General features: G+C 38.4%; 2 protein-coding genes and 1 pseudogene across 2 annotated transcripts; 1 reads left to right on the forward strand and 2 right to left on the reverse strand.

Annotated features, from left to right (window-relative positions):
• Nucleotides 1-756: 756 nt before the first annotated feature.
• On the reverse strand, nucleotides 757-6,293 carry LOC127431971 (tubulin beta-5 chain). The gene is made up of 4 exons (XM_051682669.1): nucleotides 6,169-6,293; nucleotides 5,606-5,714; nucleotides 5,157-5,267; nucleotides 757-1,984 (listed from the first exon to the last, which is right to left on the reverse strand). The coding sequence occupies exons 1-4, from the start codon at nucleotides 6,223-6,225 to the stop codon at nucleotides 921-923; spliced, it is 1,341 nt and encodes a 446-aa protein (XP_051538629.1). The 5' UTR covers nucleotides 6,226-6,293; the 3' UTR covers nucleotides 757-920.
• Nucleotides 6,294-7,740: 1,447 nt separating this feature from the next.
• On the reverse strand, nucleotides 7,741-16,828 carry LOC127431718 (cell death activator CIDE-A-like; annotated as a pseudogene).
• Nucleotides 16,829-20,345: 3,517 nt separating this feature from the next.
• Nucleotides 20,346-29,347, forward strand: LOC127431976 (enoyl-CoA delta isomerase 2-like). Its single transcript, XM_051682680.1, has 10 exons — nucleotides 20,346-20,481; nucleotides 20,812-20,974; nucleotides 22,758-22,856; nucleotides 23,552-23,734; nucleotides 26,173-26,242; nucleotides 26,357-26,459; nucleotides 26,792-26,912; nucleotides 27,334-27,423; nucleotides 28,312-28,455; nucleotides 28,677-29,347. Exons 1-10 carry the CDS (start codon nucleotides 20,429-20,431, stop codon nucleotides 28,830-28,832), a joined length of 1,182 nt encoding a protein of 393 aa, XP_051538640.1. The 5' UTR covers nucleotides 20,346-20,428; the 3' UTR covers nucleotides 28,833-29,347.
• The last annotated feature ends 42,742 nt before the right edge of the window (nucleotides 29,348-72,089 follow it).

Below are 72,089 nucleotides of genomic sequence, written 5' to 3' on the forward strand. Positions count from 1 at the left end.
TAAATCAAATTTACCTTGTTTTAAGGATTTTAGATATTTTTACAGGAAAACAATACAAAAATTATTATCAAGAATACGATTTTTGCCCTAGTATCAAAGGTCTTACTAGAAAAAAAGAAATTATGATCCAACGTGAATTTTCTTCATAAACAAATATGATGCGCCTGGTAACGTGCATGTAAAATGGCTAGAAATAGCATTTTAGCTTAGCGTAAAGCTGACAATATACACAAAGTTTATTACTACTTGTTCTGCTACAAACTTACTTCAAACTTAGTTCTCTGTCTGCTCGTATGAATGTAACACGTCATAAGAAAGTGTTTCACTGTTCAAATGCACTTTGGATCGCATCATTTATATGTATAAATGTTTTCCATCTGTAAGGACTAAATAATAAATGAAACAAATGACAATAAAATGCAAAGTAATCTCTTCAGTAATCAAAATACTTTTTGAATGTAACTGTATTCTAATTACCAATGATTTAAATTGTAACTGTAGTGCAATACAGTTACTTATATTTTGTGTTTTAAATACGTAATCCCATTAAATGTATTCTGTTACTCACCAACCCTGGTTACGGTGTGGCATGAGTTACAAACATAACTTTAACACTTTGGGGTTAGCTTGAGAGTTTGTTAAAATATCGCTAACCACATATATGAGTAATATTACATAATGTTCCTAAGCAATATAAAATTATTCCTATCCAAATGTAGTACATCATAAAAAACCAAGACAAGCTTCCAGATTCACTGAGAGAATACAAATATAAGGTCCTCAAAATGTATTTATTGCAGTCACTTTTCCTTTACTAGGATTTCAATGATCCACATACAAAACCAAAAATATCACAGCTTAAAAATCAATCACTGCACAAAAAAAAAAAAAAAAAAAAAAAAAAAAATGTATCAATTTGTTCACTCGTTCACCTCTTCTTCATCATCTTCAAATGCCTCTTCACCATCATTGGCCGTGGCCTCCTGGTACTGCTGATACTCTGACACCAGGTCATTCATGTTGCTCTCGGCTTCAGTAAACTCCATCTCATCCATACCTTCTCCCGTGAACCAATGCAGGAAGGCCTTGCGTTTGAACATGGCAGAGAACTGCTCAGAAATGCGCTTGAAGAGCTCCTGGATGGCAGTGCTGTTGCCGATAAATGTGGAAGCCATCTTAAGTCCCCTAGGTGGAATGTCGCAAACTGCAACTTTAACATTGTTGGGGATCCATTCTACAAAATAGCTGCTGTTCTTGTTCTGAATAGCTAGCATCTGCTCGTCAACCTCCTTCATGGACATTGGGCCACGGAAAACGGTCGCCACCGTGAGGTAACGTCCATGGCGTGGGTCACAGGCAGCCATCATGTTCTTTGCATCAAACATTTGCTGGGTGAGTTCGGGAACTGTGAGGGCCCGATACTGTTGACTTCCTCTTGCCGTTAGTGGAGCAAAACCAGGCATGAAGAAGTGGAGGCGAGGGAAAGGAACCATGTTGACAGCCAGCTTCCGCAGGTCTGCATTAAGCTGGCCAGGGAATCTCAATGACGTGGTGACCCCACTCATAGTTGCTGATACTAGGTGATTGAGATCCCCGTATGTGGGTGTGGTGAGCTTGAGTGTGCGGAAGCAGATATCGTAAAGTGCCTCGTTGTCGATACAGTATGTTTCATCCGTGTTTTCTACCAATTGATGTACCGAGAGTGTGGCATTGTAGGGTTCCACTACAGTGTCGGACACTTTAGGTGAAGGCATGACACTGAAGGTGTTCATGATGCGGTCAGGGTACTCCTCACGGATCTTACTAATCAGAAGCGTTCCCATTCCGGATCCAGTGCCACCACCGAGGGAATGTGTGAGCTGAAAGCCTTGTAGGCAGTCACAATGCTCACACTCTTTCCTGACCACATCCAAGATGGAGTCCACAAGCTCTGCACCCTCCGTGTAGTGGCCCTTTGCCCAGTTGTTGCCTGCACCTGTCTGTCCTGCAAAAGCAGCACAAACAATGTGAGAAGATTTGTTTGCAATGAAAACGAAATATAATCCCCAAGCCACTGGACACGGCTAACCATGTGCATCATCCATCATAGGCTGAGAGAAGGAGCCCCATGTGAAGTTGAAAGAGATGCATTCCACTTAGAGAATTCCACCAATGTCTGAGGAATGTCATGAACTGCAGTGCATGCAACAGTGAATGTACTTTATTTCTTGATTAAAAAAAAAAAAAAAAAAGGGAAGCAATGTAAATAAATCAGGATGTCTTGATACTGGCGATATTTTGAGTGAACAGTTAATCTCCGGTGTCTGGGTCATATTTCACCCCAAAAAAATATATACAGTACTGTGCAAAAGTCTTAGGCACATAAAACATTTCACAAAAACATTGTCTTAAGATGGTTATTTATATCTTCAGCATTAGTGTGTCAGTAGGAAATATATTTAGACTTCCAAACATTCCTTTTGCAAATAGTATAGAACAGTGGTTCTCAACCTTTTTGACTCCATGCCCACCCCCCCCCATTGTCGGAGAAAATATTCGAAGGCCCCCTATGTAGGATATTAGATATTTATATTATAAGATAAATCTATTATAAGATATTTCCTTAAAACTTGTGATTCCAGAAATGTCTAGAACTGTATATTTTTAATAAAAAGCAAGCTGTTGAAGGGAATTATTACATTTTTAGCATTTTCAGTAAGTCGAATTATAATAATTATATAAAATTATAATAATCTATCATATTTTAAATATTTTAGGAGATCTTGAGAAGTATGCTGAGGCCCCCTAGTGGGTCCCGACCTCCTGGTTGAGAACCACTGGTATAGAATAAAATAGAAGAACAGGGAGCCCTGCAACCTTAGGCATAATTTTAGGTAGGGATGATAGGGACATGTCCCTATTAACTCAGAAAATCAGAAATGTCCTGGCCAAAAAATCTGCACAATTTTACCACACAGAAAATACTTTATACTATGTTTTTATTTTCTATTAAATGTCCTTAGTATAATTATTAATGTGTAAATTATTGTCCTACCTCTTCTAAAGTGGCGCATAAATGGTGTTCTCACATGGCACCTGTTACTTTTCTCAGCGCTGCTCAGGATGCACCAATCATAATCGCTTGTAAGATTTTTTGTATTATTATTTTCTGAAAATAACACGGGTTTCCATTGGTGTTTTATGTACAATCCTTGAAATTTGTACCTTACAAATTTAACAATTGTGTCAGAGGTGCAGTATTTTAAGATTCTGGTATAACTCCCAATAAATATTTTATTTTGCACACTGGAGAAGAGCATCGGGATTAGAAAATAATGTTTTGTCAATAAAATAAGGCATTTGTTATAAAAAATAAATAAATAAATAATTGTAGGCTAAGCCTAAAGCCTACTTTGTTCAGGGGGCTTACTTTTTCAGATAAAAATGTAAGTACATATAAATGAACAATATGAGAAAAGATTATGTGGGAGTGAGGGGAGTTTAAAAGCAGAAAGTGGGGGGAAATGTCAATGTTCCAATGTTTCATTCTCCCCATAATTTGTTCATATTGTGATGTCATTTTGCACATGTAAATTGTTCAATTACTTTACCCTTTGTTTAGATGTAGATTTTTTCTTTTTTTATGCTGGATAATACAGTTGTACATTTTACAGAATGTCACTTCATGTCCTTGGATAATATTTTCTCGAGGTAAATCTTCTTGAAAAAGATAACATTTGATTTTGACCCACTGACCTTAGGTTTATTGCATCACATTTTGCTGCATATTATCCAAGTTTAAAATAAAAGGATAATATTTAATATGGTGGGGCAGAGGAATACTGTAAGAAATTATACTTGTTATATGATGATATTATTTTGCCTGTATTACCAGATTGACTTTCTTGCATTTAACAACAATTTGAATATTATCCTTGCTATATGTCCCTACCAACTTTTAAACTAAATATACACCCTTGCCTGCAACAGATGTCATGGCCCCCACAGAGCCCCCCACTGAACATTGAGTCAGTCTGGGATTACATGAAGAGACAGAAGCAATTGAGACAGCCAAAATAGATAGAAGAACTGTGGCAAGTTCTCCAAGAAGCTTGGAACATCCTGTCTGCCAACAACCAAGAAAAACTGTGTCCAGATGTACCTAGGAGAATTGGTGCTGTTTTGAAGACAAAGGTGGTCACACCGAATATTGATTTAGCTTTTTTTTATGTTTACTGGACTTTGTATGATGTTAATTGATAAATGAAAAGTATTTATGCAATATTTTTGAAGAAATCCTAACTATACAACATTTTTCACAAGTGCCTAAAACTTTTTCACAGTACTGTGTATATATATATATATATATATATATATATTATACATATTCATTACTGTAATGAGAATGAGATGTATTCACATTACAGTAGGTTACACACTTGTCATAAATATAATCTCACACTGCAAATTTTTTTATTAATGGTCATGAAATAGGCTTATTTATTTAATGGAAAAAAATATAATTTATTTGTATTTTATTTTTTCAAATATTTTTGGGGTTAAATATGCAGACATTTCTTGCAGTTTTCATGAGATTCACCTTTTAGAATCTGGTACACTTTTCACTATTTTCATGAATTGCCATTATAGAAGTTAAGGCTATAGGTTATGGCCTGTATTCCAGTACCTTACAGCATCATCATGGAGATGTATCACCAGACATGACGAGACAACTTATTACCTTTGAGGCCAAACAGATGTGTTTAACATTACCCATACTGCAATTATTATCCTGTTTGTGTGAAATCATTCTTTAACAGCATTTGACTTAAAAATATATAAATAAATAAATATGCTAAATTTAAAAAATAAAAAATAAATTAAAAAAAGGTGTTGAAACAAGAAAAATAATATTCTAGAAATGTTTTTAAGTAGTCATATTTGATTCACTTCAAGTTAGTAACAGTATGAGCTATGTGAGACATTTATATTGAATGGAAGAATCATGTATTATCAAGAATTGGATGGAAATAATATTACAATTCTAAATTATTTTACTGTGATATGCCATTAAAATCTTTGGCCTGTGGTTCTATTTTTTTATTTTTTTTAACTGTTAGGAAAATTAAATAAAATTACAGTGCATCTTAGATAGTTTGACATGTTCAGGCAGTTACCAAAGATAAAGTTGTCTGGTCGAAAAAGCTGCCCGAATGCCCCCGATCGAACACTGTCCATAGTGCCGGGCTCCAAATCAACCAGCACTGCTCTGGGAACATACTTGTGGGCTAAAGACAAAAAATTAAAACATTATTTAATTTAACATTATTATATTATGTTTAAATTATATTTTTAAATGATTTATTTTGAATTATTAATTAATTAAAAATAATAAATATATATATAATTTAATAACCATTACATTTAATACACCATTTATGAATAAAAAGTTGAATTTTTTTTTTTTTTTTTTTTATTAAATAATGTATTTAAAAATTCCCAGTGAATTCTACAGTGAAGTCAAAGCAGCCCACTAAATTCCACTGAGCTGACTTGTTTAAAGTTTTAGGTCATTCTGAGTTTGTGAGGAGCAGCTCAACCAGCACACTGACACACACATACTTACAGGATGCCTCGTTGTAGTACACATTAATTCTGTCAAGCTGCAGGGCTGAGTCACCTACATAGCTGCCGGCTGGGTCAATGCCATGCTCGTCGCTGATCACTTCCCAGAACTACATGTGTCAGCACAAAACACACATAGGCATCGTATTAACACAGTTGTTATGTGTTACTTTAGAAGCAGTTTCAGATTGTTTTCCCAAATACTGTCAGATAAAACTCGTGTTTGAGAATCTTTGAAATACGGCACAAAAAGGCACATCTCACCACACCCTATGTAGACGCAAATGATGCGCCCTTTCAATGTAACGTTTTATTGTTGCAGAAATCTTCTTTGACACGCGACTCAACCATTGATCACATGCATTAAAAAACACCCTACTTGTTTGTCTACAATAAAACTACACTATGACAGCTGCCGCTTTTAAAAGAGTTGAATAACTCCGATTCCGTTTGAGTTAACTGCATTAATCAGTAACTAGTTTTTGAGAATGCAAAAAATATAATATAATATAAATATATTAAGCAAAAAAATAAATACATAAAAAATAAAAACATTTTACTTACCTTAGTTCCAATCTGATTGCCGCATTGACCGGCCTGAATGTGAACTATCTCCCTCATTATTGTGCGTGTGTGAAGATACTTTGAATGTGTTCTGATTTCTGCTGCTGTATGATTGTGAGCTGAGGGAGAACTTATGTTGACAGGCGCGAGATCTTTCAACGTTCATTCTGTCTGAATTTCGATTGGTCTGAATTTGAATGACGTTTCAGCTGTGCAATCGCACGAGTGTGCTGTCATTTCTTTACACCCACACCTTAAGTTACATGAGACGTCAGTTTTTCAACTTTGCAAAATAACATCATGTTTGATAACTTTGTGAAATTTGATGTCTGGACGTATTCTATACAGCAGACCCAATAATATATATATTAAAAAAAAAAAAATTGTAATAAAAAATGCTTGAAAGTCACTATGTAGCCTATTGAATGACAAAATATATTACATTGGAAATTTCCACTGTTATTAACGAGGATTTTTTTTTTTTTTCTTTTTTTATTGTACACACATTTTTCTTTTTGGGCATGTTTTAAAGCAATTATAAAATACATAACAGTTCGTTAAACAGTAAACATGTAAAAGGTGACAAACAAAATCATCACACCATTGTTTTGGCCAACAAATATTGTAATAAAGAATTTGTATAAACACATTTGCCCCTACCTGGCATTTATTAAAAATACCCACACAGTGAAAACAGAGTTCAACCATTTAGTTAAAATCATTTTTCATCATATAGTTGACCTCTGCCTGAATGTATGTGGTTTCGTTGTGTTCACTTGTTTACCCAACAGGTCCCCCTCGTGCCGCCAAAACAGCATCAACCCGCATCTCAGAATTGCATTCTGAGATTATATTCTTCTCACCACAATTGTACAGAGTGGTTATCTGAGTTTCTGTACACTTTGTCAGTTCGAACCAGTCTGGCCATTCTCTGTTGACCTCTCTCACCAACAAGGCATTTCCGTCCACAGAACTGCCGCTCACTTGATGTTTTTTGTTTTTGGCACCATTTGGAGTAAATTCTAGAGACTGCTGTGTGTGAAAATCCCAGGAGATCAGCAGTTACAGAAATACTCAAACCAGCCTGTCTGGCACCAACAATCATCCATGTGATTATCTAATCAGCCAATCGTGTGGCAGCAGTGCAGTGCATAAAATCAGCAGATACTGGTCAGGGGCTTCAGTTAATGTTCACATCAACCATCAGAATGGGGAAAAATTTGATCTTAATGATTTGGACAGTGGCATGATTGTTGGAGCCAGACAGGCTGTTTTGAGTATTTCTGTAACTGCTATCAGAATCTTTCCATTTAAGAGGCTGATAAAAGATGATGATATGTAGAATATTCAGTTCATATGTAATGCACTTCTTTTTTTTATTTTTTTATTTTTATTTAAAGTACTCATTCACACAACATTTAAAGTTACTACCTTAGAAATAAGCACTTCTGCCATATAAAACATAAAAACCAGAGACATAAACATATTCAGGATGCTAAGCCTTCATCTGTCACGGCAAAAAAGTAATCATAAGTGCAGCATTGAACTACAGTATTTGTAATCTGGTGATGTTTAACTGCAGCATTCCTCTTCTCCAATATAGCGCAGCACATATGTGGAGCCACACAGAAGAACCTGACCTGCCACTCTGGCCATGTACATGAAACATTGCAGCAAAGACCTGAACAAAGAAAGACAAGGTGAAATTTCTGAATGGAACTAAAATTGGTACCTTTCTTCTAAATCACATTCAGACAGACCCCTTATTAGACAATATTTACAAATAAGTGCCAAAAAGTGCTGAAGGCCACAAACACACAAAAAGGTTTGAGAGCAACAAACATGAAGCAATGTTTCTCTTTGAAATATGATTAGAAACGGTGTTGATTAGAGTGCAAAAAAAGTGCCGGAACAATGATCACCCATTTGAATCTTCAGGGACTGCATAGTTCAGACATTTCAGTGTTTAGTTTCACTCCTACACAGACTATTAGGATTATTATGCAAACATGAAAAGGAGCAGAAGAGCTGTTTCCTGACTCTCTCTCTCTCTCTCTCTCTCTCTGGATTCAGAACGGATGGTAAAGAGAAATCCCTTGTGCACTATCATAAGACAAGATTTGTCACACCCCAGAGAAAGAAATACAGTCAGTGGAAGAATGTGAAGCAGAACTAGTGAATCATGTGCATTCAAAGTCAATTTAAGAGCTGAGACTAAATGAGAAAATTCATAAATAGTATAGTGGCTAATGTGGTATAATCATCTGACATAAACACAGAAATAGGGTTTATATGTGATGAAGAAGCTTATTGTTGAAGACGCTCTTCCAAGAAGGTTCCAAACAAATTAAAAAGGTTCCTTAAACATTAAAATTACATGACTGTTGCGACCGTTGCGAGTTTGGGCATGAAATGTCCACTGTGTGGTGCTAAAAGCAGGCTACATTTTCTCCCAAACAGATAATTTTTTAAAGGTTAATGCTCTATCGAGTTTTAAATCAACAAAACCGACCTCCCTACCATAAACCTTAAACCTAAACCTAACCGACAGTGTCATAAAAAGCAAATGTGACATGAAAATTTTAATTGCTGATGCAACCATGTCATTTTTGGTGCTTCTATGACACAATCGATTAACGTGTCGAATCACATGCTCTTCAGGACTCCCAGGCCTTTTGCATCGCATGTGCAACGCTCTATCAGTTGAGCTACTGCGCAATTTGATTGCCCTTAAACAAGTTTGTAAATGTGTTTGATTTTGTAATGCAAACATAAAAATGTATCGCCTAAAAAGTCATGCACTATAGTAAAAGTGTTTAAATGTCATAAGATAGCATTGTGTGAAAAACAAGGCAAAAAGTAAGTGTTTATGGGCTGACAATCTGCCATTTTACTGGTGATTTGTGTAACAGTGAATAAAAGTCATTGTTTTTGTAGCGCCTCTAGTTTTCATTTCACCAGGAAACTCAAGCAGGTATAGCTGCAGACCGGAGATCTCCAAATGGGGGCGGAATCTCCAAAATAGGGCAGGGTTACTCCAAAATGGGATGGGTTACTCCAAAAGTGGGTTGTGCCAACTCCAAAAGGGGGCATCACTTCCACTCATGGTTAAGGTTAGGGAAAGGGTAAGGTTAAGGGTAAGCACAAGCCCCTTTTTGGAGCTATGCCTGCAGCTGCAATGCATACAATGAGTGTCATAAAAATAATTTTATAGTATAAGTAAAAAATATAAGTATAGTAACATGTTGGACAATGCTGGGTTTTTGCTAAGGAAAGAATCACTATTACTATTGTTCATTCATATTAAACTAAATTTAAGCATATCATTTAAGCATATAATGCTAAATTAAGTATTAATCTTAAACACTGAACACTGAACACCAAATCATGCAGGTTGGCCTGATGTAACTTAGCAACCACAAAGCAACGCCCTTGCCACCAGCCAAAAAAACTTTAGTATCGTGGCTGCGAGTTGGTGTTTACGGCCAAACGTCACTTGCATTTTCTTCCGAAAATTAAAAAATATATATTTAGAAATGCAAATGCTATTTGTAAATATGTGCTAATATGATTGTTGAGTAATAATTAAATTAATTAACATTTCAGCTTTAATCCGCATTAGAGGAAACTCCAAATGGAAGTCTGTTTTCCAATAAATGTCCTTAAAACAAAATGTATAACATTTGAAACTAAGTCAGAACATACAGTACTGTATATCTGTGCTTTAATTTATGTTCTTTGCTCTTAGTTCAAAAAGGACTTGGCTCTAGTGCACTTGATGTCGTATGACAGTGTGTATATCTCATAGAGTGTGGCTTTAACAGTCAGGCAGCCCAGAAAATCCTGTGGGTTGAGTCTGTACGGGTCGAAGCTCAGCTTGGCGATCCCATTTCTCCTTGGCCGTCTGAAACTTGGCAGAACCTGTGAGGATGGATTGATGACAAAACAAATATCTGTGAGACAAATCACTAATCTACATGCTAAAACAATTATGTCATCAAAGCTCTTGGAAAATACAAGCATGCGCCCTAGTGGACCAAAAGCACATGGATTGTGATTTCAAAAGTGCCTGTGCAGTGCCCTAGAAAACTATAACTAAAAGGCTTACATTTCATATTAAATGTTATTTGATAAAATAAAATAAAAGAAGAAAAAAAGAAGTGTGCAATCATGTTTTAAGTTTGAAACTGACAAATGAACAGCCACAAATTATGCAACATTAAAGAGATTCTTGTAATCCTGCTCAAGGCAACACAATCCTGATAAGACCTAGTTTAAAAATCTGTTTCCATTGTTTGCTTTATTAACCCAGCTCATGAAACAAAAACAACACAGCCTTTCAAACCTTAACTATCAAGGTATAAAAACAAATGCATTAACTGTCTTAAAATAGAAAAGAGAGAAAGATGTCCTGCATCTGATTCAGTAAATGTACAGTATATTGTAAAAAAAAAAAAAAAAAAAAAAGGTATGGTTGCTAGAAATTCACTCTAAAAAAAAAAAATTACAATGTTAGGGTAAGGCATTTTGGTCACTGTATATTTTACAGTTTATAACCGTTTATATCTTTAACAGATATGATATCAATATCTAATATACCAACCTACTTACTTTAAAATATACTGAGAAGCGTCATAATAATACAGGTAGAGATTACATGAGAACTATGCAGTAAAACATACAATATAAAATGTAACATCCCCCCCAATATACATAAACAATAATAAAAATAATAAACATAAGTATTTAAATAAAAGACAAAATACAAATTGTCTGTATATAGTGCTAAAACAAGTGGGCTACCTGCTAAAATAATGGTTTTTTTTATTATTATTATTATTATTTAATTTAGTGTCTCTTACTTAAATCTTTTACTTTGCATGTACATTATCAGGGGCACCAGCAGAATTTTATCACGGTGTACACACAGAAATCTGACCAAGTAAAATGTACCATTTATTGTCTAGGTGGGTCCGGGGGCATGCACCCCTGAAATTTGAATCACCACCCCCCAGTAGCCGAAGCTGGAAGTGTTGTTGAACATATGGGCACGTGAGAGATCCAGTTTCTAGGTGAAATGTCCACAGAGTGGCGCCAAAAGCGAGTTGTAAAGGGACTTTTTTTATTTTTTTTATTTTAGTAAATGATTTAATACGTCAACAGGTATGCATATTTTATTAACCGTACCCCATAACTCAAACCCCATCCCTAAACCTTACTATCATTGGAGTAAAAATGTGTATCTTATATGGAAATGCAATCTCCAAATTGTGCTCATCATTGTTTGTGTAAAGGCAATAAATTACTGGTTTCCATGGAGCCAGAACCTGAGTTTCTGAGGCTGCTCACACAATCAGTAGCTCCACAGGAAAAGGTAAACACATTTGTATTGATGTAAAAATGTGTGATGGGACACAGCGCCTGTCAGCAATTTGGAGGTTGATTTTACGGTACCAGAATATTTGGTAGCAATATGTTGATTTCCTGCGTGACATGTTGAACATTTTTACAGCTTTCATACCTGTTTATTGGAGGTCCAAACTTCCCCTTTCTCTAGGACCTTGAACAGAGTGTTAGTTGGCAGAGACTGAAAGAACACCTCAGAGTCCGCCACTGTCCCATCATCCTCTATGACACGTCATCAAGAAAGAACAGGCCACCTGTAGAGAGTGATTGTTATGATTCCAGATTATCCCTTTTATATTTTTGATTACTTATTTTTACAACTCATTTTGTTGATTTAGAATTTGATATAGAATTTCCATTCAAATGTCAGGTACCAATCCTAAGAATGAATGAGTGCAAAATGCAAATTATTATATTTATCAGTGTATACATTTTTCCAATAACACCCACACACACACACCCACACACACACACACACACACACACAATAAATAAATAAATAAACAGTGGCGACATTTTTGCAAAATTATATTGTCTTTTTATGTGATCACATGCTGCAGCAGTTTCGATGTGAAATGTTCACTGTGTGATGCTAAAAGCAAGTACAATTTTCTCCCAAACAGATTTTTAAGGTTAATGCTCTATCGAGTTTGAAATGAACAAAACCTACCTACCCTAAACCTTAAACCTAAACCTAAAATGATATGTTCGTTGAAATTGCTTACACACATGTCAATGGCAATTTTGTGCATACAACGTATATACATAAGGGGCCTGATGTATAAACGTTGCGTACGCACAAAATGGGCATTGAAATGTGCATACGCAATTTTACACGCACATATCGGGATTTATAAAAAATAAACTTGGCGTAAATATGTGCGCACCGTCCAGACACTCTTGACTGTGCGTACGCACTCTTTTACTGGTGTGTGAATTGGCGACTCCAGCTGGACAAATAATGAACTGAACCGACTGATTATAAACTCTGATTTTCACTTAATTTACATTTAGAATAAAAAAGTATGTAGTTAAGCACTTGAAACAGAAGTAATCGTTATCAAGCCAATAGTAGGCTATATTATTTTTATGTAACTAATTGAAAAAGCATTCAAATAAGCTGTAACAGGGAAATATTGGTTTGTGATGCGCTGCGTTTGGAGAACTTTTCCGTGACACCAAATGGCCAAGCAATAAACTGAACAGAATGATTGAAAACTCCACTTTTCATTTAGGCTATTACACCACTTGTAATTAAATTGCCTCAATCAGACATGTAGTTAATCAATCAAAATATATTTCTTATTCATCCAGGTGAAAATACTTTGTATTAATTTATTTACTTAAATGAATCGGCTATAAAAAGGTGTGTGTGTATGTGTGTGTGCAGTGTTTTAGGACATTGTGACAATGGATGCGCTAGCGCTATTAGAGGATCTTGCCAATGACACTGTGCGAAGGGAGCGTGTTATCAGGGACCGTGAGGATTTCTTGGCTCATGATAATGACTGGCTCATGAGCCCATTTCGATTCCCGAGAGCCATCCTCTTGGAATTGTGTTCTAAATTACGGCCAGTATTGGAGAGACCCTCATGGAGAAATCATGCTCTGTTCCATTGCAAGTACTGATGACATTAGGCCACTTGGCCACTGGTACTTTTCAACAGGAGTTGGCAGACCGATCGGGGATGTCACAGTCATCCTTGAGCCACGTCATGCCACATGTTTGGGATGCCATAGTAGGTATGGCACCCCGATACATCCGTTTTCCTTACAAGCTGAACAGGCCAACATCAAAACGCAATTTGCAGCGATCGCCGGTTTTCCCAATGTAATCAGTGTAATCACTCGTGTTGCAATAAAGGCACCTTCTGAGAATGAATTTGCTTTCAGTGAACGTGCATGATTTCTATATTTTATCCAACAGCAGTGTAGGGAACAGACTATAAACATGAGCTGTGCTTACTTGGTAAGACGGTAGGGTACATGTCATTGTGTGTAATCATGTAACTTTTTTAAACCTACTTTTAAATGTTGTACCTCTCAGGAGACAGTGGTTACTCCCTTAGAACCTGGCTGCTCACTCCACTAACCAGACCCCAGACTGAGCAAGAAAGGCGCTACAATGAGAAACATTGTCGGACGCGTTCATTGGTCAAACACACTATTGGTCTGTTAAAAGGACGGTGGAGGTGCTTGGATAGGTCTGGTGGCACAATACTGTACAGCCCTACAAAGGTTTGCCATATTGTGGTGGCTTGCGCATTGCTGCACAGCATCGCGCAAAGACATGGGCTACCTGTCCAACTGAACCCCGACACTGATTCCAAGGATCCTGATCCTCCAAATGCAACACACAATGCTAGGGTAGTACAGCTGCGTTTAAATGTAATAGGTGGAATGTAACAGGAAATGGCAGGTGAATTCATTCAGTATTTTATTTTTTCACAAGTTCGTTAAGTGAACCACTTATTTCTGATAATATGTTTTTTAATTCTTGCAGTTCGGAACGGACAGCATTGACGGCATGGACCATGTGCCGCTGGGTCTGCATTACTTCCTCCGTCAGTACGTGCCTTGATGGACCAGTGCTTGGTGGTGGCACGGAGTATGGGGATGTATTGGATGGCAGCGCTGACACACAGGATGCCGTTGGTGGTGCATTGGATGGCGGGGCGGTGGTGGGGCAAAGGATTAACATCCCTAATCTTCCCAGCTTGGACCACAGACTGGACTCCTAGGCATCCCAGGATTAGCCACTCCTTTTATTAAAAACTTTAAATTAATAATTGTATTGTGTATTTTATGTTAAACATTTAAATAATTTATTGTGATTAATTTGCACTTAGGATTGGATGACATTTGTTGAAATGATATACATAGGAAAAAGCAGGAAAAACGTCAAGTTCAATTTTATTTAGTAAATGTCTGGATTAAGGAGGTATCTAACTATCTGTATATTTACCGCTTCATTGTTTTAAGTACATTTTAGTTTCCCCGAAATGAAATTTGAATTGGTTTACTTTTTAAAATTATCAATAAATGAAATTTTTTTTTTAAATCCCAAGTTGATACTACAATACTAAAGAAAGCACCAACAATTACATGCTTTATTCTGAAAGCCTGCTTCAAGTAAAGCTAAATTTGAAAGACAAATATTGTTCTGGTTTAAAAAAATCAAGTACTTACCATCTTTAATGCAAATCTTGTCGGTATCACCCTCGAACTCTGGAACAACGCCACTTAATCCTGTCTTCCCTATAAATGCACCCACCCTCCCATCCGGTGGTTCCTTGACCACCACCAGTCATACCAACACTGTGCCTATGCGCAGAGATTCTTTTTTAACGACAACTTTTAAAACAGACCACTTTTTTTTTGTTTGTTTCTTGGACCGTGCAGGGCACCGAGGTGGCAGCATTGACTGCTGCCGTTACCTGTTCCCACTCCACAGTTTTCCGTTTATTGGAAATACCTGCAGAGAGCCCACCAAATATAATTTTTTTCGTGCCTCCACCTCAGACAGCAGTACCTCCATCTCACAGTCAGAGAAGTTCCTCTTTTTCACTTTGCGTTTTTGTTCCTCCATTATTTAAACTAACAGCAGTATTGAAAATTACTGGTCATATAAATATGCAGTGAGATCATAAATATTCAAAAAAGGCATTCTTAAGCTCCATATGTGGTTATTTCAGGGAGGAGACGGGGGTAAACTGAAAGCACGTACACCTGCACACAATATTTAGATAATTATGATTTATAAAGTGAACGGCTGTGTCTTGTTTGGAAGGCTTGTCCTCCGGAGGTCACATTTGTTGGCCGCATATGTCATCGAGGCTGTCTCGTTTCAGAAAAAAGTGAGTAGAACACTTTGAATACAGCCTTTGAATGCGACCTTCTTTCACGGGAATTCGGAGGATGCATGAGGTGTATCCTTCGTGGGCACTCACAACCCACAATTCTTTGCTTCAACGGAAATGTCTAAAAAAAAATTTGTTCAAACACAAGTATTGTTAATTCCCAAGTTGAAGTACCTCAGTAGATGGGTGCAGAGTATATGATATGTAGTATTACATAAGTATTAGACTAAAACTACACCTACACTAAAATCTATTTTCTTTTCTCTTTACATCATTATAACTCTCCTAAATTTTACCTCATACATTCCCTTCCAAAGGGAATTCGTTCCCTTCTCACTCAAAGCGCTTGCTCTTGTTAAAGAGTGGCGTGCTGTCATAGCAACCATGTTATGTTCCGTTTCCATTTGTCCTACAAAGGCTGTCTCGTTTAAACGAGACTTGTTTAAAGGAGGACGCTCGGTATACTGCAGCCTTCAAAGGACGTGTCCTACCTAGCATGCAGCCTTCCAAACGAGACACGGCCTGACAGCCAACCTTGTGCAGGTTCTGGCGTACATATGGTTTTACAAATCTGAAAACTTTTGTGCGTATGCAAAATCGGCCTTTTGTCCGTACGCACACTTTAAGGATGAAATCTATGCAAAGTTTTATACATGAGGCCCCATGTGTTAAGTGGGGCCTGTGACACTTTCCGCTCACATGTTGACTCACATGCTCAGCTGGATTCATACCCCGCAATTTAATGACTTATGTTTTCATGCTCGTTCTACTCTACACAAGCACTCACAGAGCAATAACTAGAAAATAAAATATTTTATAGCAGAGCACAACTAGAAAAATGTATATTCACTACAGAATGTTTCATTAGGCTACATTATATTTTATTAATTTCCATGATTATGCCTATTCTGGAAATCACAATTTTTAAATTCCTCATATTTCCAAACTTTTTGTGGAAACCCTGATATTCAGATGATCAAAGACAAGAAAAAAGGAAAAAGAGGAAGCATCCAAAATCTCAGCATCAGCAAGCACACCTTTCGTTTTGAAATCTAAAAAATCAATGAATAGGTTTAAAAACACCTAAATACCCCTGCTATACAAATATGACCTAATAAGGGTGTACACATCTGACCTTGTCCATAAGATCTCCTAGAGAGGTGGCTGTGAAGCCTTTCCTCCTGCGGCAGCTCTGTGTGCAGACCCTATGTGGACGGGGCTCTGGAGGGGGCATCATTCACTGAGCAAGAGAGGTCTGTATACCGATGACACAGACCTACAACATTAGTCAATAACTTAATAGTTAATCAGCTAGATCATGCACTTTTAATATTAGATAGTGATTGTGGTGTAGACTGATGTTTTTCACTTCAGTTCCAGACCTGTGACCACATAGTTCTCTGGAATAAGAGTGCACAGTTTGTCTTAATTCCAGAAATAACAGGTTTCTAAAGTGATCTAACAGATAGCTGTGACCTAGGCAAGTTTCCATCGACCAAACAATTTTGATTATTAAGAGGGAATTAGATTAATATGGTTATATAAACTGGAAGAGAGCTGTTTACTGCTGTGGCTTTTGTGCCAATAATGCAAAATCCTTCATTTCTAGATTGAATACATTTACATAATAATTAGTAATTTAACATAGAAATAATATACATTACAACAATGATCACTTGTTGTATTTCACATACAAACGTAAATGAGAAAAGCAATTAAACCTGTAAATGCAGTTCTTTATACAATGTTGTCACAAATGTAAAGTTTATAGTTAGTTAATTATTATTATTATTATTATTATTATTATTTTTTTTTGTGTGTATTTTTAGCACAGGCATTTTTAAGCAAGCTATTGTTACAGTGACAGATCACATAATTAAATTAAATAAAATAGAAAACATTTCCATAGAACTGCTAATTTGTAGTTATATGGTAAATGACCAAAAGACTCTCAAAAATCTCTGTTGTTAACATTCTTATAACACATTTAAGCAATCGCTTAAATGATGACTTGATCAGGTTTCAATGAAGCCTAAGAAAATATGTAAAAAGTAGTGTCTTACCTCATTAAAGATGTAGGAACTTCTCGGTTACTGTCGTAACCTCCGTTCCCTGATGGAGGGAACAAGACGTTGTGTCGATGTAGTGACACTAGGGGTCGCCCTTGGGAGCCCCAAACACCTCAAATCTTTGAGAAAAGGCCAATGAGAATTGGCGAGTGGAATTTGCATGCCACTCCCCCGGACATACGGGTATAAAAGGAGCTGGCTCGCAACCACTCATTCAGGTTTTGTGCTGAGTAGCCGAGACAGGGTCCAGGGGGGACACAACGTCTCGTTCCCTCCATTAGGGAACGGAGGTTACGACACTAACCGAGACGTTCCCCTTCTGTCACTCACTCGACATTGTGTCGATGTAGTGACACTATTGGTCCCTATGTGAAATGCCACAACTAGCTGAACCGTGTTACGTGGACTGCTGGTACAGGTGCAAGCTGCTGCGTGCGTAGTAGCAGGTGCACCGGTCTGCATGTAGCCTCCCCCAACGCCCCCCAAAACGTCGTATAGTTCCCCACATCCCTGGGGGGGAGAGGCGTATCTAGTATGGGAGCAGGCCGCGCCAGTCGCGGCCTTTTCTCTCTATGTTTTCTTTCCACAGAATATTCAGTTATTCGGCTGGGCCCATTTTAACGCTCAATATATGCACCGGGGAAGGTGTTCTTTTCCTATCCTATTCTTTCAGGGGGAAAGACCTCACGGAGACCACATCCTGCCCGGATGGGAGGTAACATGTGGCAAGCACGTCATGTGGGCTCAGAGCCGCACATGGAAGAGGCGCGGTGGTAGGTCCTGCCTGAAAGGGGAGGAGCTCTACAAACACGGCGACCGAGACAGAGAGGGCTCTGTCGAAGGGAGATGCAGATTTGCCAACAGGGACACCGTACTGCAGAAAATACATCACAGGGGGTTACCGGAGTAACCGGCACCTGTGGAGCACCTACCTCAGTAAGGGCATATTAGCACACGTACTGGTTCCTCCACTGAATTCGCGAGCCACAGGGCTAGGGAGGAAGGACATCCAGGGTTCACGGGTTCGTGAACTCGCATGGGAAAAAAATCTTCGCCTCTTTGGAGGGGAAAGACGCTATATGCAAGCGATACACCCAGAAGAAGGAAAGCCGGAACCGCAATGTTGCCATGGTCATATTCTCGCAATGAGAACATGAACCATCCACAAGCGCTGCCTCAGTGTGATTACAACCCAGACACGTGAGGCAGAGCCCGTGGCCGTTGGAAGCGGAGAGATAGCGACCGCATCCAGGAATCACACAAAGACGGAAAGGCATCTTGAAAAAGACACATCTTTAAAAAGACGTTCTCGTCAATGTGTTTGCTCTAATAGAGAAAATATACTCTTTGCAGGAACATAAACATTCTTAGTGCTGTCGAATTGCCCAGGAGCATAATCTACACAGATCTGTGCAGAAGGAGAGAAAAGCCGCTGGAATGCGCCGTATATCCAACAGCGTACGCTTCTTGGGATGTGAATGGACCGGTAGTGGAAGACAGCTTGCTGACACACAATCTGTCAGACCGTCAGAGCTCGGCTCCGAAGAAAAAATCTGAATGAGTGGTTGTGAGCCAGCTCCTTTTATACCCGTATGTCTGGGGGAGTGGCATGCAAATTCCACTCACCAATTCTCATTGGCCTTTTCTCAAAGATCTGAGGTTTCTGGGGCTCCCAAGGGCGACCCCTAGTGTCACTACATCGACACAACATCGAGTGAGTGACAGAAGGGGAACTAAAGTTTTAGCATACTCCATACTTGACAGAACCATTGGAGACTTTAGAGACACATTCACAAAGCTGGAACTGGAAAAGACTTTAATACTCTCAGCAGCAAATGTGACCCAGAGGAGGAATTTGTACTGGATGTTGATGTAAAGGTTGTGCGCAGTGTGTGACCACTGTGAGAACGTCTTACATTAATATGTCTCACTCATAATTGGTTGTTACCCAGTAACAGAGAGGGAGAATAAATTATTTTGTGGTACTTGCTAAGGCACCATTAGTGTATTTTTTGCCTGGTGGATGCTAAAACAGGCATCCAACCAACTTTGTTCATTATTATTATTATTATTATTATTATTTTCAACAGGGCATGGCCAAATTAATATTGCACTTAACTTAAATTGCTCCCAGTTTTAAGAGCTCCCAAAATCACACATCAGACTTGCTGCCATACGGAGGTGAATTGTGGATAAGATATATTTAAATTTGGCCATATTTGTGCTGAACTCAGACCTGTATTCACCTTTTCTGGGACTTTGCATGGATCAAAAGCATTTTTGGATGTTTTTCTTGATATCCTTTTATGGGTGTTTTTCCATTCACCGCCATTGTTTCCTCCTGCTGATGGTCACAAATATGGCAGCTGCGCGGAAAAAGTGACATCACTGAAACAGGTCAATTGCTGGTCAATTGCTGTGTCCCAAATTACGCTCTCTCTCTCTCTCTCTCTCTCTCTCTCTCTCTCTCTCTCTCTCTCTCTCTCTCTCTCTCTCTATAAAATTCAAAATAATACAATTCGTCAAGCGTCCCCTAGTGGAATTATTATTTTTGTATTATTTTATTTTTTTACTCAAACAGATCAAAACAGGCCTTACAAATATAGTGTGTCATGACAAAGAAATATATATATATATATATATATATATATATATATATATATATATATATATATATATATATATATATATATATATATATACGTTTTGAAGACTCAAATTCCATTCTTTCAACCAGCAGACGGCAGTAATCCTGTTTGAACACATGTAGTCCCCCACTGAACTGAAAGAGAATGAGAAAGAGGTCGTGCCTGATTGGCTGATATGTAGTGTGGTGGGCGGGCCCAGACGGTCTGACAGATGATTGACAGCAGCGCATCGTCTTACTATTGTGTACATAAACTTTGATCAGTGTGTGTCAGTGTAATGACTGCTGTGATCAAACTCCTCTCCCCCTGGAGATTTGACCGACTAGCTCGGTAAGAGCTTCATTACAAATTTAATGCATTAATCTGATAGGATATTTTGATCAGTTTTAGACTTAAGATGTATAATAGCTCATGCTGTATGTGTTATTGTTATTGGGTTAAACACATAATTGCATGCAGAATGTTGTGGCTTGTCATAGAAATACTCCTGTACTGTTGCATTATAGATATGATAAAACTAGTGTTTTGAGTGAATCGACCTTTACCCTACATCATGATGTCAGATCTCACTGACACACACACACACACACACACACACTCACACTAATGAATGTTATTGTGATATTCAGACATGTTAATATATGCATGATTTATCTTTAGAGCGTCAAAGTCTGCATTGATCCCGTGTGTTCAGCTGCACAGCACCGGTGCATTAATGGGAGCATCAGTAGAAGATTTCAACAGAGCCAAGGATCAGCTTGGCACCTTGAAGAAGGACCCTGGAAATCAGGTCAAACTCAAGATCTATGCACTCTTCAAACAGGTGAGAGACTAATCAATAACTGATATATCATATATATATATATATATATATATATATATATATATATATATATATATATATATCTCTTTGTCCTTGTCAATATATTTTGATAGGCACATGCTCATTACTTAATATACATTTTCATCATAAACACTTACTGTAAAGTATATTGACTGCAGGCACAGTCTTGTTCAAGGACACAATTACATTAATGCATTCAGTGACTTACAGTGCATTCAAGGTATACATTTGATCAGTGTGTGTGTTTTCTGGGAACCTGACCCTTGACCTTGGTGTTGCTGGTGCCATGTTGTAATACAGTTTTCTTGGTAACTCTCAGGTTCCTGCTTCACCTCTACATTAGATTGAATGCTACAGGTCATGATGCAAAGTTGGGAAGCAGATGAAAACTTGCAGATATTAAGAAGAGTAAAAAGTTAAATTATATAACCTTATTTATACAGGGCTAAATTGAAATATTCTCATAGTGTCAGGAATTTAACTGATTAAGTACAGTTATCTCTTGGAATTTCTGTAGGCAAACCAAGCCAGTTACTTTTTCATACAATCAAAGATTATTTTAGACCGAAGGAATCTGATAGCTTGATCCATAAAAGTTATGAAAATGTACCATAATTCTTTCAAAATACCCATAGTTTAACAGTGGTATTTAACAGTGGCATTTGTAATAAGGCCATGTAACCACACATTTAACCATGCACGCATTCTCCTCACTACATAATTACTCCTGTAAAACAAACTATGGCCTTTTTTTTATTAAAATAAATACAATTAGAAAATATACATACAAAACATAAAAATACTGAAACAGCCATACAATAGTGGAAACTGCCAAAAACTAATTATATTATATCACTCCCCTAATTGTTATAGCATATGTAATAATCATATATTAATAATTATTATGAATGAACCACATTTCTGCCAAAAATAAATAAATGTCAGTGTGGTTTATAATGACGGGCAGTAAAATGGTTTTATGTTTTTAAACTACTTTAATCACTGGGATATTTGGGTTTTTTGTAAGGGTATTGTGACATAATTCTGCGCCAAATTCAAACATATTCTGCAACCAGTGCTCCTCGCAGCGCTGTTTATAATGATCTCCGCTTCGCAGTTGAGAATGCTCTGTGAGTTATCGCAACTGCTCTGTGTTCGCCTCGTACCTCTCTATCCATTGAGCCGTGCTGATTATTGGACCTGGTAGCGCTGTTTTATTGCGCTTTTGCACCATTTATCATTTTATTTTTCTCATATGCAACATAAAACGGCAGTGCATAAACAAAAAGAGTGTGCCAACTTTGTAGTCGCACCAGTACGACCTCTCACAAAATTTAGTCGCACCGGCATGAAAAATTGTCGAAAAATTTGACCATTTAGTCGCAGCCTGGAGCCCTGCCTTTTCCTTTTTTTATTTTTTACACTTTTTCTCTCTGAAACCCCTGTCATAAACCATTCGATTTTTATCCATCGTCCATGTTGTCACATTTGAATAAACCCATAACGTTTAGAAGAGGTGCACTATTACCTTTCATAAGCAATCTGATTAATATTTCTGGCCTACTGTTGAACAAAAATCCCATAGTCTTACATTGTAAGGGAGCACAATATCATAGAGACTTGAGGGTGGGTTCTTTTGACTTGGGCGAGTAAACAACAACCCTGTTCACCCTTGCAGTATGGCAACAAGATTTGCATGGGCAAGCACCATTTACATTTGCTTCTGAAAATGTAAAAGTCAAGTTTTTCTGTCTATTATCAGGCCACTCAGGGTCCCTGCAACACCCCTAAACCGGGCATGCTTGACTTTGTGAACAAAGCGAAATGGGATGCCTGGAAGAGTCTGGGGTCTGCGTCACAGGTGAGAGGAAACAACAAACAGAAATTTTCTCATGTAATTTGTGCTCAAAGTCATCCTATTCTTATAGTATTTTGTTTGTCAGCACAGAGTAAATATAAAGAAAATACACACTCTCCATCTATAAGTCAGAATTTAGCAAGCTGCTGGCGAGCTATTTGAGGTTCAGTCTTTTTTTTTTTTTTTTTCTAATTTGGAATGCCCAATTCCCAATGTGCTGTTAAGTCCTCGTGGTCACGTAGTGATTCGCCTCAATCCGAGTGGCGGAGGACGAATCCCAGTTGCCTCCGCGTCTGAGACTGCCAACCCGCACATCTTATCACGTGGCTTGTTGAGTGCGTTGCCACGGAGACATAGCGCATGTGGAGGCTTCACGCCATCTACCGCGGCATCCACGCTCAACTCACCACGCGCCCCACCGAGAACGAACCACATTATAGCGACCACGAGGAGGTTACCCCGTGTGACTCTACCCTCTCTAGCAACCGGGCCAATTTGGTTGCTTAGGAAGCCTGGCTGGAGTTACTCAGCACACCCTGGGATTCTAACTAGCGAACTAGCAAACTCTAGGGGTAGTAGCCAGCATATTTTACCACTGAGCTACCCAGGCCCCCCGAGGTTCTGTCTTAAAATTAGCCAGTATCAGTCAGGTTGAGTCAGGTTGGCATGTGTTTTGTGTCTCATTGTAACTCTGTTAGGAAGGGGCCAGACAGCAGTATGTGGAGCTCATCTCATCTCTGGTGGGAGCTGAAGCCCCTACAGTGGCACCACAGACTTCTGGAGTCACAAAGAGCTTCCAGACCCTGCTGGTCAGCACAGAGGACAACATCACCACCATCCGCCTCAACAGACCTGAGAAAAAAAATGCCATCACTGTGGAGGTGAAGTGTCAATTCATTCAATGTAGATGGACATTTATCAATTAAATCTCACTGCTTTATTAAAGTTCTTATACTGTCATCTTAACATTGGGTAAAGATCATCTTTTTTCATTTGTTATACTTCATTCAGCTCAATCAAATATATAAAAAATAACATGTAAAAATAAATAAATAACACAATTACTCATGTCCCTGGACTGTAATAAGGAATATTACTTATATCTGAGCAATTCAAGCTTGAAGTACCACCTGTTTTCAGCAGGGGGCAGTAAGCAAAACTCCAGCTGTAAAGGCAACAGACACACGTTGTGGAATACACGCTCAAACACATTAAATTAAGCCATATGTAAGTGCATATTTCTGATTATTTGCTACTGTTGCGATCGTAGCGTTCAGTCCGATTTGTGAACTAGTTAGATCTGTTCATTGCAAAGAAGAGTTTGGAAAAGCAGACATCACCAGTACTAGGATCATATTACTCCCAGTTATCGGCTCATTTTGAGTCGGAGTGTCTGGCACGTCCGAGAGACAGGTTAAGATAGAATAACATGTACATCAGTGTTGAGTTTGCGTAACTGTTTCAAATTATTCAGTCCGAATTGTTGAACTGGTTCAACTTGTTCACTGAAAAGAACCGGTTCAAATGAATGATTCTTTCGAAGAACTGGACATCACTACTAAGGCTTGCTTGACACTAGCGACAATGCAAGATGAGAACACGTTCTTGCACTCAAACAGCTGGACGGAATGCTATTCCGAATGCAGGGATCTTGAGACGTGTTTTTCAAAGTTTCAAACTACGTTTAACTTGACACATCGACCTAAAAACACTGTGTTAATGCCGCGACACGACCAAAGTGAGACACTCCAGAAGTGTCCGTCTGGTGCATGTGTACATTGACGTGTCCTTAGAAAAGCCCTTATAATAAATCTATCTCAGACATATTAAAGAGTTCAATTAATAGGCTTATGTTCAATAATATGGAAATAAACAATATATCGCCTTCTAAAGACACTATTTGTATTGTCTTAACAATGCTTTACTCGTCTGCCACAATAATGTAATGCATTTTCATTATATGGTTTATTATTAGGGTTCAAGCCCCAAAGGGTCGAAAGACCCCAATGTTTTCATTAGTTTTCTTATTCGGGGCTTGACTCCTATTGTGTTGCGTTAGTTTTGTTATTATTATTCTTCTTCCGCTCTTGAGTCTATGGCAGCCCTTAGAACAGCTTGTGGGAAAATTATGAAATTTGGCAGATAGAGGACAGTCTGATCTGTTACCACAGCAAATTTGGCGTCTCTACCTCAAACCCTCTAGAGCCACCAACTGCCCAAATTTGCACTCACGTTTATGTTAATAACTTTTGAATCGTGAGTCCTAGAAACAAAACTGTTTTCCTCTGATTCCTCAGCTCAAGTCGATTCTATTGCACCCGATGACGTCATTTTCCTTCATGAAAATTTTTCGCCATTTTTTCGAACTCCTCCTAGACTGTTTGACCGATTTGCACGAAAATTGGCCTGCATCATCTAGAGGCACTCACGACAAAAAGTTATTCACAAAATTTTGATAAACTATACCGTTTCCGAATGGCGCTTCAACGAATTCGACAAAGAATGCACAAAATTGAACTTGAGGCTGTATCTCCACAGTGCTTTGAGGGATTGGGTCGAAACTTGGTACGTGTTATCACCATTAGGCCCTGAGGTTACCTGCAGCGTTTTGGCGCACTGCCCCCTACTGGTCAGGAGATAGAAAAATGGCTATTTTGGCATATAACTCTTGAACCGTTTCCTGCATGATAACCATCATGCCCAGATACTACCTGAGCAGTTTCAGAGCAGTGCCACATACTGGAAAAAAATTCTAAGAACTAGCTATTTTTTGTTAATTTTAAAACAAATCAGTTTTTTATTTAATGATTGAAAGTTTACTTTTTCTAACTCCTCATACACTGTTCATCGGACCCTAACCAAAAACATGTCACAAAGCTTCTTTTGCTGCTCATGGTGCCAATAATTGTCTTGACCCTGGTATCGCTGCTTGCAGCTATATTTTCAATTAGTGTTATTTGAGTGCCTTTCTCAGCAAGTTTGTCGCTTTGGATAAATGCATCTGCCAAATGAATAAATGTAAATGCAAATATTTATATATGTGATTACCGGTATTTCGATTTCAAGTACCATGGTACAGCAACAGTTCTTCTTTGTAAGGGCTCTTAGAACAACTTTTTCATTAAATAAAAATTAAATATTAAATCAGTATCGTTTTATTTTTTATTCATATAATATTTAATTTTTTATTATTATAGTAAATCATGATATCTTAATGTAGAAAATGTTGACACAGACATCTATTTTGTCTCTTGAGGGTGTCCTAATTTTCTAATATTTGTTATATTATAAGAAATTATGTTGTTTTTGCATCCTGTAGATGTACAATGAGTTGATTGAAGCTTTGGATCTATCTGGAAAAGATGATTCTGTCATTACAGTGATGACAGGTGATATAGTCTGATTTACCATTTAAAATACCACCGCATTATGACATTTAGTCTTTCTTCCTCTATAAATCAAAGTCTTTAATCTGTGCTTGCCTTGTTTTAATGTCTTTAAAGGCAATGGAGATTACTACTGCAGTGGCAATGACCTGAACAACTTCACTAAGATCCCTGAGGGTGGTGTAGAGAAAATGGCTAAAGAATCTGGGGAGTTACTCAAGTAAAGTGTTTTTTACTCGATTTTAAACCACTTTATACTCTGAGATGATGAGCTGTCTGTATATAATGTCCCCTTTAATTGTTGTTCTTCCTGAGCAAAACATAATTCCATTGAGCAGAACTTTCAGCACATGAGCAGAAACAATTGATTACAAATTATGTATTATTTATATGCACATTTTTATATAAAAATGAAAAACATGTTATTAAATGTTTAACTAATATTCAAAACATGTAATTAATTAATAAAAAAAAAATAATGTGATGCAGCACATGTGTGGGACTATTGTCTATATGATGTGTTATGAAAAATGTGTGCCTGCATTTTGTTAGGAGGTACGTGAAGGCGTACATTGACTTCCCCAAACCTCTGATTGCTGTTATAAACGGGCCGGCAGTGGGTGTGTCAGTTACCCTGTTAGGACTTTTTGATGTTGTTTATGCCACTGAGAGGGTGAGCTGCTTTTTTACTTCATATTTTGCATTTGGGGATCAATGAAGTCTGTCTGTATTGGGACTTTCTTAAAGGGATAGTTCACCCAAAAATTCTCTCATCATTTACTTGCCCTCATGCCATCCAAGATGTGTATGACTTTCCTTCTTCTGCTGAACACAAACAAAGATTTTTAGAAGAATGTCTCAGCTCTGTAAGTCCATACAATGAAAGTGAATAGTGACCAGAACTTTGAAGCTACAAAAAACACAGCATAAAAGCAATCCATATGACTCCAGTGGTTTAATCCATATCTTGTGAAGCAATGTAATCAGTTTTGGACCCCATTCACAGAGCTGAGATATTCTTCTAAAAATATTTGTTTGTGTTCTGCAGAAGAAAGCAAGTCACACACATCTGGAATCAATTTGTTTGTCTTTAGGCGACGTTTCACACACCTTTCAGTCAGTTGGGTCAGAGTCCAGAGGGCTGCTCCTCATATGTTTTCCCTAAAATCATGGGTGCAGCAAAGGTATGCACATACACACAACCAAACTTTTGAGATTAAAAGTGCACTCAGTAATTTTTTCCTCAATAAAAAGGTTTTACTCTTAAATAAATTTATTGTTTTTTAGACATATGCATAAAATCATGAGCACTCACATGAGATGAAGACTCCAGTCATATCAGTAACCTTATAAAAGCTGTTTTATTCTACACGGAGAGGGTCCCTTCATGGGGGCTGCCATGTTAGAATCACATGACCAGCCGAATGCTACTCGCTTAATTTCGTCCTGCTATTGGATTCTTTCACTCATGGATTAAATTAATCACGGCTGACAGTGAACAGTGAATTTCTACAATGACATCAGTAACTGAAAACTATTGTGTTTGAATGATGCAGCATCCATGCCCCTAGGTGTCAGTGTAAGTCCAAGACGGCATACATAAAAAATGTACTGAGTGCAACTTTAATCAGGTTAAATACAAAACAAATCATAAGATAAATCACAATTAATTATTTTAATCTACTGAAAGTTCTTATTTTTTTTAGATATGAATTAAGACATATTTAATCACTTCATGTACATACAATAACAAAATGAAACTTAATTTAATACAGTGTGTGTTGTTTACACCCGTGTTGTTCTGAAAAACTCTCGCGAGATTTGCATTTGTTGCTACCGCGGTTGGTGTATTAGAAGGGTTAGAATCAACGGTGTAATTACATGCACAATTACATGGTACTTACATCTGGTACAAAATGTAAGTACAGTCAGTGTAACAACACATATGCACATAATAGGTACATTGTATCAAATACTTATTGTTTTGAAAAAATAAGTATAGTAGTTAAAGACACCTACTATAAAGGGGGACCCATGTTGGTGTGTTATTTGCCTCTCTCTTTTGTGTCCAGGCCAGTGAGATGTTGTTGTTTAATAAGAAGCTGACAGCCACACAGGCCTGTGAACTGGGGCTGGTGACTGAGGTCTTTCCTGAAAACACATTTCAGTCTGAGGTGTGGACCAGACTGAAGGCATACGCCAAACTGCCCAGAAACGTAAGTGCTCTGACCGTTTGAATCGTACATTATGTTTGAAAAAGGAAGCTACATTATGGTCATTCTCAAGCAGTAAAATGTTTAAGAGTGTTGACTTAAAGTAAAATAATCTTGTAAATGAGTAAATGATGACAGAGTTTTCATTTTTGGGTGAACTATCCCTTTAACTGTGGTAATTGCATTGTTTTTGTGGTCATGGTCTTCCTCTCGTACCCCTTCAGTCTCTGGCCCTGTCGAAGCAGCTGATCCGCGGGGTGGAGAAAGAGAAACTTCACGCTGTTAACGAGGCAGAGGTGGAGAGACTGGTGGAGCGCTGGCTCTCAGAGGAGTGTATGCAGGCCATCATGAGCTTCTTCCAGGACAAGTCCAAACTGTGAGGAGAAGACAGGAAGTTCTCCTCTTTAGTGTCTTCAGAAAATCAGAGCAACATTCTGCCTTCTTTGAACACAGTGTCTTTTTTATTAACATGGAACCACTCTAGTTTGCAATAGTTTTTCATACTACACATACTGTATCAGTTTTTAAGATAGAGTCCCCATATCATTAAGGTAATCTATACAGTCCATGATTGTATAGAAGTTTTGGATTATGCATGTAATGTACACATCATAAAAGGACATTTAATTTAGCTATCATGTTATATGTTTGTTTTATGAAAGACCATATAACATATTTTAAAAGAAAGATAAACGGTCTGTTCCATGTACAAGATGTGCTCTCAGTAGGTTGTAAAACTCAGTGCCTTATTAATATAACATACTTGGCAGTAATTACGCTACTGTATTTTTCACGAGGGCCAAAATATCAGATGTATCAATACATTAGTTACTTTGTATAGTTCTGTGACATAGTTTTTTCCCTGAATACAGTTTTAGTAGCTACTTAAAACTTACCTGGATGTGTTTCTGTTTCATATCATTTGACATAAATTTAAAATTTAACAGGTAGCCAATGTAATGATGATAAAATGGGGCTAATATGATCATATTTCTTGGTTCTAGCAAGCACTCTGGCAGCTGTATTTTGAACTAGTTGAAGTTTATTTATTGAACTTGCTGGACATCCTCCCAGTAATGCATTACAGTAATGTAGTCTTGAGGTCATTAAGGCATGAATTAGTTTTTCGGCATCAGCAACAGAAAGCATGTGTCGTAACAGCAATATTTATGAGGTGGAAGAATGCTGTTCTACAAACAATGTAAATTTGATTTTCAAAGGACAGATTGTTATCAAATATAACACCCAAGTTCTTCGCTGTAGAAGACGACATAACAGTACATCCATCGATAGTCAAATAATATTTTAGTGGCTTATTTTTAGAGGTTTTTGGTCCAATAATTAGTACCTCTGTTTTGTCGGAATTGAGTAGTAGGAAATTTCTGGCCATCCAATCTTTGATTTCATTGATACAATTTGGAGAATTGTGAATTTTCATTAGGTTTAGAAGAAATATAAAGTTGGGTATTGTTGGCATAAGTGTGGAAACTTATTCCATGATTCCTGATAATATCTCTCAGGGGAAGCATGTATAAGGAGGCCCTAAAACTGATCCCTGTGGCACTCCATACTTAACTTTTGTTTGATTTGACAATTCCATGTTTACACATACAAAGTGGTAGTGGTCTGATAAATAGGACCTAAACCATGCTAATGCAAGTCCACTAATGCCAACATAATTCTTCAGCCTATTCAAGAGAATGTTGTGATCTATCATGTCGAAGGCAGAACTAAGATCTAAAAGCACTAGAAGAGAAATGCAGCCACGATCAGATGATAAAAGCAAGTCATTTGTAATTCTGATAAGTGCAGTCTCTGTACTGTGATGGGGCCTAAATCCTGACTGAAATTGTTCATATATACCATTTCCTTGTAGAAATGAACATAGTTGGGAGGACACTACCTTTTCTAGTATTTTTGACATAAATGGTAGATTTGAAATCAGTCTGTAATTAGCCAATTCTCCAGTATCAAGCTGTGGCTTCTTAAAAAGCGGTTTGATAACTGCCATTTTAAAGTTTCTTGGGACATGTCCTAAGGATAATGAGGAGTTAATAATTTTAAGAAGAGGTTCTGAGATTACAAGGAATACCTCTTTTAAGAGCTTAGTTGGTATTGGATCTCACTTACATGTTGTGGCTTTTGAATTTTTTATAAGTTTTGTTAGCTCTTTATGACAGCGAAGGATTGAAGTCGTTCGTGAGGAAAATTATGAGACACTGTTTTCTGATGTGCTGTGACTGTTGATTGCATAATTCCAATTTTATTCTGATTATTTCAATTTTATCAGTAAAGAAATTCCTGTCATTACTATTGTGCTGCGACGGAATATCTGGTTCAGTCGATGCTTTATTCCTATCCAATTTAGCCAAAGTACTGAATAAACAGCTAGGATTGTTGTGGTTATTTTCTATGAGTTTGCTAAAATATGCTGACCTGGCAGCTTTTAGTGCCTGTCTGTAGCTATAGACACTATCCTTCTATGCACCACGAAATACCTCTAATTTTGTATTGTTCCACTTGTGCTCCATTTTCCTAGCTGGTCTCTTGAGAGCATGAGTGTGATCACTGTACCATGGTGCGGGGCTTTTTTCTTGAATTTTCTTTATCGAAGGGGGGCGACACTATCAAGAGTGCTAGAGAGGACTGTATTTATATTTTCTTTTATTACATCCAGTTCTTCTAGACTTTTTGGCGTACTGAGTATGTGAGACAATTCTGGAAGATTATTAGTGAAGCTATCTTTAGTGGTTGAAAGAATAGTTCTATCTGAATGATAGCGTGGTGTAGATTGAGTGACATTAGTTTATGTGACCTGTGTGATGTCTCAAGGCAGCTAGCAGACATTCGGATTAGCCAGTTTGTCTGCTTCCTGACCTAGGCCTCAGTTAGTCAAATACTATCACTATTAAGACTATGAGCCACATTACTAGAGAGGACAGTGGCACCTTCACTGGAGGGATGGAGTCCGTCTCTCTTTAGCAGGGCAGTTTTACCCCAAAAACACTAATCTACTATTAACCTCATCACCACGACGAGCAGGGAGGGGGCCAGAGCATATTACAGTGTCTGACATAATTTTTGCAAGTTCACACACCTCTTTAACATTATCTTTAGTGATCTCCGACTGGCGAAGCCGGTCTTCTTTGAATTACCTTGGAGTAATAAGTACAATGGTAATCATTAGTCATCAATCATCAAATGGTAATCGTAAAATCATACCATGATATACAGTGCATTCAGAAATTATTCAGACCCCTTCATTTTTTTCATGTATTGTTAAGTTGCAGCCTTATGCTAAAATGTTTGAAATTATTATTATTTTTTTCATATCAATCTACACTCCATACCCCATAATGACAAAGCAAAAACTGGATTTTTGATAACGCAAATTTATTAAAAAGAAAAACTGAAATATCACATTAACAAAGGTATTCAGACACTTTGCTATGACACTTGAAATTTAGCTCAGGTGCATCCCATTTTTCTGGATCATCTTTGAGAAGTTTCTAAACTTTAATTGGAATCCACCGGTGGCAAATTAAATTGATTGGACATGATTTGTAAAGGCATACACCTGTCTGTATAAGGTCTCACAGCTGAAAATGCATATCAGAGCAAAAACCAAGCAATAATGTCATAATGGAACTGCCTGCAGAGCTCAGAGACAGGATTGTGTCGAGGCACAGATGGAAGGCTACAAATATTTTTTGGCTGCATTGAAGGTTCCCAAGAGGACAGTGGCCTCTTTTAATTCTTAAATGGAAGAAGTCTGGAACAACAAGGACTCTTCCTAGAGCTGGCCGCCCGGACAATCTGAGCAATCGGGGAGAAGGCCTTGGTAAGACAGACGACCGAGAACCCGATGGTCACTCTGGTTGAGCTCCATGCTGATCATGTGTGGAGATGGGAGAAACTTGCAGAATGACAACATCACTGCAACACTACTGATCTGGACTTTATAGCAGAGTTGCTGACGGAAGCCCATCATCAGTGCAAGACACCTAAAAAAGCACCTAAAGGACTCTAAGACTGTGAGAAACAAGATGTTCTGGTCTAGTGAAAGGAAGACTGAACTGTTTGGCCTCAATTCCAAGCATCATATCTGGAGGAAATCAGGCACCGCTGCAATACCATCACAACGGTGAAGCATGGTGGTGATAGCATCATGCTCTGGGGGTGTTTTTCAGTGGCATGGATTGGGGGACTGGTCAGGGTTAAAGGAAATCTGAACGCAGCAAAATACAGAGATAACCTTAATGAAAACCTGGTCCAGAGCACTCAGGACCCCAGACTGGGCTGAAGGTTCACCTTCCAACAGGACAATGACCCTAAGCACACAGCCAAGACAATGCAAGAATGGCTTAGGGACAACTCTGTGAATGTCCTTGAGTGGCCCAGCCAGAGCCTGGAATTGAACCCAATCGAACATCTCTGGAGAGACCTGAAAATGGCTGTCCACCGATTTTCCCCATCCAACCTGACAGAGCTTGAGAGGATATGCAGTGAAGAATGGCAGAAAATCCCCAAATCCAGGTGTGCAAAGCTTGTCGCATCATACCCAAAAAGACTTGAGCTGTAATCGCTGTCAAAGGTGCTTCAACTAAGTACTGAGTTGAAAAAATCTGGTTTTTGCTTTGTCATTATGGGGTATGGAGTGTAGATTGATGTGGAAAAAATAATTTAAAGCATTTTCACATAAGGCTGCAACAACAAAATGTGAAAAAAATGAAGGGGTGTGAATACTTTCTGAATGCACTTTATATCAAAGTTCCATGGTATTATTCAATTTTTATGAAAACTTTTCAGTAATATTAATAAGTATTTAAGCAATGAAAATATTACAATATATGTGCTTTTATTTAAGATACAGAGGGTACATATCTTTTAACCAATCTAATGGGGGTGACTGTAATATTATCTTGTATTAAATTCAATATTATGATCTTTTGAATGTAAATATTTGAATGGTACTATTACTGTTAGCGCATATATGTGTCTTATACCAATAGAAAACAGGCAGATTTGTTGTAGTTTGTGAGTTATTAAAGAAATAAAAAAAAGTTAGAATTGCCCTCAAGCTCCCCTAATTTATGTATTTTTAAAAAAATGTTACTTAATGTAGACAAAGTTTACAGCTTAATGTTTTCTCTTCAGAATATGCTCAGTTAATAACAGTTCATGCCTGTTTGACTCTGTCTGCGTCCCAAGAATAGGTATCTGCGGAATAATATTGGGTGTTTTCCAATCTGTGGGCGTTTTCAAACAGGGATGTGCATTTCTAAACTATCCAACGAAAGTAGGGAGTCACAATGTAGTATTCAGTGGGCGTTTCAAAACCAGGATAGGCGTTTCTAAACTATCCAATGAAAGCAGGGAATCTCAATGGTTTGAAAATGATTTGGAAAAGCCCATTTTTGTTCTGACAATGAACACCCACTACACAACGCCCACTCCAAGTAATGCCTCCTTTGGATAATAAAGCCATTCTATTGACTGAAAGAATTTTTAAAATCCAGTGCAATAGAGCACAACAGTCAGGTTCCGGAAGAACAAATCTAATTCATTTTTTCCATTAACAAATTGATTTATAAACCTTTAACGCCAGACCTACCGTGAGCTCCAAGGTTGTTTATCCATGGTATATGATTCTGTTAAAGCCATCAGTCAGCGTTAATACAACTTAATTGTTTAAAAATCACATTTAAAAGCGGAATTCCTGGTGAACAACTACACTACCCGTGGTACAGCAGGGAAAGATCCACCAATCAGAGAAATGTGGCTAAGCAAGCCCATGAAAAGCGTCTGGAAGAGACCTCCCACTTCCATGATGCACTCTGATTGACGCATTAGAGTCGGTCTTCCTTCAACCTCAAACTGCTTATTTATTTGTATATATCGGAATAGTTGTCAGTAAACTTAAAATATATTGTTTCTATACTTATAATCAGCAACCTAAAATCAATAGTTTTATATACACTTCTGGTCAAAAGTTTAGGGTCACTTACTTATTCTTTATTTTTTATTTTTTTCATATTTTATAATAATAGTAAAGTCATCTAAACTATGTAATAACAGAAATGGATCTGGGAATTATGTTGTGGCTATAGAAATCCAAAATAAATCAAAACTATGCTATATTTTAGCATTATATTCTCCATAGCCACCCTTTGCCTAGAATTTGCAGACATGTACTCTTGGCATTTTCTCAACCTCAGCTTATTGAAGTATCACCCTGGGATGCTTTTTAAACAGTATTGAAGGTGTTCCCATCTACGCCTGGCACCTATTGGCTGCTTTTTGGTATAAGTCATCTTTTTAAATACAATTTTAGTTTTGTAATGAAATCAATTAATATGGTGGCACAATTATTTTTTTGTCTACAAAACTCATTTGAAAAATTTAAGAATATGCCTTCAGATCAAAAGATTTTTAAGATCATGAGAAACATTTCAGTCAAGTGACCCAAACTTTTGAACAGCAGTGTATTTCCATCGGGTTTTAACCGATTACATCATTCACAATGATTCATGGGATTGTTGTTCAAAATTCACGTTTAAGATATGAAAGTCTGTAATTTATGTTGTAGAACAAAGCATCCACGTATCGAAACCTTATTTTTCTCATATGTTTTTCTCATATGTGAAAACCCCATTATAAAAACCCATAGGAAAATCCAGAGGGAAAACATAACGAATTAACCTGGGTTCACCTAAAAATTTACGTCATGGTCTGATCAGCTCAATTGCTGTATGATTCCAATGTAGTAATCAGTGGGCATTTCTAAATTATCCAATGAAAGTAGGGAATCTCAGTAGGCAAATCATGTAAAGCTGTTGAAAATCATCCATCCCAGTTTGAAAACGCCCACTGATTGGGAAAAGCCCATTTTTGTTCTGCAGAGACATAAGTCTCCTTGTAGGACACAGACAGACCAAGAGTACTGTACAATCGTGAACTAAATTTCCATCAAATCACTATCTCTGTTCAGAGGTCAAAGCACACGGTGCAACGTTGTAGGTAGTACGATTTCTAAACATTTGTTGTTGGATAAAATTGATGTGATTAATGAGAAGTAATCAGATGATTAGATCTCTTTTTGTTAATATTTACCCTCCATTGAAAAATGTGTGGGTATATACGTATGTTTCCCTCATTTGTGTGGGAAAATAGTTGGAGAGTTTTTAATCGTTACTGTGTAAAAAATAAAACTAAGGTATCCTTTAAAATTGCTCACAGAATGCATCCTGTGAAATGAACATTAGAGCACTTTCATCTGGATACAGAATACAATGTTCTTTTTGTAATCGTAAAAAATAAACTATTGTCCATTTATTTTTTGAATGCCCTTGTTTAACTTCCTTTTGGCATGAGATGTCAAAATTTCTGAGTTTGAAAATGAAAAAATAAATAAGTCCTGAATGTCTCAACACTTTTACTTCATTCATATGAATATGACATTTCAAAAAGCCAAAAAATAAATACAAATAAAAATTGATTTGTATTTGTTATAAGGAAAATATTATATTCATCAGACTAAGAACTATGTACTAACATTAAATTACATACAATACAATAGATTTACTGTGTAACATGTTTCTTCAAAATTCTCACAAGATTCAAATTTGCTGCTACTGACGTTGAGGTACAGGTACTGTAGATTTAGGAGTAGGGTTGGGGTTAGTAGTTAGGATTAGGGTTGGGTTAGGGGTAAGGTTAACAGTGTAACTACAGATCTAATTAAATGTAGGTACTTTAAATGTAAGTACAACGCAACAACACGTGTACATAAGAAGTACATTTTTATCAAACACTTAAGTACATAGTAGTTAAAGACAGCTAATATAAAGTGGGACCAGTTTTTTGAAGCCATACGATACATAGCATTTGTGGCATAATGTTGATTACACAAAAATTCATTTCAATTAAGGAAAATATTATATTCATCAGAGTAAGTGATGTGAATTAAAACCCAGTTTTTCTCATTTCCAAACAGCCCTTATTATTTACTTTGAGTCTAAAAAAAACCAAAACAAGAAAGCTAGGAAAACTGTCATTGTAAAATGAATTTGATATGTGTTTGTGATGCCCTTTTATTTCTTTGTTTTAGTTTTATTTGTACTGTTGGTGTTGAAAGTCGGTGTGAAACTCTGAATTGTCTCCAGCAGATGGCAGACCACACCACCGAAAAGTTATAAACTGCTTTTTATTTCTTTGGTGATTTCTATCAGTTAATTTTCGAAAACAGTTTCAGAATAATGTTTTCAGTCCAAGTTTTTGTATGTTTTACAAAGAAATTATTTAATGCCAGTTTAATACCCCCAAAACTACATTCATTTGAATCTACCCGTTTGTTACCAAATGTGCCAGAAAACCATGTAGGTTATGTAATACATGACACTTAAAACAATGAAAACAGGGGTCAAGAAAATATTCACATTTCTATATCTGTGCAAACTCATGCACTTCTTCCTCGATGTAAATCAGACAAATCCAGCACTACACTTATTACTTGTGCATCTCCAACTTAGTTTGCCTAACCTACGAATGACCGATAGCAAAAACTCTTTTCTTGTTTTGTTAGGGAAAGAAGTTCAAGTGATAGCTAGTCGGAAAGGTTAGGAGCCCCTTATCAACAGTGGGCAAAGCTACCCTTGTCTGGAGTTTTTGGGTATTGATTTGTCTGTGCTAGGGTTCACTGACTCACACAACAGCAATATGTCACCGGAGATTACGAATGGCGAGAACACGTAACTCCATGGCTTTTCCCACAGTGTCTGTGCGTTTGAAGAGAATGACAGGGGACTGGAGCAAACAAGTGGATTATTCAATCGATAGTACTGCAGTGTGCCTTGACATTCAGTCAATCGTTCTGTCTAGTTCACACCATGGAACGTGTGATGTAAACTTTTCCTATGTATCTAAAGAGTCATTAGAAGCAGACCAAGTGTGAGTATTTTGATCACATTCAAACATGTGGTCATGAAATGCTGTGGAAAGCAACATGTTAATGCTATGGAAAAATGTATCTGCATTCTGTCTGTGCACAGTCCAGTGAATGGTTTAGCATAAGCGCTGGGCTTCAAAGTGGTGAAAGCTAAATTACATTTTATTTTGAAAGTTTCCCTTCGTCAAGTCTAAACCCTGATCAGGACCCAAATGCAAAGTAGAAGGGTCTTATATAATTGTAAAAGGGTTGGGGTGGGTGGGGAATTTTGTCTTTTTTCCCATAAAAAAATATCTTAACATGACATTTTAAGTCTTGTTTTCCAAGAAATCAAAGTTTAGTGAGGTGTATGCTTAAAACTAAAGAAAACTGTTTGCCAATGGGGTAAGAAAAAAAAATGTGCTCGTGCTGAGCTCTGGTGTTCTTAGGGGGATGCAGGCAAGTTCAAATCTGGCCTGCATCATTTCCCGATCCCATTCCTGTCACTCTATTCTATCCCTTAAAAAGGCCATAAATGCCCATAAATAAGTAAAGAAAGAGGAATCTAACAGTGGTTAGACCCTCAAAGAGTGTGTTTCCAGTTGAAACTGTGGCCCTCTGCTTGTATAACGTGAATGCCTGGCTGTTCCAGACTCTGTGTGAGTATCACCTCTTCCTATTGCTATCCGACATAGTGCACTTAAAAAATCTCGACACATTGCGGATGAATGAGCATCTCTTATGCCGAGTTTACGCTACACGATTTTTGGCCCGATTTTCACTCGCCGACAGTTTTGTGGAGATCGGCGACAAAAGCCCGAAATCATAGGCAAATCAGAGCTCGCTCCCGTGAGCGACGAACGCAATGTATGAACTATCAAAGACGCAATCTGAGAGAAGTGTCGACGCGTCGCCGATGTCAGCGAGATATCTAGCATGTTAAATATCTGGACCTGTCTGCAACTCCAAACCGCGCAATGTGAAATATGTTTTGACTGAATACAACTGCAGTGTTGACTTACAGCCAATGAGAGAGCAAGAAACGGGGCACAGGAAGATTCAGTGGGAGGAGTCCTGATGTACCTGCAACAGAACATCAACTAGCTTGGCTGCGGTATAAAGAAAGTCTCATTGGACCGAAGAAATGGAGGAAAAATTAGTGGAACATTGGCAGGAGCACCAGTTCCTATCTGATGTTTCCTCTGAACTATACCGCAACCAGGTGGAGAAAGAGAAGAGTGGAGAGAAATTGCCAATTCTCTTGGACAGTCAAATCAAAATAAAATCAAATCACTTTATTGTCACACAGCCATATACACAAGTGCAATGGTGTGTGAAATTCTTGGGTGCAGTTCCGATCAACATAGCAGTCGTGACAGTGATGAGACATATACCAATTTACAATAACATCAAATTAACACAACACAATTTAAACATCTGTTATACATAATTACACTCAACTTAAAACATCAAATTAACACAACACAATTTAAACATCTGTTATACACATAATTACACTCAACAATATACAAATAATAACATACACTGTACAGTATACAATATGCTGTTTTTGTTTTTGTTTTTTGTTTTTTGTTTTTTTTTTACTATATAGATACACATTATTCAATAAAAATTAAAAATTAAAATATATATAAAAAGTATATATATATATATATATATATAATGTACAGTATTGTACTGTATTGACATTCAGGCTGTCGGTTGATAGTCAGTTGTTAAGAGAGACATAATATAATAATAGTAATATAATTTATGACAGTCCGGTGTGAGATAAAAGAGTAATAAAGTGCAGGGCTGATGTATTTTGATCGTGGGAGATCAAGAGTTCAGAAGTCTGATTGCTTGGGGGAAGAAGCTATCATGGAGTCGGCTGGTGCGGGTCCTCATGCTGCGATACCGCCTACCTGATGGTAGCAGTTAGAACAGCCCATGGCTCGGGTGGCTGGAGTCTCTGATGATCCTCCGAGCTTTTTTCACACACCGCCTTGTATATATTTCCTGGAGGGAGGGAAGCTCACCTCCGATGATGTGTTTGGCAGTTCGCACCACCCTTTGCAGTGCTTTGCAGTTGTGGGCGGTGCTATTGCCGTACCAGGCAGAGATACAGCCAGTCAGGATGCTCTCCACAGTGCAGGTGTAGAACCGTGTGAGGATGTGGCGGTTCATTCCAAACTTCCTCAGCCGTCTCAGGAAGAAGAGGCGCTGATGAGCCTTCTTCACAACGACTTCAGTGTGGATGGACCATGTGAGTTCCTCAGTGATGTGGACACCCAGGAACTTGAAGCTGCTGACTCTCTCCACTGGTGCTCCATTGATGGTGATGGGACTGTGTTCTCTGTCTTTTCTTCTGAAGTCCACCACAAGCTCCTTTGTCTTACTGACGTTGAGGGAGAGGTTGTGCTCCTGACACCAGTGTGTCAGCGTGTGCACCTCCTCTCTGTAGGCTGTTTCATCATTGTCCGTGATCAGACCTACCACCGTCGTGTCATCAGCAAACTTAATGATGGCATTGGAGCAATGTGTTGCCACACAGTCATGTGTGTACAGGGAATACAGTAGTGGGCTGAGAACACAGCCCTGCGGGGCTCCAGTGTTGAGGGTTAGTGATGAGGAGATGTTGCTGCCTATTCTAACCACCTGGCGTCTGCTTGACAGGAAGTCCAGGATCCAGCTGCACAGCGAGCTGTTTAAGCCCAGAGCCCGGAGTTTCTCATCTAGCTTGGAGGGCACTATGGTGTTGAATGCTGAGCTGTAGTCTACAAACAACATTCTCACATAAGTGTTCTTTTTTTCCAGGTGGGAGAGAGCAGTGTGTATTGTAGATGCAATGGCATCATCAGTGGAGCGGTTGTTGCGGTAAGCAAACTGCAGCGGGTCAAGATTGAGTGGCAAGACAGAGCAGATGTAATCACTGATTAGTCTCTCAAAGCATTTGCTGATGATGGGGGTCAGAGCAACAGGACGCCAGTCATTTAAACAAGTTATTTTTGATTGCTTTGGTACAGGCACAATGGTGGATGTTTTAAAGCATGTGGGGACTACAGACAAAGAGAGGGAAAGGTTGAAAATGTCCGTAAAAACACCAGCCAGCTGGTTCGCGCACGCTCTGATGACGCGGCCCGGAATGCCGTCTGGACCCGCGGCTTTGCGGATATTCACCCGTCGGAAGGATCGGGTTACATCCGCTACAGAGACGGAGAGTGAACTAACCTCTGTAGCTTCGGCCGTGAGAGCTCTCTCCGTGAGGGCGGTGTTATTTCCCTCGAAACGAGCATAAAAAGTATTTAGCTCATCCGGTAGAGAGGCAGCGGTGTTCATGGCGGAGTTTTTATTCCCTTTAAAGTCCGTGATGATGTTAATTCCCTGCCACATGCTTCTAGAGTTGGTGGTGTTAAACTGTCCTTCAATCTTGCTCCTGTACTGGCGTTTTGCTGTTTTTCGGAGGGCATAACTGGCTTGTTTATGCTCCTCCGCGTTCCCGGAATTAAAAGCGGAGGTCCGCACATTAAGTGCCGCGCGAACATTGCTATTGATCCACGGCTTCTGATTCGGATAGATTCGTACAGTTCTGGTCGGAATCACTTCCTCTACGCACGTTTTGATGAAACACATTACGCTATCAGTGTAAAGCTCGACGTCGTCATCAGAGGCGGACCGGAACATCTCCCAGTCCGTGTGATCAAAACAGTCCTGTAGCGTAGAGTCTGATTGGTCCGACCAGCACTGGATTGTTCTGAGGGTGGGTGCTTCCTGTTTCAATCTCTGCCTGTAAGCGGGCAGAAGCAGAATGGAAGAGTGGTCCGATTTGCCAAATGGTGGGCGGGGGAGGGATTTGTAGCCATCCTGGAACGGAGAGTAGCAATGGTCCAAAACCCGGTCCCCTCGTGTGTTGAAACTAATGTGCTGGTGATATTTTGGTGCGACTGATTTTAAACTGGCTTTATTAAAGTCCCCGGTCACAATAAACGCGGCCTCAGGGTGCGCGGTTTCCTGCTCACTTATACTCCCATACAGTTCCTTGAGTGCCCGGTCTGTGTCGGCTTGTGGGGGAATGTACACAGCTGTGATAATGACCGCTGTGAATTCCCTCGGTAGCCAGAATGGTCGACACAGAAGCATAAGAAATTCCAGATCAGGAGAACAGAAAGACTTGATGGAATGTACGTTCCTCTGATCACACCAGGATTTGTTGATCATAAAACATACACCACCTCCTCTAGTTTTACCTGAGAGGTCTTTCGCTCTGTCCGCTCGGAGCATGGAGAAACCCGCGGGTTCAATGGCTGAGTCTGGAATCTCCGCAGACATCCAAGTTTCCGTTAGGCAGATAATGCAGCAGTCCCTCGTCTCTCGTTGGAAAGAGATCCGCGCTTTCAGCTCGCAGAGCTTGTTATCCAGAGACTGAACATTTGCCAGTAGAATAGTGGGTAGCGGGGGTCGATTTGCGCAGCGTCTTACTCTGATGAGAACGCCGGCTCTGTTTCCCCTTTTCCTCCTGCGTTTCCACGGCCGTGCTGCCCAGACAAAGGGCTCCGCTTGCGTGTTTGTAAACAGCGGGTCGGCATTGAGGAATGTGAAGTCCGGTTTTCGGTGTGAGATCGCTGAACCAGTGTCCAAAAGTGTTTGTCTGTCGTAGACAATAAGGCAGACAACATCCAAGACAAAAAACATAAGAATTGTAAACAAAACAAACAAAACATTGCTATGTTGTGTTGGAGCTCGCAACGCAGCAGCCATACTCGGCGCCATCTTGAGTCCAGGAGTCCAGGAGTCCAGGAGTCAGTTACTTTTTCATATTGTAACCAATAAAATATATGATGCCTTTAGGCGATTAAAAACATACACATCACATTCTGAAATGCATAACATATGATCATGCATTTGTTTTCATATCTCATATCACTTCTTGCATGTACTCTGTTGTGAAACTAATTTGGAGTCCAGGCAGAGTCGTCGGGGATTCGTCAATAGTGAAATGTTTTGTAATGCATTCACCCCTGTCGCAGATTCCTCGTGTAATCTGAAAACCCTACGACTTCCATGACAAGACAGACAGTTGTGTAATATGAACGGTACCACAATCCGACGTCTTTGAAAGTCGTGTAGTGTGTAGGAGGCATTATGTGCTTAAAGGGATAGTTCACCCAAAAATGGAAATTCTGTTCTTTTTCACACCCTAATTCTGCTGCAAACCTATATGACTCATTTGTGGAACACACAGGCAGAAAATTGAAAAATCTTCACATGGCTTTTTGCCATATAATATAAGTGAATGGCGAGCTGGAAAGCTCAAAAAAGGACAAAAACAAAACAGAACCACAGACCAATTATTTGATTTGAGAGTGGTGTTTTTTTGTCCTTTTAGGGTAAACAATCCCCAAGTTTCCACAGGGACAGGTCTAATGTTACCCTTGGCTAATCCATAAAAACAAGGGCTATAAGATCCGTGGAAACTGTCGAGCCAAACGGGAGATGAATGCCTCCAAGTTGAGGGATAAACTCCCCTGAGTGAATATCTAACCTCACAGCTGAGGACAAAAGAAAAAGCTATGCTGAGCTTTGGATTTCAGTCTGTGCCCTGGTTTTAGTACGCCAGTCCAATATGAAAATCCCATAAGACTCCAAATTTTAAAAGCATGGCTGCTCCTAAAGATGCATGTTTCGAGTTACATGTTAATATGCCTCCTCTAAAGACTACTTATGTCATCTGTGGCATGATCCATAATTCACTTTCCAGTTAAACGGATACATTTGGTATCTTTTGGGTAGTCCAACAGCGGTTGTGAAAAATTGACTTTTCCAAGTCTCGTAAAGCTGCAGGTTGTGATTTAAAGGCCATCTTCCATCCTCCAAGCCCTGACTGGGTTTCACCGGGTGTGTGAGCCTTCTGTCTTCTTCACCATTACATTCTTAAGTTCATTGTCAGGATGTTCACTCTACACGCTACTGCAAATGTCAGCTCCAGGGACATGAATAGGATACACCTTGTACAAACACGGGCTTCGCAGCAGGTGCTGGGAGAGGGGAAAGGCAAAATACATCCATCACACATCCACCATGGAGCTCCTGTGCTATTGGCAGGATTAAAGGCTGGCTCATGGCTCGGGCCAGTGTTTATGTGCCTGAGGCTGAGCTTCTACACACTAGAGGAAACTGATGGGTCTTTGACAAAGAAGCAGGAAGCAGAGAGAATAATCTGACAACATTAAAGTAATAGTTCATTCAAAAATGAAATGAAATAAATATAATTTACTCACCCTCATGTCGTTCCAAACCGGCATGATTTTCTTTGTTCTGTGCTAACACATAAGGAGAAATCTTGAAGAATGTTCACACAGCTTTCTTGTGATTGGGTAGGTGCGCTGTCCAGCTCCAAAAATGACAAAAAGCACCACAGAAGTACCATAAAAATAAATGTATATGACAGTGTGCAATATATTAGTTTTTTTAGGCCATACGATACACAGGATTTGTGGTATAATGTTGATTACCACAAAAATTAATTTCGACTTGTCCCTCCTTGTCTTAAAAAAAAAGCAAAAATCTGGGTTACAGTGTGGCACTTACAAAGTAAGTGAATGGGGCCAATCTGTAAACGTTAAAATACTCACTGTTTCAAAAGTATAGCCATAACGTAAACAATATGCATGTTAACATGATTTAATGTGATAAAACCGCTTACTAACCTTTCCTGTGTAAAGTTATATCCAATTTTACAACTTCGCTGCCAGGACAATATAATGCTATAAGCCCTGTTATTCCGGTAATTTAGTAGGCCGCTGCAAAAAGTTTGATTTAAACATCTTTAAAGCTCAAATAATACACAGGTTTTGGTCACACTTTATATTAGGTGTCTTTAACTACTATGTACTAACATTCAAATACATACAATACAATGTGTTTACTGTGTAAATACATTTTGTTCTGCAAAATTCTCACAAGATTCACATTTGCTGCTACTGAGGTTGAGGTACAGGTAGGCTTAGGAGTAAGGTTAGGGTAAGGGTTGGGTTAGGGTTAGGTTTGGTGTTAGGCAAGGTTAACAGTGTAACTACAAATTTAATTAAATGTAGGTACTTTAAATGTAAGTACAATGCAACAAATATATACATAATAAGTACATTGTATCAAAAGCTTAAGTACATAGCAGTTAAAGACACCTAACATAAAGTGTAATCCAACTTTTAACAGAAGCATTAATATAGTGCTTTTATAAAATTATAATCTTTAAATTTCTGCCTCATTCACTTCTATTGTAAATGACTCAATGTAACCTCAGTTTTTGCTTTTTTTAAAAGGAGGGATGAGTCGAAATCATTTTTTGTGGCAAGCAATATTATGCCACAAATACTGTCGATTGATCTGAACTTGTGAACCCAAAATATTCCTTTAACTATTTCCTTTAAGGTTAACAACAGGAATACAGAAACATCTTTGAATAATTAAAAAATGTGACATCTCTATTTAACTATTACTTGTTTATCTTTTTAAAGCATATTATTCCATTAAAATATATCTACTACATGCACTGGTAGAGCACATTAAAAAGATTTGCGATGTGCATGGCCTTTTTACACATGACCGTGTTGTAGTTTAGTCGGTCAGCATATAATCCGCAGACTGCTTGGGAAGATGTTGTCTCCACAGATGAAACTGGAATGCTCTTTTGACCTCCTCAAGTTGCTCTTGAGAGGGATTTAAAGGGCCGTGTGTCCAGAACCACTCACGTGATAAGCCATTCAAATCTCTCTCACTAACATACAGCTGATTTACTGACAGTGTCCTCAAGTAATCCCTGCAGTTGTGCCAGCCACCAGACAGACTAAAGAAACCCCAGATAAACTAATGGTAGACTGCTAATACTCTCACGCTACATTCCAAATGTTTATTTAAGAACTACTGTAAACCCTGGCCCATTTATGAGCGGTCTAGATGTCTGCAGTTCCATTCAAACTGGGTCATTTATGGCCAAGCATTCAGAATTATATTGTTTTATATATGCACCCAGCGTTGGGGAGTAACAGAATACATGTAACGGGATTACATATTTAAAATACAAAATATTAGTAACTATATTCCACTACAGTTACAATTTAAATAATTGGTAATCAGAATACAGTTACATTCAAAAATATTTTGATTACGGAATAGATTACTTTAGATTTTATGATCATTAGTTTCATTTTATATTTAGTCTATTCAATTGGAAAACTTTTATCCATAATATAAATGATGCGATTCAAGTAGTCTTTGAACAGCGGCGAAACACTTTCTTATCATGTGTTACATTCATCCGAGCAGACAGAGGGCGCTCTCACATTGTAATGAGTGAAAAGGTAGATATGACGTCATTGAGGAACTTTACCTTTGGGAGCTTAATAGAGCGAATCCACACACAATTAGAAAAATATGTCATTGTGAACACTTTGTAGGGGTTTGAAGTAAGTTTGGAGCAGCAGAAATAGTTCACCTTGAGTAAACTGTCATGTGAACATTTAGCTTTATGCTAAGCTAAAATGCTATTTCTAGCCTTTTACATGCATCTGTTATCAGTCACAATTATATTTTTTCTTTCCAGAAAATCCATGTTTGATCATATTTTTCTTTTTTTTAAAAAAACCTTTGATACTAGGACAAATACAGTATTCACTGCAAAAATAGTATTCTTTATGAGAATGTTTGTATTGTTTTCCTGTAAAAATATCTAAAACTCCTTAAAACAAGATCATTTTACTTTATCTTGTTTCAGTAAGACAGTTAAGCTATTTTCATAGTATGTATTTTTAAAATAAGTGTATTTTGTCTTACTGTAGTAGCAATATTTTTTTCACTTGTTATTTACTTGTTTACAGACAAAACAAGTTAAAATGTCGAATGGGCAGCTATACCACCTGCAAGAATTTGGGGCCTCATAGACAACTATTACAAAAGACTGCACGCTGTCATTGATGCTAAAGGGGGCAATACACAGTATTAAGAACTAAGGGTATGTAGACTTTTGAACAGGGGTCATTTCATTTTTGTCTTTGTTGCCATGTTTTGTTTTATGATTGTGCCATTCTGTTATAACCTACAGTTGAATATGAATCCCATAAGAAATAAAGGAAATGTGTTTTGCCCGCTCACTCATGTTTTCTTTAAAAATGGTACATATATTACTAATTCTCCAAGGGTATGCAAACTTTTGAGCACAACCGTATATCGCAATATCCAATTACATCGGCAACCCCTGGGCTGAGGGATCATGAATATTCTTGCTTTAGTGATTTTGCATTGAAAATTACATTAATTTATTTAAAAAATGAAAAACTTAAATCAAATACATTTCTTAATTAAAATTGCACTCCAAACGAAATGAAAAAGCAATTAAAATAATGAAGTGATAAAAGAATAATATATATATATATATATACACTTTTCCATTTACTGTCAGGCAAAAATCCGTCTTAACATCTTCATTACAAATGAAGACATAAAAACAATTATAAATATAAAAATAATAATTATAATGATGATAATCACTGAAATATAAATCATGGTTCGAGGTGTTTTTGTATTATTTTATGTTTTAATCACAGATGTATAGGCTGCAGAGTTGCGCTCACAATGAACTCTGTGGAAATAAAGTGAACTGAACTCAAAGCACCTCCTGAGCTGAGATGTCCGAGGTCATTTGCAGCACTCATAGACGATACTGTTCTTGCAACAAAAAAAAAAATTGGAAGACAGAAACAAAGAGTGAGAACCTTTTAGATGCGCGTGTTCGACTGCACGCCTCCGTACAAACAGCGTGTCATACATGCACATAGACGGCTTTTCTGTCATCTGTTTTTAAAAATATAGTAAAGTGTTTCTTCAAGCGCGTGTCTGTGTGTCTACAGGCAAAATATTTGTAATATTAATTTCATAATAATAATAGCCTAATAAAAATATTAATAATAATTTAATACATTAATGGGAAAACGAGCCAAATATCGTCTTGACATCGTCAAAGGCATCAGCTATTTGTGATCACTCTGACCATCGTCGATCCCCGAGATCATTGTCTGTCAGCACATCCCTAATGTGCATTTTTCTCTATAAATTAACAAAATGTTCAGACAGTCTCCTTGCTGGTTTTTCTGCAATCATTACCGCTTTTGCCGGTGTCACTTGTCACTGTGGCTCGCTTCGTGCGTGCACTTGTAAAATTAATATTATGGTTTAGTATTTCTCTGTAATGTAGAACAGTGTTAGCAATGTTACTTATAACATTCTTTCTCAGCCCTGGAACTCAAACCATTTTCTGATGCTCCCCAAAATATATATATTTAAGTTAATTAAATTAATATCATAAACGTACAACTAGTCAACTAATGGCTTAAACTAACTCCTACTAGTCGACTAGGAAAATCTTTGGTCGGGGGCAGCCCTAGCGCATACCCAGGCGGTTGGTGCATGCGTGCTACAACTGCTATAAGACACCGGACTTTCTCTTCAGAGGTTTTGACCCATAAAGATGACTTTATATTCCTTCAGACTCGAGTTATACAAATGTATGTATCTCCAGACCTTCTCACACTCATGCTCTTGAATTGCACATCCACTGTTGTTGTTTTTACCTTCATCTCCTGATGTTTAGCGGTAATTACATCTTCTAGCGCTTTTTCATGACAGCAATGGCTCAAATATGAGTGTTACCACCTTGTGGATCCACTAATTAGTGCAAATAACTCCGGGAGCATGCTGTGCATTCAAGGACGTGGTTAGAAAAATCGGGCTGCATGCGTTCAGCGCTCGAGCACTCTCCTGATAGGGTTGCCAACTTTCTACCAGCCAAATATGGGACATTCCAGCTTTAAATACAGAACACTTTTTTTCCAGCAGGGCTCGCTGCGCAAAGGTTAAAGAGGTCCACCTAAAGCTTGTTTACCTAGAAAACAATTGAAAAACAGGGCAGACGTACACAAAAACACATTTGGTGTGAACAGCCCCTAATATGCTTAAAATGAAAACCAATTTAATACAAAGTCCAGGAAAAAAATAATTTCTATCAATCTTCACTTTTAATAAACACTACTTCTTTTGCAAAAGAACAAAGCTGCAATCAGTAGAGAAAGACAATCTTTTTCTGTCAAGCATTTTCTTCCCCATAATTAATTGAATCCTTTTCCATTTTTAAATGGCTTTCTGTTAAAATTTTGGATAATCAGTTTGTAGACAGAAGGCTATATGACTAATGTGTCAAAAATAGTATTTTATATTTAGCATATAAAAAAAAAAAATCACAAAAAATAAATAAATTGTTTTTCACTGAACCTGTACTTTAAAAGAGTGCTGCACTTTTTTCTCACAATCATTTTGCTGAATCTCTCTTCCAGAATGAGTACTGAAATATCCAATGTAATGTAATGTCATGAATTATTGGTGTTTTTGAAATCACAATGGTTAGAAACAATTATCATGCACTCGAATGCTACAGTAGCCTATATGTTTGACAAAATTCTCGTTTCTGACTGAAAACACGGCGGAAGACGTCCACTGGTTTTCATTGATCTTTTCCCCGGCCATGTAACGTTTAACAGCCGATATCTCACACAACTCACTTGAAAGGTGTGTGTTTCAGGTCCATTTTCCTGATTTGTGAAACACTCTCAGCAATTTGGGTGTGAAACACTAAAATATGGAAAAAAACGTCATCCCGTATGGATTTCATACGGAACACAACTTTTTTCCATAACAAACGGGATGATTCTGTATTATACTGGATGGTTGGCAACCCTATCTGCTGATGACGAGATTTGCATCACACATCCTGTAAGACTGAATAATAGGATTATTATTAAGATATGGAAATAAAACAATATTTTGAGATCTTAAGCCACTTTTATTTTTTTTTTATGCTGCCACAATACGTTTATATGATGTAGTGTACTTATCTGAATTATAATATTTACTACATATTATAAGCTACTTATAATTATTTTAATTATTATATACCAAATCTTCTTTATTTGGGGGCATTTCTCAGTAAATATTAATATGTGACTATTTGTGATTAATTCAATGAATTAATTAGCACATCATGTAATTAATTTGATTAAAAAAAAAATTAGCGATTGACAGCCCTAGTAATAATAATGAACTTTTGGTACTTTGCAAGTCTGTAACTACATAATTAGGATTGGGGGTAATAGTTTAAGAATTAGCCAGTGAAAACCCATACCCACTAACCTGAATATCTGTATCTGCATATTGTTTACATCGTGTGGCTTTATTAAAAAGTGAGTATTTTACCATTTGCGGATTGGCCCTATTCACTTCCATTGTAAGTGCCTCTATCACAAAATATAGTCAGGACATTAGAGATTTAAAAAACAGCACCATCACTATTTGAAAAAAGTTATTTTTGATCAAATCTAGACAGGCCCCATTTCCAGCAGCCATCACTCCAACAACTTATCCTTGAGTAATCATGCTAAATTGCTAATTTGGTACTAGAATATCAGTTGCCATTATATCAAACACAGCTGAAAGCTATTTGGTTCGTTAAATTAAGCTTAACGTTGTCTTTGTGTTTGTTTTTGAGTTGCCACAGTATGCAATAAACTGGCACGTCTTAAGGTCAATATTAGGTCAAAAATGGCAAAAAAGAAACAGCTTTCTCTAGAAACTCGTCAGTCAATCATTGTTTTGAGAAATGAAGGCAATACAATGCTTGAAATTGCCAAAACATTGAAGATTTCATACAAAGGTGTACACTACAGTCTTCAAAGACAAAGGACAACTGGCTCTATCAAGGACAGAAAGAGATGTGGAAGGCCAGATGTACAACTAAACAAGAGGATAAGTACATCAGAGTCTCTAGTTTGAGAAATAGACACCTCACATGTCCTCAGCTGACAGCTTCATTGAATTCTACCCGCTCAACACCAGTTTCATGTACAACAGTAAAGAGAAGATTCAGGGGTGCAGGCCTTATGGGAAGAATTGCAAAGAAAAAGCCACTTTTGAAACATAAACAAAAAGAAAAGGTTAGAGTGGACAAACAAACACAGACACTGAACAACAGATAATTGGAAAAGAGTGTTATGGATCTTAACCCCATTGAGTTTTTGTGGGATCAGCTAGACTGTAAGGTGCGTGAGAAGTGCCTGACAAGACAGCCACATCTATGGCAAGTGCTACAGGAAGTGTGGGGTGAAATGTCACCTGAGTATCTGGACAAACTGACAGCTAGAATGCCAAGGATCTGCAAAGCTGTCATTGCTGCACATGGAGGATTTTTTGATGAGAACTCTTTGAAGTGGTTTAAGAAGTTCTGAACATTTTTCAAATTGTTATAGTAATTTTTATGTCCTGACTATACATTGTGATCAGTTGAATGGCACTTTGGTGAATAAAAGTACCATTTTCTTTCCATAAGAGCAAAAAATCTGTACATTATTCCAAACTTTTGGCTGCCAGTGTGTATTATATACAAGTCGAAATTATTTGTTGGTAATAATTAATTACATTTTTGATAATCAACTTGGTGCCACAAATACTGTTGATTGAGCTTCACTTGTATTGAACCTGGAATCGTCATGGTTACTGGTGTAACCTCCGTTCCCTGATGGAGGGAACGAGACATTGGTGTCGATGTAGTGACACTAGGGGTCACTCTTGGGAGCCCGAGACACCTCTGGTCTTTGATAAAAGGCCAATGAAAATTGGCGAGTGGTATTTGCATGCCACTCCCCCGAACATACGGGTATAAAAGGAGCTGGTATGCAACCATTCATTCAGGTTTTACGCTGAGGAGCTGATATAAGGTCCGGCCATTTCAGCGGGTAGTTCAGCGTTGTGGCAGGAGGGACCAACGTCTCGTTCCCTCCATCAGGGAAAGGAGGTTACACCAGTAACCATGACGTTGGTGTCGATGTAGTGACACTAGGGGTCCCTATACAAAACGCCACAAGGCTGAACTGTGTTACGTGGGCAGTGTGGTGGGCAGACTTGCTGTGTGCCTCATAGCCAGCACACCAGGTCGACACGTAACCTCCTCCAACACAGTTATGAGTGTCGAACGGCCCTTTTTGGGGACAAGTCGACTACCCAGAGATAGAGACAGGCTTAACCCAGTCATGGCCTCTTTCCCCTTCTCTTTTTCCACTCCCTAAAAGAGAAGGGGGATTATCTGACTGGGCCGCCAGGTCTAGTCGGGGGGTGTCCCTCCCAAGGGGAGGACACCACGGAGACCACACCTCGCCCCAAGAGAGGGGGGGATATTTAAGTGGAAGAATACATCACATGGTCTTTCCAACCATGTGGAGAGCCTTCAAGGTAGATCCTGCCCAATGGGGGAGGAGTTACTACAACATGGAGACTGGGGCAGAGGGGCTCTGCCCAAGGAAGACGCAGTTTGCCAGCAGGGAAATGAATTAGCGGAAGATATAGATCGCATGGGGTTAGCCTTACAGGGAACCGCCACATGTGGAGCACCTACCCCAGAACCGGGCTCTTAGTTAGCGCGTGTACTGGGCCGGCAGCGAGTCTCTCCGAAAACTCGACTGCCACAGGGCTGGGAGGAAGTCAACCAGGGAACAACTTTTGTGAACTCTACTGGGAATTAACAGCGCACGTCTTCATCTCAAAAGTAGGTGGAAGGCGCTATGTGCAAGCGATACACCCGTCCGGCTATCCCGGGCTTATCCGCTTGTGTTGCGTGCCACTACCTGGGATGAAACCGGTTCCACCCGGAGGTTGTAGAACCTTGCAAAGGTGTTGGGTGTTGCCCAGCCCGCTGCTCTGCAAATGTCTGTTAAAGAGGTGCCTCTGGCCAGGGCCCAAGAAGCCGCTACACCACGGGTAGAATGGGCTCATAGCCCTACCGGGGGCGGCATGTGTTGGGCGAGATATGCCATAGTTATGGCGTCAATGAGCCAGTGGGCGATCCTCTGCTTGGAGACTGCGCTTCCTTTCCGCTGTGCACCAAAGCAGACAAAGAGCTGCTCAGAGACTCTAAAGTTCTGCGTGCGATCCAAATAGATGCGTAAAGTGCGCACCGGACACAGCAACGACAGGGCTGGGTCTGCCTCCTCCTGGGGCAGCGCTTGCAGGTTCACCACCTGGTCCCTAAAAGGAGTGGTGGGAACCTTGGACACATAGCCCGGTCGGGGTCTCAGGATCACGTGAGAATAGCCCGGACCGAACTCCAGGCATGTTTCGCTGACAGAGAACGCTTGCAGGTCACCTACCCTCTTGATGGAAGTGAGCGCAGTCAGGAGGGCAGTCTTCAAGGAGAGTGCCTTAAGCTTGGCTGACTGCAAAGCTCAAAGGGGGCTCTCTGTAGACCCTGAAAAACTACAGAGGTCTGATGAGGGAACGAGGCGCGGCCTGGAGGGATTCAGCCTCCTGGTGCCTCTTAGGAACCTGATGATCAGATCATGCTTCCCTAAGGACTTACCGTCGACTGCGTCGTGGTGTGCTGCTATGGCAGCAACGTACACCTTCAAGGTGGAAGGGGACAGCCTCCCTTCCAACCTCTCTTGCAGGAAGGAAAGCACTGATCAGACTGCACATCTCTGGGGGTCTTCCCGATGGGAAGAACACCACTTAGCGAACAGACGCCACTTAAAAGGCATACAGGCGCCTCGTAGAGGGAGCCCTAGCCTGAGTGAACGTGTCTACCATCACAGGTGGGAGACAGCTTAGGTCTTCCACGTCCCGTCCAGGGGCCAGACATGGAGATTCCAGAGGTCTGGGCGCAGGTGCCGGATGGTACCCCTTCCCTGAGAAAGAAGGTCCTTCCTCAGGGGAATTTGCCCGGGGGGGAGCTGTCGCGAGGAGCGTGAGGTCCGAGCACCACGTCTGGGCGGGCCAGTAGGGTGCTTATCAGGACAACCTTCTCATCATCCTCCCTGACCTTGCACAGGGTCTGTGCAAGCAGGCTCACTGTGGGAAAACGCATATTTGCGAATGCCAGGGGACCAGCTGTGTGCCAGCGCGTCTATGCCGAGGAAGGCCTCGGTCAGGGCATACCAGAGCGGGCAGTGGGGAGGATTCTTGGGAGGCGAACAGGTGCACCTGTGCCTGTCAAATCGACTCCAAATCAGCTGGACCACCTGAAGGTGGAGTCTCCACTCTCCCTTGAGGGTAACCTGTTGTGACGGCGCATCCGCCGAAGTGTTGAGGTTGCCCGGGATGTGAGTGGCTTGCAGCGACTTGAGGTGCTGCTGACTCCGTTGGAGGAGACGGCGGGCGAGTTGTGACATATAGTTGGGACATTATATCGGCTCCTCAGCATAAAACCTGAATAAGTGGTTGCATACCAGCTCCTTTTATAGCCGTATGTCCGGGGGAGTGGCATGCAAATACCACTCGCCAATTTTCATTGGCCTTTTATCAAAGACCAGAGGTGTCTCGGGCTCCCAAGAGTGACCCCTAGTGTCACTACATCGACACCAACGTCGAGTGAGTGACAGATAGGGAAATTCATTTAATGTCTATAATGGTAACGACCCTGTTACTTTGGGCCTAAAATGGGACAAAATAATTTCTTGAAAGTTTAGAAGTAACCCTTTTCAAATGAAATAATAATTTTCTTGTTGACTTTAGCATAATATCATTAATGTGACACCAATACCTTATTGTTCTTCGCATTTCTGCCTTTTTAATTTTGCAAATACCTCTGACAAAGTTACACAGTGTTCCCCAATTCAGTGACTAAAGTAATGCAAGGAACATGCAGGAGAACTGCCGTATTCTAACAAACTTCTTTAGCCTTGGGCATTTGCTAGAACTTAGCTGTCAGCATCATAAACCGCATTAATAAAGTCTATGTTGTAATCAAATCCAGTGCGGCAGTTTGAGCTGTAGAACAAGGGAATTTTGAATAATGATTATCTTTTTGTCTGTTAATCACACAAAACCTTTGTATGACTTTGGAAGACTTGCAATATAGCACACAATCAGTATAGACTACTTTAATGGTGCTTTTTTGTCTTTTTTGGAGCTTGAAAGCCTCTGTTCACCATTAACTGTTGTTTCATGGAAAAGAGAAGCATTTCTTCAAAATTTCTCCTTTTATGTTTCACAGAAAAAAATAACAGCATTCAAGTTTGGAATGACTGAGTAAATTACAGAAATTGAATTTTTGGGGGAACTATTCCTTTAACACCAGGTTGCTCCAGAGGGTTTATCGATGTATCATATTACGTGTACAGTAAGTTGCTTTCAATTAAAGTAGCTAAATAATGAATTAGTAAATTAGTTTTAAATTGCACTGTCTGGTCCAAAACAAAATAAAAAAAAATGCAGTTTATTAAATAAGCAGATACCTAAGAGCCTATAATTGAAGTCTTTGGGAGTGGTTCGACTCTCCCGTCATAAATATAAGATCTCGGCTCAAAATTAATGCAGCTCTGGAGGGAAATAAATGTTGTGACGTTGCATAAGGTTGTTGTAACAATGCCACGACGAATGCATGCCGTAATCAAAGCTAAAGTCGTTCCAATGAAATATTAGAGTATGCAACTTTTATTGGCCAGACAGTGTATATGCACCTAATAACTCCTAATAGTAATAGTTGGTTGTTCCTTCTCATTCAATAAAACCAATACACAAAGGCATACTCCATTGGCCCCCATTTGCTCGATATGAGACATTGCATGAATCAACTCGTGTTTTATTAGGAACCCAACTGAGCTGATGTAAAGCATGACCAATGCAGGTGTCTGTATGACAGAAACACTAAACTAACTCTGTCTGACAAATCCTACCATCAGCGCCATTCAAGCAGGAAACACCTCCGTCATCTGTGATGTCATCCTTTCATGTTGCCAGCTGTCTGTTGTAGCTTTATGTGTTTACTTAATGAGTGAGATTTCACAGCATTGACAGAGCCGTAGTGAAACATCTCAGCTGTGCAGCTATGCATCTCTTTTACTTGTTTGATCTATGCCCTCATCAAAGGGTTTGTGTGCATGTGGTATTGGGTTTTTTGTAAAGGACAAAAATGGTATGATATGTCCAGCAGCCTGCTATAAAAAGGCTCTCTAAGGATGGTGTCAGAGAAAATGCTCTATGATAACATGATGGTGTAATTCATGGTTTTTAACAAAGTCTTAAACAGTAAGTCTGACAAAATTTACGAGACTGCACCCCCTCGCCCCATTTTTTTCTTCCTGATTTATATATATATATATACAATGTTGTATATAGGCCTATAATCAAGTAAATAATAAGATGCCTATGCAAATGTCAAAAAAATCTTTCTTCAACTAAAAAGAGCAGTACATTTTGGCCATTTATTTGAAGTTTTATCAGAAATTGTCCTTAGTGTTATATAATCAAAATTAATCACATTTCAGGTGTTGGAGAAATTCAACATTAACCTTCAATTTAGTCTGACAGACTCATTCGGCAGTGTGTCATCATATACTGTGCTAGTGCCTTTGACAATGGAATTACTTAAATGTTAAGCCTATATTTTGTGACCAACTTGCATCACATGAGCCAGTCTCAATCTCCTTGTGAATCTGCACTTGTCACAAACACACGAAGATGCGTCAACCTGATCTCATGTTGAACTCGTATAATGGACTCGTCATAATTTCACTGATCATTGATCTCCTGGGATTTTCATGCTCAACAGTCTCTAGAGTTTATCTCCGAATGGTGCCAAAAACAAAAAATATCCAGGGAGCAGCAGATCTGCAGACAGAAACGTCTTGTTGATGAGAGAGGTCAACAGAGAATGACCAGACTGGTTTGACCTGACAGAAAGGCTACGGTAACTCAGATAACCACTCTGTACAATTATAGTGAGTAGAAAAGCATCTCAAAATGCATCACATCGAACCTTGAGGCGGATGGGCTACAACAGCAGAAAACCACGTTGGGCACTTTAGGACCACAGTGTTCCTAATAAAGTGCTCAGTGAGTGTATATTACACAGGAGAAAAATTGTCCATCATTTTTCCATAAGTCTAGGAGGTTTAGACATTTAAAGCCCTTACTGAATATTTATAGTGCGATATCATAAAAGCACAGGTAAGACCACATATGTCTCCTTATTAATGTGGTTAGGTCAATGTAGTTAGTCTTTCTTAAAAATATATACTGTATATGTACAAGAGTTAGTTCCGGTCCTTGAATCTGATTGGACAAAAGACATTCCATGAGTACTGATGTCTCACACCATCAGCACTTGGACGCTTGTATCACTCCATTTATGGCATTCTAAACCAAAGTGTAAGAGCAGCGCAGATGTGTAAAAGAACTAACTAGATGTGTGTCTTTTAATTTTCCTTGTGACATTAAAGATTTTAGCCAGCAGGTGGCAACAAATGTCAATTTTTATGTGTCATGAGCCAGTTTTTATTAAAAACTAAAAATAATATTTCAAGCATTTGTTCATTGTTAGTTTATGTTAATTTATAATGATGGTACATCACTAATGTTAACTTGTAATACTAAAAATATATTAGTATATGCAAAAATTATCATAAACCAAGATTAATATGTTCGTTATTGTGTTAACTAATGTTAACACACTGTACGACCTTATTGCAAAGTGTAACAGATACATTGAATAAACAGCAATCATACAATGCTTCATGGATACCCTAGAAGTAAATATTATCATGTACTTTCTCAACTACAGCTAAACTAACATTTCTTCACTGAATAGTAAATATCACTCCATGTTGCAATCATTCATTATCATTATAGGGCCTAATTGAACTTCACTTTCTCATGAATCAAACATAGTGCTTTTGTGGCTGAGGGGGTTGTTTCTTACAACACTACCATCAGAATCTTTAATATTTAAATATATATTAATATTAATTAGTTTTATTTCTTTATTATTCTTAATAGCCTTATTTATACCAAATATTTTATAACACACCTCTATATGAAATGTGAGGGTCTTTATTTTAATTTTAAACAAAATGCTTTTAAAAACATTAAAAACAGTTTTTTGTCATTCATTAAAGGTGATGTAAGCGATTTTTTCATGGAAAGGTATGCAACATTATTTTACTACTCCCAGAAAGATATTAATGAAATAAGAGTCCTGAGATATCTCACCGGTCTCTGTGACAGCACTAGACTCTGTAAACAGCAAACAGCTAAAATCGCTTTTAGCACCTTCAACTCGGTGTGTAGAACATTTCTTTCTAAACGCACCTACAGCCTACTGCTATAGTAATGAATGAAACTTCCACATGTATCTAACTGACAGGTTAAACTTGCACTCTTATTTCAGTTTTATTGATTATTTATTTTTGTATTTATTTTGGTTAATTGCTATTTTTCACTATTGCTATAGACAGCTTGCTTTGGTTAAACAGCATTATGTTAAAGAGGGTAAACCCTGTCATTCAACTAAACATTATGTTCTGTGCTCTGTCCTTTCACAAAATGTATGCTTGAATGCACATTTTATAGTGCATTTATTTGAACCGCTCAGGCAATGTCAATGGTATGACCCATTTTAGGGTCATACTAAATCCTGCATGGGTTTCTTTCTTCTGTGGAACACAGGAGGATTCTGAAGAATGATCACTCTGCTCTTTTCTATAGAAAATAAGTTAAATGGGACAGAGGCTGGATTATTAACTGGACCAAGCAGCCCCATTCTGACGAATTACTGACAAGCGACATCCCCCATTGATACCATTTTTGCATCAATTCAAGCATGCATACATTTCCCTCTAGTGCATTTGATAGCGCATTGCACACGCAATAGTCCCATGGTAACCAGAAAGTAATTGCGCTCACATAAACAATGGGAGGCACGATTTGGAGGTTGCATTTTTGCTCTAAAATTATATTTTGACTCCACAGATGGTTAGGTGTAGGATTGGGGTTTGGGTTAGGGGTAGCGGTAATACATTTTTCGTTCCTGTTTACTGTAAACTAAAAGACAACTAAAAATACAGTTCATTACAATGGAGATTTTCAGCAAATACTGGACGAAGGATCTCAATCAAGAGCATCTGCAATAAAAGTGTTCACATCAGGTTTTAAAAGAACATAAAGATGAAACAATAAAAGGCAAGGTAACTATTCTTGAATCTGCAACAGAAATGCTGCACACTGACTATGAAGTTTACTGCAGTGATAAAATATTGAGCTCTGGTGTGTATCTCTGTAGTTTATGTATGTTTGATGAATGTGGAAAGTCATAAGAGGACTGCTCCAGTGGCAAAGACACTCTTTTCTGTCAGCATAACCTGCTGCTTTGAGGCAATAAAGCAGTACATTTTAGCACATTTTCCTGTGTTGGCTCCATAGCATCCACCCTGGCACATTCCCTTAGCAGTACATTTGGGGAGCACTAGGCTTTTCTCTGCACTTCCACATCTTTATAGGCTGAGACCTCAAAATAACAACCTAGCATATAGTTCAGCTGTCAATTTTAGTTAAATAAGTAAAGTGTCAAGCATTTTGGTTGCTGGTAGGCTTTCCTTCTCAACTACTACATCCAACTTTATTAGGCTGCACTTCCATTGGAAGTCGCCGCATCACATCACTGCTCATTTGCATGAAGTTGAACTCTGCTCAACTAGATCACTCAAAAGAATGGTTTCTAGGTTTGTCATGAAGTAACCAGGACTAGGAAGTGCCCAGCTGGACTGTGGATTCACTCTCGTCATATTTTCTGAAGTGAATACAGGCTCTAAAAGTGGTTGGGGTCTTGTTGACCTTGTACTAAACAATATGTTGTGGGTCTGGATCTAGCCTAGATGTTTGAAACCTGGCTGCTTCCCAGGCTCATGAAAGTCCTCCTAATGTTGACCCAGCAAGAGGGAAAACTGGCCTCTTTCCAAAGTTAAGATTGACATTATTTGCCATCTCAGTGGACCGCTGTATAAGCGCAGATATGGAAACGTTGGATTACCATGCGGTCCTATCACCTCATTTCAGAGTTCCAGCCAGATTAAACATATAAATAAAGTAAAAAACCCTTCTGTTGCCATGTTTCTGTTCCCATTCAGTTCATGATGATCCATTCAGTTAAAACCAGGGCTTGGATACAAAACACTACATGGCCAAAAGTGTGTGGACATTCCCTTCTAATTAACAAGTTTGTCTTGGCCCCATAATTCCAGTGAGGACATATCTTATTGATACGCCATACCATGACAGTTTAGAGCAGGGGTCGGCAACCTTTTTGACATGGAGTACCATTTTTTATTTTCCTGGTCAATGGCTGTACCATTTCCTAGAAAATGTTTCTATTTTGCATTTTTCTATTTTAATAGTTTATTTTTCATTACAAATGGTATTTGACTTAAATATTTCTTATATTATGTCATACATTTTTCAAAATCATAGAGAGGGGTAATCACTAGCACGCAAGCAACAGCGAGAGAGGGGCAGGCTATTTTTGTCAACTGACCTGCATTCCAATCTACATCTTGATGTAATCCTTCCTCATGATCATGCAGCGTGTTTTCATCAGATGAATTGGAGTGTGATGAGACTCGTGCTGCGTGTGCAAACCGATCAACTATTTAACACTTTTCAATGAATCGCACCTGCAAAATCCTAAAACTTTATTCCAGGTTTAATTTATATTTTGAATAGACTCAGATTTTGAACCCACAATGTGGGTTTATGTTTTCTCTTTTAATCGTTTAATGTAATTTTGAGTGTGACTATGGTTTAAGGAGGGTGTACCTGTATGCTGGGTTGGGAACCTCAAGGATTAATAGTGGTGTTTTCCTTATTACATCACGTTGTTCTGAAAGAAAAAAGAAACAAATGAAACACGGAATGTAGGCTGTCATCTGCGCAGCCTGACCAAAGCAAAGCGGGTGCGTTTAATCGCACCATTACCAGAAAGTGAAGCACTGCCGGCACGTGATGCGCGAATGGCTTGCACGTGCTGCACAAGTCTGTTGGGTATACTGCAGTCTCGTCATATTTTAACTTTTTGTTTAGCTTCCCATTCAGCTCATGAAAACACGGTGCGTGATCATGAGGAAGGAATACATCAAGATGTAGATTGGAATGCAGGTGCGGAATTTATATAATAAAATAGTCTACTCCTCTCTCGCTGTTACTGGCATGCCAGTGATTATCTCTCCATGTGCCAATGCTGGCACGCGTGCCATAGGTTGCCAACCCCTGGTTTAGAGAAGTGTGTGCTTTTAACTTGATGGCATCAGATTGGGGACAGCACTTTTTAGATTCTAGTACGAGTATGCCCATATACACAAAGTGAGGTCCATACAGGAATGATTTACTGAGTCTGGTGTGGAAAAACTTGACTGGCCTGCAAGTCCAGACCTGAACCCCCTCAGGATGAATAGAACACCGGCTGTGAGTCATGCCCTCTTGCCTGACCTTACTGATGCTCGTGTCTGAATGAGAACAAAGCCCCACAACCATGTTCCAACCCACAGTAGTAAGCCTTCCCAGATTTCCAGAGTGGAAGCTGTTAGGGAGGATCAACTCCCTATTGCCAATGGTTTTTAAAATTAAATGCTAAAGATACATTTTGCAACAAGCAAATTTGGGTGTCCACATGCCATACCTTTGGCCCCATAGTGACCATCCATTCATCCATCCATCCATCCATCCATCCATCCTCTATAATCGCTAATCATATTTAGGGTTGCCTATCCCAGCTACCTCTGGCCGAAGGCAGGGAAACACCCAAAACAGGTGGCCAGTCCATTACAGGGCTAACACATATAGACAGACTAACACATTAACACTCTCACTCACACCGACGGCCAATTTGTTGTTTCCAGTTTCCTGTGGGGGTAACCGGAGCACCCGCCAAACATGGAAAGAATATGCAAACTCCACACAAAAATGCTGAGGGTAAGCCAGGACTAGAATCCAGGACCTTCCTGCTGTTAGGCAACAGTGCCGGCCACTGGGCCACCGTGCCACCCTATAAACACTGCTTGTCATAAGATTTAGTTCTAGGCCTATCTAGTTATTGGTTTAGTGTCCTGCAGCCACCATAGTGACCTGTAGTTGTCAGATATCTGTATTCACTGTTTCAGAGGAGTTTTGAGTATCGTTGAATGTGTAGTCTATATTAGGTGTTTTATTTTTTATTTTATTTTTTTTTAGAAAATCCTCTCTGAAATTTTCATGCACTTCCCTCACCAACATCCCTCCATCTGGTAGACTCAGTTGAACTTTGCGCAAGTGCCTTCTACCAGTGGAACTGGAGCAATGGGTTTAAATGGAATTACCTAAGCCCTTGATCATATAATCAGTGTAACAAACAGTCAACTAAAGGTATTGTTTGGTTAAATCTCAATCTAACCTCTATTGACAAACTGCTTAATTGGCTACTTTGACAAGTATAAATAGCTTTTCCCTCCATCATACACTCATAAAGTATAAGCAAAATATGCTGTGATGTCACAATCAAGTTAGATTTTGGGAGAAGAAGCTCCCTTGATCAAAATCGAGTGATCAAGGGGCTGTCAGCAAAAACTTCCCTCGCCAACTTAAAGTGGAATAGTCTTCCAAGATGGCGGCGGGGATTCTGGAAAGGGGAAGTGCTTAAGAACATTAGCGAGTGTTTGTATAAAATGGAGTGGAATGCAGGTTAAAAAGTCGAATGTTCGTCACTCAACGATTGCAACTTGCATAGAGTATAATAAATTGGATTCCCATTTGAGATGATTTTCCCTTTAAATTAATATACTAGATGACTAAGTACATAGTGTATTGTGTAATAATAATAAAAATATTAATAATTCCTTATATTTAATAGAGCTTTTCTAGGCACTCAAAGCACTGTATATAGTATAGGGGGAATCTCGTCAACCACCAGTGTGCAGCATCCACCTGGATGATGTGACGGCAGCCATAATGCACCAGTATACTCACCACACACCAGCTATTGATGGAGTGGAGAGCAGTGTGATGTAGCCAGTTCAGGGATGGGGATTGTTTAGGAGGCCATGACTGATAAGGGCCAATGTGGGGAATCTGGCCAGGACACCGGGGTACACCCCTACGCTTTACGAGAAGTGCCCTGGGATTTTTAATGACCACAGAGAGTCAGGACCTCAGTTTAATATGGTTTAAAAACAAATGCCTTTATAAAAGTAAAAAATGCCCCTTCCACGGGGCAAATATGTGCACATGTAAGCAAGTATGTACTGTATCTGGATCTGTACTCCGTCTGTCCCAGACAGGCCAAAAGCTCCAGCAACTGACAGAGAAGAGGAGGCCTCTGGTGAGAGAAAGATTATCATTCTATAAAGGGCAATAAAGCATAACTTGTGAAGAGCCATGAGCGTCACTTTAAGTGCTTTGGTTCTCTATTGGGAGGGTGTGCATCTGGATTATGAGCAGGGAAGGATGTTGAGGCTCTGCGCCTTTATGACAGATTTATCAGAGGAGCTGCTTGCTTGTGGACGACGGCCATGTAGACACACTCGTAGACTACTTAAACTCAGTCATGGATGACATTATCAAAGGTCAGAAAAGTTTTGTTGTAAAAGAGCTCAGGTCAGAAAACCAAAGACAGAGAATATGACGAACTGTTTATGTGTGGTTGGGAAAGCATCTGAATGTCCCAGAAGCTAAACACCTGGAGGAGTTAAGAGGTGCATTTAGGACATGGGTTTGAGAGGAAAAATTACAGTATGCCTTGACATGCAAGACTCAATTATAGAGTTAGTTTTTTATGCAAATTATCACAGTTTAGTAGCTAAAATAGAAATTTTTATTTATCAGGCTCAGCTGAGCCTGGTTTCTCCCAAGGTTTTTTATCCTATGGAGTTTTGGGTTCCTTGCCAAAGTCACCTTTGGCTTGCTCACTGGGGGCCTAATTTTTAAGCCACGATTTTCAATGATTTTCTTCAATGAAATAGCTCAACAAGGACTTTAAGAAATTTCAGCATAATGTTCTGTAAAGCTGCTTTAAAACTGTGTGTATTGTGAAAAGTGCTATACAAATAAAAATGACTTGACTTCCTGCCCAAGACGGGTCTACAGTAGAGAATGTGGGACATAAAAGTTAAAAGAACCTGAGCATTTAGAAATTACAAGCACTGATGAATAATTTCATGCAGCTTTCAGGATCTTAAAAATCAAGCTAAAAATATGAAGCAGATCTAATGCATTTGCCTGCATAAGTGGTTTGGATTAAAGAAAATAAAAAGTTTTTAAGTGGCTGTCTAGCCATGATTTTTTGGGAGGTAGTTTGATGTGCATGAAGAGATATTGCATCAACTACCTAAAAAAAGTTTTCCCTTTTTTTTAATAAACAAATTTTTTCATAAGAAACATCACACAGATCTTTAATTATACATATCCCTGTATGGTACAGTGTAGCCATATGGCAACAATTTATTTTCTTTCACTTTCTCACCTTTCAGAAAAAGCTAAAGCAAAATGCATTAGGGCTGGGTTAGGGCATTCTTTAAAGTAAATAATTATAAGCTGTTTTTTGTCTCCAAGACTGTTTTTCCTGGGGTCACCCTAACAGGGGAGACACCTGCTGAACACAAATTGCTCTATAACACATTTTGGTATGTTTCTTCTAGATCATGATGTGTTTTTTGTGCATCTTTGATAAGTTAATTAGATGTTGTTGTTAACTGGTTAACTTTATCAAACTAAGTTTTACAGATCATTTTGAAAATATGAATCTGTACCACAATGGAAAAATTCCTACAGTATGTTACCATATGGCAACTCTGTACTATAATGGAATTACACTAATGCATTTTTCTCTTTGGGAATTTTTATATTATATTATTGCATTTATTCATAATTGCATTTATGCATAAATAACACAATCATGATAAAACTTTAGAAAAAGTAAAACACAGTGCATATCTTGTAGTTCCTAGCATCTATCAATGCGTTCTTCTCTCTGATCAGCCTCTTGGAACTTAAATCTTTCACAAAGCCAGCCTGTAAACAACTTTTTATCCTCATAAAGTTTAAATAGTGTACCAATACTAGTCGGCAGATATGACTACCTCAAATGTTGCAATTTGGACATTTACATCAGACTCCACGGACATGAGGATCGATGGGAATCAATGCGAGGCTTTGAACTGACGCCATATAGTGGAGCGATGCCTCTTGTTTTTGACAGCAGGCAATAGCATTTAATGACTCCCGGATTATATGTAGGCACATGGGTTCATGAGGATGTTAGCAAGAGAGCTGTGGACTCTCTTGTGGAGGTAGCGGCTATTTCAGATTGACACTGTGCGTCAGCGAGCCAACTTATGCCTGTGACGTAAAGCAATTTCCTACCACAAATACACAAGTAGTTCACAGCCATACATATAATGAGCTGTTCATGGAAATAGTTCCCTTCATGTTATTTCAGAGATTACTCAATAGTAACTCATCTATTTTTTGTATGACATATTCACCATAATATTACAAAAGAGGAAAGGGAGTATTTACATAAAAACTTTTTAGAATAATTACAGGTATCTGTTATATTAGAATAATTACAGTTGTCTGTTAACTTATCACTAAATTATAAAGTAAAATATTGGTTTGAATTGGCCTGCTTCAAACAGTGAGCACTTGGGTGTTGTGTTGGTTGAGTCACTTACAGCAGTTTGACCATTAGTCTCAAATGGAGTAAAATGGAGCCAACTCGTATATCATATAACATTTTTGTCTAACTGTTTCACATGTAAAAATAATTGTGGTTAAAGACATTACACATGCTGTATATTTGATTAAAACCCAATGCAATCATTAACATAAAAATCATTAAACTGTTATTATTTCAATACACTATTTTTCAGTACATTTAACTTAATTAGTAGCTTCATCAGTTGGTGATGTAATGTCTCAGAGTCAAAACTGTAGAAACTGGCATTGTTATCACTGTTATTGTTAATGTTTTTGATGTTGGCTTGTATTGCATGTTATGCAATAGAGCCGACAGTGACCCCTCACTCTCTGTAAATTTTACACATTCATTTTTTCCATAAAGTGATCTAAGCCTACAACAAATAGCTATTCACTTCAGAATGTCAAGGTTTGGCTGGTTAGCTTACGCAGGCCAGGCCCACACTGATATGTTTTTGTTTGACAGTGTATTAATTTAGTTATGTTTAAGCCTCTCATTCACACTAGAACAGCATTTTCCTCCATTGAAAATGGAGTGTTTCGAAAATGATCTCATTTACAGCATACTTTGGAAAACTTGCTTGTTTTAAGAATCTACGCCCCTGCACATACAGTAGCTGTAAACCCAGGGCTTTTGCTTTTGACACACTCACTGAGGACAAATTGTACTGGACAGGATGATAGCAGATTAAATTTCCCTTGCCCAAATTCACAGATTTTTGACTTAAAGAAAAAAATAAAACAAACACAACAAGTGTAAAACATATACACTCAAAAGATTGGGCTCACCTATTAATTTTTTATGAATACTGTTTTCAAATTTTTAGAATAATAGTTAAGTGGTCAAAACTATGAAATAACACAAATGGAAGTATGAAAATTAGGTAGTGACACATTTTTTTATATTTGAGCTTCTTCAAAGTAGTCACCCTTTGTCTAGACTCCAGCTCTGCACACTTCAAGAGGTGTCACCTGAGATGCTTTGTAAACAGTTCATATGTATGCTGGACACTTGTTGGCTGCTTTTCCTTCACTATGCGGTCTCTTTCATTTAAAAAAAAATTATGGCTGTCAGTTGATTAAAATTTTTAGTTAATCGCGATTAATCGCAGATTTTGAAAATGCTGAAATTTGACACCATATATACTTACTTTCCTGTCAAAATGCATTTATTTCCATCTTAGGAAAGAAAACAAAACAATATTCAACAATATAATGCTTTATTAACCAGTGGCGAATTCTCAGGGCCAGCAAAGCCTTCTCTGCTGGACTAACATGCCAAATAAAGAAAGATTTTTCATACTTTCATTCTCAGTCACCTCGATTTCCACTCTTAATTAATCTACAAACAAATAGAGAAAAACGAAAAGTTTATCCAGTCAGAATTTATTTCTTGATGCCTACAAGCGAAGCGTGACAACTGTTTCACAAATGGCATGCACGAAGCAGCGTGTGAGTTTGAGCTCCACCCACTCAAGCCTTCAGAATTTCTGCAGAATACCTCAACAGTGCAAATGAATGGGCAACTAATGTCAGATTGTCAGATTCATCAGCCAATCAGATTTATTTTTTTTGTTCTTGTGTGATCTTTAGGATATGTCCCGGTCGAGGCCTTCTAGCAGGCCTTGAGTGACGCAATCATGCTTTAAGTGATGTAATTTGAAAGCAAAGAGCGCGAGATCTTGCTGAAGACACGACTGTCATTACTGCCGCTGTCGCTGTTGAGAAAGAGATCCTTATGGATTTAAAAACCTGAGATGTTCTGTATGACTGTGTGATTGCTTAATTTATTAATCAGGAAAGAAGGACTGATTATCACTTCAAGCAAATTGGTAAGTGCTTTTTGCATTGTTATAGCAACATCAGGAATTTTCTAAGTGTCAGTTTTGAAAAGAAGTGCTGCGTTCCATTCAACTCGGAAAGTCGGATTTGACAACTTCCTACAAGGAAAAGTGCAAAGGAATGCATCTTTAAGTCAGAATTACAACTTGTAGGCTCCGAGATGCAGGGGCATGATGTCACACAAACATGTCGACACTCTGGGAGATATACAAAGTAAGTGATAAACATTCACTTTATTAAGTAATATCGATAAATGAGTTCATTTCCACATTACATGACATTAAAGCTTGTTTAACAAATGCCTACAGAAACAGGTGTATAAAACATTATAATCTCTTTTGATAATCGTACACCTGAAGCATAAATGCTAGTGCTGCAGCACTCTTTATCAGTTGGGTTGCTAGGAGATATCTCTAATGAGAGTCAAACCCCTGCTAAGCTAACGGGAGCGTTGCAGTTCCGAATATCGGGGAATGGAATGCATTTATGGTCGGAGATATCGAGTAGGAATATCCCACATCCAACTTGAATGGAACGCAGCATAACCGTGTACCCTGACAAAACAAAATTTATTGCAAGCAACATTTAAATCACAAAAAATATGATTAGATAGATTTTTCCAGGTATTATAGACCTCCTTGGTAGATTCATATGAAAAATTATGATTTCTGAATGTCTGTTCGGGAGACGTTCATTTCACAAAATAGTCATGCTGCAGTTAAAATTAGGCTTGCTTGAGAATTAAGTGTCGTTTCAAGTTCTGGCTTTCGTGCGAGGACATATTTTTAAAATGTCAATTGGTATTAATAGTTAGCTGCGACATAATGTACGATGCACAAAGGCGTAGGGTGTCTTATTCATTGTGAAACTGTGTTTTCTTAAAGCATTAATCACACTGAAGGCCTAGACTTTTAATGCATGGCTCGCCACTGTTATTAACATTTTCCAAACAAAGCCTTCCACAATATAAAAATAGAAATGCACTAAAATATCAAGTAACATTAAACACATCCCAAAGTCTAACTGAGAGGTTGACTTATTGAAAGAAATAGTCCCCATAGGTTGAGTATTCATTTCATATTTCTATATTCATAATTTTATATTTAAAATATTCATTTCATAAAATTATGTATGCTTATGCAACTGCTGTGTAAAAGCATTTATTCCTGCTCTGTGAAAATACATCTAATTGCCACTTCAGATGCAGCTTCTGTGCCACCTTTAATGTGTAGAGATGGCTTTAGTCTCCATAGGTTTAGTATTCATTGCAATAGGCATTAAATCTCTTAAACTCACATCCTCCACAATATTAATCTGCCAGTAGACTGACTATTCACTTTCTTACAGCAATCCAGAAGCTGCGATCATAATTCGTGTCAGAGTTTCAACGCTAGCGTCCAGCGCCGCTTTGAACTCCACGGGAAAAGCGGAGTGATAGTTAAGACATGACGTGCTGAAAATACTTGATTTTTATCACAAGTCCCATCTAGGCTTGTTTGTAAGTCAAATAGTAGCACTAAGAGGTCCTTTCTCCATCATTTTATCACTGACAGGGATGTGCTGTTGTGGTGTGTCAGTGTAATGACTGGGTGATGAATAATTTGTATTTTATTTTTTTGTAAAAAAGGGTATACATGGGTAAAAATTATTTTTAGTGAAGCATTTAAGCATAAGATTTTAAATGAAAAAAGTTTAAGATAATGAGAAACATAATTCAGTCAAGAGTGACTAAACATTTGATTGGTAGTGTAACTGTAAAAGATAAAGAAAAAATTACAAAACAGCTTTTTTTTTCTTTTCCTGAGAACATACTGCAAAGGTAAAATTTTGATCTTTTTAATATCTCTTTGTTATCTCAATTGATTCTCCTAAACAGCTATGAGATGGAGAACAAATTGCGGCATCTCAGAGATAAGGATCCTAGAAATCTAACGTGTCACCTGTAGTTTAAGTAGTGATCTTAGCAATATCTCAAACTGTGTTCAGATTTATCAAAGTCTAAAATCAAAAGGCAGAGATCTCAATTTGAACTCAAATATTTCTCATTAAATTCTCCCAAGACCTAATTATCTGAGCTATAAACATGAATGTTACAGCTACACTCACTGAGCACTTTATTAGTAAGACTATGGTCCTAATAAAGTGCCTGATGTGGTCTTCTGCTGTTGTAGCCCATCAGCCTCAAGTTTTGATGTGCTGTGCATTCTGAGATGCTATTCTGCTCACTACAATTGTACAGAGTGGTTATCTGAGTTACTGAAGACTTTCTGTCAGCTCGAACCAGTCTGGCCATTCTCTGTTGACCTCTCTCATCAACAAGGTGTTTCTATCCGCAGAACTGCCACTCACTGGATGTTTTTCGTTTTTGGCACCATTCTGAGTAAATTCTAGAGACTGTTGTACGTGAAAATCCCAGGAGATCAGCAGTTACAGAAATACTCAAATCAGCCCGTCTGGCACCAACAATCATGCCACGGTCGAAATCACTGAGATCACATTTTTCCTCATTCTGATGGTTGATGTGAACAATAATTGAAGCTCCTGACCCGTATCTGAATGATTTTATGCATTGCACTGCTGCCACTCGACTGGTTGATTAGATAACTGCATGAATAAGTAGGTGTACAGGTGTTCCTAATAAAGTGCTCAGTGAGTATATATACTCTTACTATGTGTCAACGATTATCTCATTTGTATCTATTTATCCTAAAGAATTTTCAATACTTTAATGAAACTTAACTGAGAACTCCATTAAGTATCATCATGAGCTATGAAAGAGCAACCTCTGAGCAACAAAATTTTCCTCAAGGACAGGACATGATTCAACAAATTAAACGCAAGCTCCTGGCAAATATATAAACTTGTAATGTCATCTTTATATTGTGTCAATATGTAACAGACTCTTTTGGCATGGCTGTAAGCACAAATGAGTTTTGTATGCATTTATGTTGACCATACACTTGTGTAGAGTGAACTTTCAAAACAATGTGGAAATCAGAAGTATTACATTCCTTTTGTGGGAGGGTGGAATATGAAAAATATTTCATATGGTTTTCTTCAGGGATTTTTCTTATTAACAGAACACTTGAAATTTTAAATAACATTCATTTTAGTTTTTATTATTCAAACTTATGATTTTTTAATAAAAACAACATTGTTTGGATTCTGAGACTCCTCTGTAGTCATCTAAATAATAGGGCTCTTGGTAATATGAGTAATTTTCCAAAAAACTAAAAAAAAAAAATAAAAAACAATTTATACAAGGAAAGGCAAGTACATTATGTTGCTTCCAAATGACATACAGCCATGTAAACCAGTGTTTCACAATGAGGCAAATGCCATTTCTGAAGTACATCAGAGGCATTGCAAAAGCACTGAGCCACATTCACACAACCACAAAGAACTGTGGTGTCTAGCAATACCTTGAATCCTGTTTTGTCATTAAACCAACAGAGTTAGGATTCGTGATTACATATTTTCCAAGGAAACTGTACAGTACTGTAGTGATGTCAACATCACTGTTTAGATTTTCTGTTTATACAACTGACCACAGATGGGGTAACAAAAGCAACATATCTCACTTCCTCATGCAAGTCATCTGCAACTGAGGGCCGATTCATAACTTGGCTTTAGTCTGGGACTGGACCAGAGTATGCAATATAACTTATGAAGACTTACTATAGACCTTAGTTTCCCAGATGCAAACCTGTATTACTCAGAGGTTGCCCTTTCATTTAAGAATCAGCTTTGACTCAGGTTTCTCCTTTATGAGAAATAAAAATAGACACAAATGTGATAATTGTTGACATTCAGTTAGAGTACAGAGATATAAACTGAATGTGGCAAAGCTCAGATAATTTGGCCTGTAAAAATGTTGATTGTTGAATTTTGAAATTTCAGACTTTCGTATATTGGCAAATCTGAGCACAGCTTTAGAGATTGTTGAAATCTCTTCTGAAACTCTAGAGGAGACAGGAATGTGACATTACTAGAGTCTTTTTCTTTGGAGAAGCATATGAGAAGCAGGAGATGTCTCCATTTATTTTCCTTAAAAAATTAAGATATTAAAGAGATCTTATCTGTGTTTTCCCTTATGGATTTTCTTGGTCGTAAAACATTTGACATTCCACAAATGGAAGATTTTAAAGAATAATCCATCCTTATTTATGGGAAATAAGACAGCATGTGTGGTTTTCCATACTCATAGCATGTTTAGGATTTTCTATAAAAAGAAGATGGAATACCATAGGAACGATCACTTTTATTAAGCCACTTAACGAGAGAATGATAAACTAGTGCGGGTGATATCTTTTATTCTTTCTGACCATCTTTCCAAAGAGGGGAAAAAGAAAGAGATGGAGAAATAGGAGAAGGAAGTATAGAAGCAAGGGCTCCATGTTCTCCACCAACCTTGATAATGGAGAACGTGTTGTTTCACATCACACATATCCGCCTTCCAAAAAAACAGGAGAGGGGAATTTCTGCTAGCACACAGCATAGCAGCCCCTCACACACACACTGGTCCAATAAAAAAAAAAAAAAAAAATGAAAGAACAACAAAGGGTTCCGAAACACATTCTTTACTTTATAACCAGTAAAACGGAAAGGTGAGACACCTCTATAGACTCATACAGGGGCTACTTGTTCATTTACCCCTAATCATGGTGGCTACTGACTCACTGACCAACAAAATCCCATCAACTTCTGCCCATTCCTGAGCAGTGGGTTGTGAGTCTGTGATTAAGCTGATCAATGAATCAGTTGAGCTGATTATGCAGTCATATGTCTCACAAAGGAGTATGTCTGTACTGCCAGAAGTGTGAATGAGAAGAGTGTTTGTGTCCAGCTGAGGTTTCTCACAGAATGAGAGTGGAGACTACTGTGTTGTTTAGTGTTGTAGAAGGCTGACATCACATTATGATGTGATTAGAGATGTGCACATTTCTCATCGTTGAGGTGTTGGATGAGAGAAGATATGATGGCATCTGCAGGCCCGCATTAATGCACAGGCTTACCGGGACTTATGTCACATGATGTAAGTGTGTGCTTTGTTTACAACAGAGGAATTAACGTCATGCGAAAGTTAGGTAGTTTCAAACAGCCTCTCAGTGCTGGCCGGAAGTAACAATTTAAAATTAAAAACCTTTTAAACCTATCGATTTGCTTCAGAAGACATTAACTGATCAACTGGAGTCATGTATATTACTTTTATGCTGCCTAAATATGTCTTTTGGACCGTCAAACAGCCAGCAGTCTAATGGCACCCATTCACTTGCATTGCATGTGC

This window comes from Myxocyprinus asiaticus, chromosome 41 (genome assembly GCF_019703515.2).
Source record: "Myxocyprinus asiaticus isolate MX2 ecotype Aquarium Trade chromosome 41, UBuf_Myxa_2, whole genome shotgun sequence".
Lineage (NCBI taxonomy): Eukaryota > Metazoa > Chordata > Actinopteri > Cypriniformes > Catostomidae > Myxocyprinus > Myxocyprinus asiaticus.

Excerpts from the sequence above, each read along its gene's own strand:
- LOC127431976 (XM_051682680.1), top strand. The coding sequence starts at position 20,429 with ATGACTGCTGTGATCAAACTCCTCTCCCCCTGGAGATTTGACCGACTA. Across the intron at positions 20,975-22,757 it reads TCTATGCACTCTTCAAACAG|GCCACTCAGGGTCCCTGCAA; the intron begins GTGAGAGACTAA and ends GTCTATTATCAG. Across the intron at positions 23,735-26,172 it reads AAAATGCCATCACTGTGGAG|ATGTACAATGAGTTGATTGA; the intron begins GTGAAGTGTCAA and ends TGCATCCTGTAG.
- LOC127431971 (XM_051682669.1), bottom strand. The coding sequence starts at position 6,225 with ATGAGGGAGATAGTTCACATTCAGGCCGGTCAATGCGGCAATCAGATT. Across the intron at positions 5,715-6,168 it reads GCAATCAGATTGGAACTAAG|TTCTGGGAAGTGATCAGCGA; the intron begins GTAAGTAAAATG and ends TGACACATGTAG. Across the intron at positions 5,268-5,605 it reads GTACTACAACGAGGCATCCT|CCCACAAGTATGTTCCCAGA; the intron begins GTAAGTATGTGT and ends TTTTGTCTTTAG.